At 39.8% G+C, this 50,688-nt stretch overlaps 2 protein-coding genes across 4 annotated transcripts; both read left to right on the top strand.

Annotated features, from left to right (window-relative positions):
* Window positions 1-3,005: 3,005 nt before the first annotated feature.
* Csde1 (cold shock domain containing E1) lies at window positions 3,006-38,552 on the top strand. Of its 2 annotated transcripts, XM_021653347.2 has the most exons (20): window positions 3,006-3,160; window positions 9,835-10,283; window positions 18,921-19,119; window positions 20,410-20,519; window positions 20,915-21,007; window positions 21,617-21,714; window positions 24,030-24,111; window positions 24,431-24,559; window positions 24,646-24,771; window positions 25,618-25,830; window positions 27,513-27,653; window positions 27,741-27,905; window positions 30,221-30,328; window positions 30,822-30,997; window positions 31,327-31,439; window positions 33,087-33,206; window positions 34,960-35,138; window positions 35,654-35,817; window positions 36,739-36,871; window positions 37,262-38,552. In XM_021653347.2, the coding sequence occupies exons 3-20, from the start codon at window positions 18,921-18,923 to the stop codon at window positions 37,307-37,309; spliced, it is 2,397 nt and encodes a 798-aa protein (XP_021509022.1). In that variant the 5' UTR covers window positions 3,006-3,160; window positions 9,835-10,283; the 3' UTR covers window positions 37,310-38,552. The 2 variants fall into 2 exon arrangements, with proteins under 2 accessions (XP_021509022.1, XP_021509023.1); XM_021653348.2 differs by lacking the exon at window positions 20,915-21,007.
* Window positions 38,553-38,678: 126 nt separating this feature from the next.
* Nras (NRAS proto-oncogene, GTPase) lies at window positions 38,679-49,636 on the top strand. 2 transcript variants are annotated; one of them, XM_060392958.1, is made up of 7 exons: window positions 38,679-38,806; window positions 39,279-39,406; window positions 40,428-40,606; window positions 44,194-44,353; window positions 45,193-45,317; window positions 45,816-45,857; window positions 45,932-49,636. In XM_060392958.1, exons 2-5 carry the CDS (start codon window positions 39,296-39,298, stop codon window positions 45,310-45,312), a joined length of 570 nt encoding a protein of 189 aa, XP_060248941.1. In that variant the 5' UTR covers window positions 38,679-38,806; window positions 39,279-39,295; the 3' UTR covers window positions 45,313-45,317; window positions 45,816-45,857; window positions 45,932-49,636. The 2 variants fall into 2 exon arrangements, with proteins under 2 accessions (XP_060248941.1, XP_060248942.1); XM_060392959.1 differs by lacking the exon at window positions 45,816-45,857.
* The last annotated feature ends 1,052 nt before the right edge of the window (window positions 49,637-50,688 follow it).

Genomic DNA, 50,688 nt, shown 5'->3' with positions numbered 1-50,688 from the left:
TTAAGCTGAAAATTTCTTGAACAGGATTATATCCATTTTTCTCTTTCCTTTCTGTCTTTATCTTTGTGTGAACCTAGGACCACAAAGCTACATCACCAACCCTTTTTCTTCTCATTTTTGCTATTTTTATAAAGAATCAGAGTCAATTTATTAAGAAAAGATATGTTTCCATTAGGGCAAGCTGAATGGAGCAAACAGAGTAGTTAGCAGTCTCTTTTTCTATTTGTTTATTTTTATTTTTCTTTCTCTGTATAGACTTGGCTGTTCTGGGCCCACTTTGTAGACCAGGCTGGCCTCAAACTCACAGAGATCCAAAGGCCTTTGCCTCCCAGCATGGTGGGATTACAGGCATGCACCACCACACCCAGCCAGTCTATTTTATTTTATATTATTTATTATTTTATTTTATTTTAGAAAAGTTCTCTTGGGGCTGGAGAGATGGCTCAGAGGTTAAGAGCACTGGCTGCTCTTTCAGAGGTCTTGCATTCAATTCCCAGCAACCACATGGTGGCTCACAACCATCTATAGTGAGATCTGGTGCCCTCTTCTGGCATACAAGCTCACATGCAGCCAGAACACTTTATAATAAACAAACAAACAAATCCTAAAAATAGAAAAAAGCGAAAGAGAAAAGGTTCTCTCTACATACCCCTGGCTGTTCTGAAACTCATTATGTAGGCTCTGCTCCAGCTCACAGAGATTCACCTGCCACTGTCGGCTGAGTGTCAGAATAAAGGAATGTTCTACCATGCCCTGCTCTTCTCTTTCTCTCTCTTCCTTGCTTGCTTTTTATTTTGAGGCAAGTTTTCACTAAGTTGTCCACATTGGATTCACACTTTTCCATCCTCCTATCTCAGCCTCCCAACTAGCTAGGATTACAAGCATGTGCCACAGAGCCTAGTGACTGCATTTTTCTTTATTATTGTGTACATCCCAACAATTGCACATTCAAAAAGTTGAATAAAGTATAAAGAAGCTTAAATGTTTTATATTTTCATTGAAGGTTTAATAATTTTAGTATATACTGATGGTAGATAAATAGGAAAACAAAGTGTACTATATTCATAGGATATTGGAGCCATGTATAAAAAGATAGTTGATATTTACATACTATTTTTATCATAGTATTGCCCCTCCCATGTAAATATTACATACCATCTAACAATACACAAAGGAAGAGTGCGTTGGGCCATCAGAGAGGGAACGCTGACAATACATCCCATGAAGAACAAAAGAGCATTAAACAGTAGTAATCAAAGGCTATGTTTTAGGACAGACTTGGTGGAGGCAGGCCTGTGATCAGCACCTGATAAGCTGAAGCAGGAGGATTTATGACACACTCCTTGCAAGTCTGGGCTACTCTTGGAAACCCTGTCAAGAAAAGGAAAAAAGGAATGGAGACGTTCAAGATTGAAAGTAGGAAAAAGGCTATGTATTGTGCAGATGAAGATTCCGAAATCCAAGGCCTCATATCTGTCTGGATCATGTGTCAGATCTCCAATCTCTGTAGTCTGAAAGGTTTTTTTCTTGGACTGATGAAGGGAAGCTGAGCACCTTAGTATACCCCTTTAACCTTAGGATTTGGGAGGCAAAGCCTGGTAGATCTCTGGGCATGGTAGTTCACACCTTTAATCTCAGCATAGTAGAAACAGGGGGATCTCTATGAATTCTAGGCCAGCATGTTCTATAGTACTCCGGAGGCAGAGGCAGGCGATCTCTGTCAGTTCAGGCCAGCCAGGTCTACAGAACAAATTCCACGACAGGGACAGCCTAGGCTATGTTGAGAAACCCTATCTCTAAAAACCAAACCAAAAAACAAAAATAAAAATAAAAAACTGCCAGGCATGGTGGCACACGCCCATAATCCCAGCACTGGGGGAGGCAGAGGCAGACAGATCTCTGAATTAGAGGCCAGCCTGCTCCACAAAGCTAGTCCAAGACAGCCAGGGCTACACACAGAGAAACTCTGTCTCGAAAAACCAAAAAAAATCAATCAATCAATCAGTCAAACAAAAACAAGAAAAAGAACAGCAAACGAAACAAGATAGCCACTGATTCTGTGTAAAGTAATTATTTTAATAGAGGATTCTTTTTTCTTTGACAGGGTAATTTATTAAGTTTGCAAATGGTCAGATTTAACTGTCACACTTCAGTGGGGTAAATCATTTCAGCCTTTTAAATACTTATTCAGACTGACACACTACAAACATCTTCTAGTAACTGAAAAGGACAGTTAAAGCCGTTGGGGAGTTTTGGATTTTACTGATTATACAGCCTCGCTTTTCTCTCTCTCTCTCTCTCTCTCTCTCTTGCAAGTAATGCAATTTCTGGAAGACAAAAGGTCTCAAAAAAAAGTTAAGATTTACAAATTACTTTGTTAAAAAACTTTTCTCAGGGGCTGCCTCTGACATAATCTGATTGGCCTGCTCTTTGATCACCACCCCCTGAGGGGGGAGCAGCCCTACCAGGCCACAGAAGATGACAATGCAGCCATCCTGATGTGATCTGATAGACTAAGATCAGAAGGAAGGAGAGGAGGACCTCCCATATCAGTGGACTTGGGGAGGGGCATGCGTGAAGAAGGGGGAGGGGAAGAAGGAGGGGTTTATGGTGGGATACAAAGTGAATAAAGTGTAATTAATAAAATAAAATTTAAAATTTTTTTTTCTCTAAACCAATGAAATCCATTCTAATGGAGAAAGACTGTCCCGTGACTAAAGAGAAACTGCGGTTTGAGGACTCCTGGATTATTGCTGAGAAAAGTGAAATCTTTTTTCACTACATTCCCGGTTCTGCCCTCAGAACTGTTCCTGCTCAAGGTTTACTCAAGCCTCGCTGCCTAAAACATCTGGGCTCGCGAAGGCCGGTGACACCACTCCGCCCCCAGCGTCCCAGCGGAGTCAGTAAATGCCGAGATCGCTTCTGGCAGCGCTCAGGGGTGAGAGTATAAAAGAACAGTCACCATCTTGCTTGTTGGATAAACGCAGGTCACTGGCTGGCGTCACTCAGGCCTTGCGCGCAGGCGTACTAAGAGCACGCCCCCACCTTCCCGTGCACGCGCTCGGAGCCTGCAACTCTCGCGAGAGAAGCGAGATTTATTCCTACGTACCGGGCCGTGCTGCTTATGGCGGCGCTGGAGAGGGGGCGCTGAGCTGTTGGGGTGAGTACGACCTCCGTGTCCAGTTGTGGGTAGCAAGAAGCCAGGCTAAGGACGGGTGAGGAGACCCAGACGAACGGGAGAGACTTTTGAGTGTCAAGGTGGGCACTCCTAGAATTCCGAGTAGGGGAGATCCCAGTGTGAGTTCCTACTCCAGGCTTCCTTATTCGTCCCCGGTCCAACCGTCTCTCGGCCTCAGGGCAGGCCGCGGAGCCTGAGTGAGGAGTTGAGGCCAGGAGGCGCGCGTAGTGCTGGTGGTGGTAGTGGTGGTGGTGACTGAAGTGGGGGGAGGGAGCGAAAATGGAGGCTCCGACCGCAGCCAAGATGGAGGCAGAGGGTGCGGGGCTGTGGCGCGGAGGCTGCCGGGAGCTGTAGTCTGTCTTCTTCCCCCTCTGCGGCTTGGCTAGGGGAAAGGGAACTACAAGTCCCGGCGGGAGGGGTGAGGGGGTGGTGGCGCGGTCCTTTGTGTGCAGCTGGAAGAGGCCGGGGTGAAGGGCCTACTTCTTTTTTCAGGACCTTGTCTTTCTCGGCCGTCACTTGCTCTGGGGATACGACTACGACTACCACAGCGCAGTGCGGCAGTGGCGCCTTCTTTGTGTGTGGGTTGAGAGCCTGGTCCTTGTAGGGAAACTGTCTAGGGATACCTCCTTTCTTCCCAGCCGCGTCTGACCCTAGGGCGGCAGAATTGACATCTTCACTCACAGTCGCTTACGGTTGGGGCTCCGCACCTAACTGCCCCTTGACATTTGAAAAGGGAGCTGGGTCCCATTCTAGGCACGTGTCTCCCACCCTTCTGTCTGGGGTAAATGGTATGCGTTATGAGAGTTCCGTGATGCCGTGGTGCAAGCGCTGGCCTACATTGTGTAATGAATGGCTTGGCTTTGTCATGTGTGTAGTTGTCGAGCCCCAGTCCCAGATCAAATGGTAGGATTTTTGCCATGGAACGTTTCAGCCATACGAAATCGTAGCGCTACGGTTCCATTGCTTTAAAGAGTTAACCTTAGAAACACCTATGTGGCTGGTCTCCAACGTGACTCACAGGTGAGCGGAGAGTCCTCCCTATAAAACAAGACTTCCCGCTGAAGAAAACAATCTGAACATTATTAGGCCACTTAGTTTCCGTGTTCCGCAACTAAAATGAACAACAGCAAAAAATAGTGCTGCTTAAGCAGTTGAAAGGAACAAACAGAGACCAACGTGTTAGAGTTTGGACAACTAAATTATGTTAGGCTGCTTTGAACTTGCAGTTCACAGAGCTGCCAAGTTTGTTTTTCTTTATTGAGACTGGTTATGCAGCTCAAGTTGGCCTTGAACTATGTAACCTAGGCTGGCTTTGAACCGGCTGTCCAACCTTTGGACTGCTTGTTCCAACCTACGTTTTTAAAGAGTAGTTTCCAAAATATAGGGCATTAAATAAAGCTGCAAAATGCTCGGTCTTTTTTTTTTTAAAGATACGTTCTCATTGTGTAGCCTTGGCTGGCCTTAGAACTAACTCTGTAGACCAGGCTGGCCTTAAAAGTCACAGAGATCACTAACAGTTGTCTCTGCCTACCAAGTGCTGGGATTAAAAGCATGCTGTAACACCATGCTTGGATCTATTTCATTTTGAGGTACTAGAAGGTACTCAGTATTAACTTGACGTGCAGTATGATTATTAATGTGTATAAGAAGAGGATTATGTACATAAACATCCACGAATATATGAGTCATAAAGTTTAGGGGATTAGTCCCAGCACTTGGGAGGCAGAAGCAGGGGAATCTCTGAGTTCCAGCCTGGTATGCAGAGAAAGTTCCAGGACAGCCAAGGCTACACAGAGAAACCCTGTCTCAAAAAACAAAAAAAAAAACACAAAACAAAAAAACCTTAGATATAATAGTCTTGTTTCTTTTTAGTCTTAGAACTGAGATTAAAAAAAAAGTAGATGGATTTTGCAGCTGCTCTGGATGTTCACCATCATGATGAGTATTTATAGCAGCTGAGTTGAAAAGCAAAGTATTTGAATCACAGAAGATAGGTTTTCTTTTTTTGTAAATAAGTTCTGACTTAAGTGTAACCTTTAAAAGAATGATTGAGAATGTGGCAGGTTTCCAGGAAGTGAAAATTGGTTTGTTTTTCTTTTGCTTTCACCCATACACACCTTCAGGTATACCCCTCAGTCATTGTTTTGTTTTGACCTTTAGAAGCCTATAGTTCATTAAGCGTAAGTACATTCCTGTGAGGGCTGATCTTTTTTTTTTTTTTTTTTTCAGCAAAGTAGTTGAAACATGTAAGTTTCTCTTGGATGAAGTTTTCAGTAGTAAAATATTAGGACTGTGTTGCAAGATAAAGTAGAAATGTTGCTATTTTGTAAGACACAGAATTGTGCCTTTTGAAGCTTTTCTGAAAACAAAGGGAGAACCATTTTGAGATGTTTTACCCAAACACTGTTTGAGTAGTTGGGAGGGTTGGACAGGAAGATCGTGAGTTGGAAACCATTCTCGGCTACATAGGGAGACCTAACAAATTCAGGATTTTATGCAGTGGTCGCAGCTATAAAAGTTCAGTTAATGGGAGTGGTGTACACGGTGAGACTGCTGTACTGGGGTGAGCTGAGAGTTATTTTCCGTCTAAGTTTTTTCAAGATAGAGGTTCCTGTGTAGCCTTGGAACTAGCTTTGTAGACCAGAGCTGCCCTTGAACTCATTTCCACCCATCCTGTCTCTTGAGTGCCAGGACTAAAAGAGTGTGTTTCCACTGCCTGGTATGACTTGTGTTTTCTTGAATCCCATTATTCTGAGACAGGGTCTCACTGTAGACAAGTCTGGCCTTAAGTTAGAGAGATTCTATCTCCTGAGTCTTAAAGGTGTGTGCCACCACCTGTAAGGCACTTCTTTTTTTTTTTTTTTTTTTTTTTAAGATTTATTTATTATGTATACAGTGCTCTTCCTGCATGCCAGAAGAGGGCACCAGATCTTGTTATAGATGGTTGTGAGCCACCATGTGGTTGCTGGTAATTGAACTCAGGACCTCTGGAATAGCAAGCCAATGCTCTTGACCTATGAGCAATCTCTCCAGCCCCAGCACTTTTTGTTTTGAAGTACCTTTCCCCAGGATTTATAATTCCCTTTGTTTTGCATTAAAAATCTTCTGCTTGAATGTGGTAGTACATAATTTAAAACAAAACAATAAAAAACTTTAGAAATATTTAGTGTCTTTTTATGCTAAGATACAGCATTAATATAAAGTTTAAATTCATCTGCTATTTCCCAATATTGCACAGGTAAACTACCTATTGGTTTGAAGCTACAGAAAATATATTGCATTTCTGTTTCTCCAACTGGGTAACCACCAGCCAGTGAGTAAGTCTGCTGGATGTTGCCTCCTTTTATTAGGTGAAATCTTTGCCCAGTAAGCTTACTTATGTATTATAAGACATGCTTTTCCTTCTCAGTTGATGGGCTTATTCTTCAATGCCACTAAGCTAGATGTTGCTATTAAATATACATTTTTAAATGCGACTTGAGAGCTGGGCGTGGCTGTGCATACCTTTGATTCCAGCAGGCAGAGGCAGGTGGATCTGAGTTTGAGGCCAGCCAGGTCTACAGAGGGAGTTCTGGGACTATACAGAGAAATGCTGCCTGGGGGAAAAAACAAAAAAACAAAATAAGTTTAATTGAAATACATTGTGATTATAAAGTAACACTAATTTCAAAAAATTTAAGAATCGTGATTTATTAGGTCAGTTACATTTGTACATTAACATTTTGAATAATTAAATTAGATAAGTTAAATTTGTTTGCTTTGACTTTAGTGTGATTTCTAGAAAAAAATCCTCCCACCCTTTAGTTTTTTGAGACTCTTTATCTGTGTAGCACTGGCTGGCCTGGAACTGATTTGCAGACCAGGCTGGCCTGAACTCACAGAGATCCTATTACCTCTGTCTCCTGTGTGCTCAGATTAAATGTATACATTGTCACGATGGGCAGAAAGACTTAAATTCTAAATGTAGGTAGCTTAGAGTTTGGCTGGTGTGCTCAAAGTCCTTGGTTTAGCCCCCAATACTCAGAAGAAAAGGCTGTTTGAGCTTCAGAATGTCTCAAAAATGAGATACAGCATAGAGTTGGGTTCTGTTGGATAATAATTTCTTCAGCCTCTGAGTTGTATTTAGCAGCAGTTACATGCTAGATATAGAATTTTAAATGTCCTTAGTATCCAGGTCATTAACAGCTCAGCACAGTTGTTACTACTAAACATACACACAGGGATGGTTGCATCAATTTTTTGTTTCCCTTAATAGATGATGACTTAGATTTTAATTTTATTGTTTGTTTGTTTACTTATTTTGGTTTTTTAAAGACAGTTTTGGTTTTGTTTTTGTTGTTGTTGTTTTGTCCAGAAACCTCATCTGTAGACCTTCTGAACGCAGATCGGACAACCTGGCAATTGATATTATTATTTAAAGCTTTGGGTTTTGTTTTGTTTTTTTTTTTTTTTTTGAGACAGGGTTTCTCTGTGTAGATTTGGCTGTCCTAGAATTCTAGACCTGGTTGGCCTAGAACTCTAAGGGATTCCCCTGCCTCTGCCTCCCTGAGTGCTGGGATTACAGGCTTGGACCTCCACACCCAGATTTTTTTAGCATTTCATTTTTATTTTATTTTATTGGGGGTGGTTTTTCTGTGTAGCCTGGCTGTCCTAGAACTTGTTCTGAGACCATGCTGGCCTTGAACTCAGAGATCTATCTTCCTCTGCTTCCCTAGTATTAGTATTAAAGGCATGCTTCATTGTGTCCAGCCTTTGTTTTTTGAGACAGGGTCTTGCTATGTGGTCCAGGGTGTCCTGGAATTGTGAGCATATCCCACCACATCTAGGTCACCTTGTAGTCGTTCTTGTTTTCCTAATTAGTTTGTATTTGATTATGAGTGTGCCAACGTGCAGGTGTGGAAATCAGAAGACAACTTTGGGTTTTTTTTGCTCTGTTTACATTTACATGGGTCCCAGGGATTAATCTTACCAAATAAATACCTTTATTTAGCAAGCCATCTTACCAGCCTGTCACCATTCTTCTTTGTGATGCTTTTTCCCCCCACCCTAAAACGGTTTCTCTTCGAACCTTGGCTGTCCTGGGCACACTTAGTAGACCAAGCTGGCCTTGAATTCACAGAGATCCACCTCCCTCTGTCTTCCCAAGTGCTAGGATTACAGCAGTGCACCACCTCTCCAGGCTTGTGTTGTTTTTCAAATGAAAATATTAATCTCTCAGCTTGTCTGCCTTTTTTTCTTTACATATGAAACAATTGCCAAATGTAATGTGCACCTATAGCCCTGGCACCATGGCAAGTGAGGTTGGGGGAGGATTTCCTGGGGCCAAGAATTCAAGACCAACATAGGAAAAGCCTTACCTAAAATAATAACGTTGTTTTCCCTTTTTTTTTTTTACTTGAATTTATATGTATACAAGTACACAATTGTGTAAGACAGATGTCAAAGAAGAGTTTGCCAAGTCGGTTCACTTCCACTTCATGGGTCCTGGGGAAAGTCTTTCCATTCTGAACCATCTCAATGATTTGTGGCATTTTTTTTTTTTAATTGGGCTTTATTTTGTGTATATGTGGCCACACAAATGTGCCTCGCTCGGTGCTTGTGCCGTGGTGGTCTGTCAGGGACAGGAGCTGCTTCTCATAATCTGGTTCTGTTGCAGGTGTCACACAGTGGATCTTCCCTCTCTGACCTTCTCTTCTATCCAGGCTGATGTATTCATTTATATATTTATATATGAATATATTTATATATTCATTCATTCAAAATATACCATACTTGTCACTCCATGCCAGAGAAGTTGGCTTGAAGCAAGTCCTAAAAATTCCGTGAGAGAACTGTCTTGGGGAAAAAATTCCATGGGTGCCCATACCTTTTAAGTTTTGCACTCAGGAGGCAGAGGCAGGTGGGTCTCTGAGTTTGAGGCCAGCCTGGTTTACACAGGTCTAAGACAGCCAGGGCTACGCAGAGAGACCTTGTCTTTTTTCTCAAGACAGGGTTCTCTATTTAGCCTTGGCTGTCCTGGATTCACTTTGTAGACCAGGCTGGCCTCGAATTCACATAGATCCGCCTGCCTCTGCCTCTCAGAGTGCTGGGATTAAAGGCATGTGCCACTTCGCCCTGCTCCTATTTTCAGAGAACTTAGAATTTTGTGGTTATTCAAGCTTGTCTTGGGTGATACTTACGCAAAGGATACTTGTTCTTTTTCTCTTAGTTTTGATGTTCTTTTCAGGGTTTTCGTTGTCTTTTTAGTTGTGTGTTTGCTGTGTTGCTTTGCTTTTTGTACAGTGGTGAATGGAGTGTGCCTTCTAGGGTAGTGTGTGACATGCAACCCCAGGTGGTGTCCTAGCAGCAGAATTTTGTGTTCTGTATTTTAGTTTTCTCCAGTGGGGAGTTACTTTATGTTTTCCATTAAACCTGGCACACTGCTAGATGTCTGTAAGGTGCTTGTGCTAGCCGAATACCATATTGTATAGTGTGCAGGTGATGTTGACCTTAAGTAGGACTTTGGGATAATTTGGGCTTTTCACAGAGGATGTAGTGTAGGCTGTACCCACCTGAGCACATCCAAGTTCTGTGGTCACTGGACAGTGATTCTGAGCCTCCCAGCCTCTGCCCCTGGTTCTCTAATAGTTGCACCTTGCCTTTGTTTCTGCCTCTAGTATGAAGTGTAACGGAACAGACTTTACCACCTGAAACTGCTGCTTCAAGTTCAGATCAGGCAAGGAACACACCGCAACAACCAGCAACACCAAAGAAGAGTACACAAGTTGAAGACACAACACTTGATCTGAAACAAGAAGTTTGTGCCTACTCAACAGCTTTGAAAGAGCACTTCCCAACGCTGCTAGTAGTCTTTGTTTTCTTCAGTGCTGTGCTGCGAGACTGCCCGGTGCAGCAGCAGTTGTAGTCTTTATTAGCTTGGCAGATCATTTCCTCTCGCTCTCTTTTTTTCTTTCCTTTTTTCTTTTTCTTTCTTTTCTTTTTTTTCCTTTTTTTTTTTTCTTTTCTTTTTTTTAAATACTAGCAACTTTCATCTTTTGGAACTTGTGCTGAAAACGAAGAGTCAGCAAATACTACTGAAAGTGCAATATTTGATTATCACTGCGAGGTAGGTTTCTGTTTTCATTGGTTAAGAATATAAAGGCTGCACGGTAGTATATAGATGAGTTGTCATGCATTGCTAGTGCCAGAGTATGGTGGTGAATAAATTTAGAGTATTACAGAATATCACTGTTAAATGCAAACTAAAAGAGAAGGTACTCGTGATAAGAGTATAGCTAAGGAACAGTTCTCTCGGGGGCTGTCTGGACGGAGCAACTCATCAGGAGGAAATAATCTGCTGAGTACAGAAATAACTTTTCTCAGACTCTAGGAGGCCTGGAAGGGAGCACAGGGCTATACTGACCAGTTCAGGCAAAACAGTACAGTTTTGTGAGGTGTCCAGAGAGACTGGACAGGGAAGCTTTTCAGAGCCAAGTTCTGAAAGTTACAGTATATTGGCTCTGTATGTGGATATTAGCAGTTTACTGGATTTTGTTTTTCAAAGGCAAGATGACTTAATTCTTTAAATTCATTTAAGATAAGAAGCTCTGCCGAGAGAAAGATTAGGCAGTTAAGATAAAGATTCGTGTATAGGTGGAGAACTAGCAGACAGTGGGTTCTAATGGTAAAAGGATCTTGTATCAGGTTCAATGTGAAGATAAGCCTAGGGAGAACAGCCTCTCTTAATCCAGTTGTCCAAACTAGAAAGAACATTATTCGCCGAAATGCAAAGTTTGGGTCAGGGCTTGTTGAAATGGGGACCTATTGTTTTTTAGAAGCCAAAAAAAAAGCCAAAGACTGCTAGTATGGAGTGTTGGTTATTTGAAGACACTAGGGTTATGAAAAGCAGTGCATTGTTTTTGTTTTCTGTTTTAGTTTTTAGATTTTCTAAAATATAAGGTCTTAGAATTTAGATTGGAATCAGGATCCTTGCATTATAAGTAGTAAATGAAATACTGTGAAGAGAACATTAAAGAACAGCAGAAATACATAGGAAAGCAACACAGGAAGGTGATTTCAAAAAGTCAACAAACTAACTGGGTGCAGTGGTGCATGCCTGTAATCCCAGCACTTGGGGAGGCATAGTCCAGAACAGCCAAGACTCCACAGAGAAACCCTGTCTCAAAAAAAAGTCAACAGCCAGTTTTTAAAAGCTGTTGTAGATGAAATTGAATGGAAATAGTTTGTCACATCCATTTTAAGAAGCACACAGATGGATTGTAGAGGAGCACTTTCTTTTTATCTATTTTATGCATATTGAGTGTGTGCCTGAGTGTACTTGCGTTTGTGCACCTTGTGCTTTCAGGATCCTTCAGAGGCCAGAAGAGGCATTGGATCTCCTGGACCTTGAGTTACAAATGGATGAACTGCCTACCATGTGGGTGCTGGGAACTTGTGTCCTTAACAAAACCATCAAGTGCTCTTAGCCCCCTATGGTTGGCTGGTTTGTTTATTGTTTTTGTTTTCCAAGATGGGTGTGGGGTATGTGGCTTTGGGTGTCTTGAAACTCTCTCGACTAGGCTGGCTTCAAATATAGAGCTGAGAGGAAAGGTGTGCACCACTGCCTGGCTCTCATTTTGTTTCCTAACTGACACCTGCATATTTATCTCCATGAACACTTTTAAGATGACTGTTCTAGCACGGCTTTTGTCTTTTACTTCCTGGTTTTAAAGAATACATTTAGGCTATTGCTTTGTTCTGCCGGGCTAGATGAAGATGCCCACCTCAAACTAAAGCTAAACTAAAGGAAGAGTCCGTGAGGTACATGTGCTTCTAGTCCCAGTTTCTTGGGGGGTTGAGGCAAGACCTGAGCCCACAACTTGAAGACTGCATGGGTAACAGCAAGACTGTAATGTAAGGTGCTGGTGGTTGTGAAAAACTCAAGTTCTCCACTTTCGTACTTTATTTCACTGATAAGAATTACAGAGATGGAGATAGAGTAGAAATTTTATTTGCTACAGTTTGATCTAATCTTTGTATTCTGAATATTGCTGTGTGAACATTTTTCAATATATAGATGAATATACCCCATGTACCCCTCGCTGTCTGAAAATTGAGTCATATGTGTGTACGTAGTTAGAAACAAGATATGACCAACGAGGAGGATGCTGGCTGTGAAGCCAGTGTTCTAATATTCTAATTGAACAGTTGTAAAATGCTTAGATGAAAGAAGTACAGTTAAGAAAACATTTGGTAATGTAACAGAACCCCTGGGTGTTGTTAGTTTTAATTTTTAGGTTAGCATACTAAGAGGCATTTTTACACATATATGTGATTATACTTTGGAACCTATGGTTCTAAAGGTGTTTATATGTAGAATTTATAAAAGTAGTACATAGATAAGAATGAGTATAGAAGGAACAAAAGAAACAAGGTTTAGGAAGAGATTTGTGGGGAGACATGTGTAAGTACACATGAATTAGTTTGATTAAAACTGTTTAAAGATGAGAAAAAAAGTTCAGAATCAACATCAAGTTGAATTTATTAATGTAGCACACCTGTAATCCCAGAGGCAAGTGGATCTCTGTGAAATCGAGGCCAGCCTGGTCTACAAAGCGAGTAAACAAATAAACAAAATAAATAAATAAACAAAAGAAAATGAAATACAGGAAATGGTGAGGGTTTTGTTTGTTGGTTGTTTTTGTTTTGTTTTTTTCTGAAGGTAATTTTTCAAGAGCAATATAAGGAAAAAATGGAAGCTTGTAATGGATGAGAAGATGACAAGATAGCTGCTAAGGGCATGGCAGTATAATAAGTGGAAACTTGTGATCTGAAACTACCGTGCAAAGTCAGCACAACAGTGTAGTTTACTTTCCATAATTTGTGGAAACCCAGGAATTTAACAGACTGATTTTTAAGATAGTCTCCAGGTGTATGTTCCAGATTCTGTTGTGCCCTGTTTTTCTTAAAGACCTAATAGGCAGTTGTGCTAGCCTGATACTTTCTCTTAAGTTTTTTATGTGAATGACACCTTGAACTATCCCAACATCCTGATATGGGTATGGATTTAGAATAAAAAGAGTACAAACAATTTAAGCTTGATCTCCACTTTAGGTGGCTTATAACAGGCAACAAGACACCTGTGGCATACCCACACACAGACACAAACACATGCAAATAGAAGAATATTTTTAATAACTTAAAAAATTAGGTTATAGTGTTTTTTAGTTGGGTTTCCTGTTGTTTTTGTTTTGTTTTCCTTTGTTTCCCTTGTTTGTTTGTTTTCTTTCTGAAATAGAGTTTCTCTGTGTGCCTTGGCTATCCTGGACTTTATATGCCAGGCTGGCCTGAAATTCACAGCAATCCACTTGCCTCTGCCTCCCTGAGTGCTAGGATTAAAGGTGTGTGCCCCCACGCCCAGCTGTTGTTTTCTTTTTAAGACAGGGTCTCAGGTAGCCCAGGCTGTTCTCTCAAACTAGCCAAGTATAATTTTGAGCTGATCATCTTGCTTTGGCCTCAAGGTTGTACTTGGCAAGTAGTTACAGGGTCTTGTTGTTTTGTTAGGAGGGGATTTAATGTGGTTTGTTAAGAAATTGTATGAAGGACATTTGTTTAAGTTGCACAGTTACTAAAACTTTAGTGCACCTAATAGAGAAATAATCAGTTTTCTGCATTAATCCAAGTACTGAAAAATGGTGAGCTATACTTTAGTAATAGTTATTTCAAATCTATGCAGAAAACCTACCTAATTTGGGGTGCTGAAAGGAGAGCTAATGTGGTGGTGTACATCTGTGCTCCTAGCAGTTAGGTTGAGGCACAAAGATTCAGGAGTTCATCATCCTCAACAATTGATTTCAAAGCCAGCTGAAAGGAATAGTGGAAGTTAAGTGAAGATAAGTGAGGCACACAGAACCGACTTTGAGCTTGTTAACCCATGGAAAGGAATCGTAGTATAGAAACCAGAATAGATCACAATTTTCTCAGGTATTATGGCACAAAATTACAATGACTAGAACTTGGTAAGCTCTGACTTTTCATTTGATAAGATAGTCTCTGGAAAACTAAATGTAACTGTCTGAGATACTAGTGTATATTAATAGGACCTAGATCAGGGCTGATCTATCATAGGCACTGGAGTCCTGGTTGGATGAATATGACAGCATGGGTTAAGAGTGTGAGTCATGCCAGGTGTGCTTAATCCCAGCACTCAGGAGGCAGAGACAGATGGATCTCTGTGAGGTAGAAGCCAGCTTTGTCTACAGATGAAATTCCAGGGTAACTCACAGTTAAGAGCACCCTCTGCTCTAGTGGAGGACCCAACTTCAGTTCCTAGCATCCATATGAAATCCATAGGCTTTTAAGAAATCTGTACTTTCTGGCCTCCTCAGGTACTAGGCACTCAGATGGTACACATGCATGCATCAAACGTTCATAGGGAATAAAACCTTTAAAAACATGTGAGCCATGGAATCACAATTAGATTCTGTTTTCATTTTTGCTAGGATTTAGCTTTTTATCATCTGTGGGATCTTTATTTTATGTGAGAGTTTGTTTGCATGTATGTCTGTGTACCACATGTATGCCTGGTGACTGAGAAGGGCAGAAGAGGATTTCAGATCCCTAAGAACCAGACTTGCAAATTGTTGTAAGCTGACATATGGGTGCTAGAAATGAACCTAGATCCTTCCTCTGTAGAAGCAACAAATGCTCTTAACCACTGAGACAACTTTCGAGTCCCAGTATATTTTTTATTATAGCATAAACCATTTTTGTACAGTGTCTGATGTAGCCCAGACTAAGCACAAACTGAATATGTAGCTGAGGGTGGTCTTGAATACCTGCATCTCCTAAACACTGAGATCAGTCATGTATCAACATGCCTTGCTCTATGTAGCCATCCTTCCATGCTTTTTTCCTTCCTGCCTTCCTGCCTTCCTTCCTGCCTTCCTGCCTTCCTGCCTTCCCTCTCTCCTTATAGACAGGTATCCCTGGAGGACCTCCATCTGCCTCAGCCTCTGAGTGCTGAGATTAAAGGTGTATACTACCATGCTTAGGAATCTCCTCTGATACCTGCATGTCATTAAACCACTGAGTTTGCTGGGTCAGTGCAAAGTGTGGAACCTCTGTATGATGGTATGGGCTGTAGCCCAACCCTATCTCCTCCTCCTTTTCATTTTAAAATTCATATAGTAAGACTAACATCTAAACATAAATAGGACTTTGAGATTCCTGATCTAAGTCAGTAGCCTAGAATAATGGTCCTCAAATTAATTTGATTATATTGCATATCAGTGAGAAACCTATGAAATTGTATTTATAGATTGCACAATTTTACTGTGGTTGCCTTGGAAAGAGTGGTAGCAAATCTGGAGCATAATGTAAAAATAAACAGTATAATGGAACCAGGTTACCTGTTAGTATTGATTTATGTCATCACTAGATAAGTATGGGCTATATACTTGTTTGTTTTGTGGTAGAATTTTTTTGGTTGATTTTCTTTTGTTTCTGAGTTTTTTGATAAGCAAGTCTTAGCTTCCTAGGTACTGGGGTTAACAAACATGTGCTGCCATGCTTTAAAGTATTTGTTTTGTTTTGGAGCAGTGGTTGCTTGACTTTTGCACTTGCTATGTTGTGGTGACCCCCCCCACACACACACTGTAAAATTTTTTCATTGCTACTTCATAACTAATTTTGCTACTGTTATAAATTGTAATGTAAATGTGTTTTGGGGGTGGTCTTAGATCCCAGTGAAAGGATCATTTAACACCCCTCTACCCAAGAGGAAACAACCCACAGGTTGAGAACCTCTGTTATTGAGGGGTTGTATATGTGTGTGAGCACGTGCTATTTTCCCCTTTTGTAAAACAGATTTTACTGTAGTCAATGCTGGCCTTCAACTCAGTAATTCTGCTCTAGCCTCTCAAATGTAAGGAATATACTCATGAGCTACCATTCTTATCTCTTTTTTCTTCCCTTTTGTTTTAAACTTCATTCTATTATGAATTTATTATCTCTGGGACATTTTATATGTAGTGTTTAATTGCTGCTAATATAAGTCTGGCATACTCATTAGATTTCATTAAATAGTCATTTCTTTCATAATGAGGTTGAATAGCTAGTCCTGGGAATAGAAGTGGCAACTCCTATGTGCTTTGCTTGTACCTTCCATATAAGATTCACCCTGTAGAAAGTGCGTCTGCGCTGGAGTTGAGCTAGATAGCTAAATGTCTAGGGCCATTCTGCTGGGTATGTTTAAACTGTGGTATACTGAGACCAGATGAATAAGGAAATAGAATTTCACTGTCAACCTAGTAAGTTTTGTAGTTTAATTCTCAGTATATTTGAGTTAGTTAAGAAGGTTATTTGATACATCAGCTTTGTAAGAGCTGAGCTATAAATACACAGTAATATTCATAGAAACTAATCATTTTATCTCAGGAAAAATGTAGGTACAGTATTCTATTTCTAATTGTAGTCTCGTTGGATATAATTGAGACTAAATTCTCTTTAAATCATTTGGACACTGAGAAGACATTTGGTTCAGTGGTCTCCTTTTCTAGCCACTAAAGTTCTTTTTTGTTTAGTTTTTGTTTTTCAGGACAGGGTTCCTCTGTGTAGCCCTGGCTGTCTTGGAATTTGCTCTGTGACCAGGGTGGTCTCAAACTGAAGGATCCACCTGCTTCTGCCTCCAGAGAGCTGGGATTAAAGGGCTGTGTTAGCACAGCCTGGCTGCCACTAGAGTGTTCTTAATGACATTTAGAAAATTACTTAACACAGGATAATGATTGTTTAATATATCTGGGCATACCTTTCAGCTTGACTTTTGTTTCCTAAATTTTATGCTATGTTGCCACAGCTGATTGACATGGAGAACATATTTACCTTGTCATCAGATCCTCAACCCACTCCTGCAGCCCCTCCTTCACTCTCTTTACCTTTATCTTCATCTTCTACCTCATCCTGGACAAAAAAACAAAAGAGGACCCCTACATATCAGAGATCTGTAAGTCAGGAAAGGAGTGATGCAGTTTGTCTTGCATTGTGTTAAGCATGGCTTCTGAGGGCCACGTGGTTGAAAGTGCCTGCAGACTCAGTTTATAACTTCCAATTATTTGACTCTGAATTTTGAAAGATAACCTTTAGGACCTTGCTCTAAGAATTTTTAAGGATGGCTCATTGCTTGCCTTAGATCCTGTTGGAAGTGGAGCATAAAGTTTCAGATCCTTATCTCCCAGTGACTCTGATTCTTGTGTTTTAATCAAATTGCCAAGTGTCTTTAGGGAGAACTTCGAAGCCCATGATGTGGAGGTAGGCCTTGGTTTGAGTTGTTGACCAGTGGATTCTGGGCTGCTATGAAAATTGAGTTTATATACTTCAGAACAGTGTCTAGTAGAAGGGAAATAGAACTTAATTACTAACAGGCATGGATTGATTTGCATATTTTGAGCATTCCATGTATTACTTTAACTTTATCTTTGCTTCTATCTTTTCTGTTTGTCTATTGTTCTTTTGAGACAGGGCTTCTCTGTGTAGCTCCTGGCTGTCCTAGAGCTCTCTCTCAGAGATTTCCCTGCCTCTGCCTTTGGAATGCTGGGATTAAAGTCATGTTCCACCTCTACCCATAGTAGCTGTTTTCTCTAAAGAGTTTTTGTCCTTGGGGTTGGAGAGATGGCTTAGTGGTTAAGAGTGCTGGATGCTCTTCCAGGGGACCCAGGTTTGTCCTTTATGGACAGTGGACAATATGTAGCACACAGACACACATGCAGGCAAAATACTCATCATTCACATAAAATAAAAAGAACATTGGCCAGCGAAGATATATCCTTCTAAAATTGCCCAGCATTTCATGTAAATGCTGATGTCATAACTTGAGTGAAAGGGACCCTTAAAAAAGTAAATGTAAAGACTTGGAGATAGTACTTCTGTGCTAAATTACTCTGCTAGTCTTTCTTGGGTGCTTTCTCCATTTTATGCTTTTAAATTTACAAAGTACTTCACTTTTAGCATTTATGAAATTTTGGCCTAAATAGATTCTATTGTATTTTAAGTATTGTCTTTTTCACTGTAGAATGTTTCCTTTGCTTTATTAGATTTTAAATTGTTTGTTTATAGATGGTGTTATCTAGAGATGTCAGTGTTTTCTTAGCAAAAAGGTCTTGAATGTTCTTAGGAACTAACCAGCCATTGCTAGACAACTCTAGCTGGGAGTTTTAGAGATTTTTTGATTCAAATTTTTCAGTTATTTTTTTCAAGGACTTGAGCATGTTTTGTGCCAGTTTTTAATTTTGAGTTGTATTGAATAGAGAGTTTATTTTATTGTGTTAATCTCTACTAACTTCATGAATTCAACCTGCATGGCTTATCAAATAGTATTAAGATATTTTCTTAATCTAGTAATTCTTGATTACTAGTTTTTATATTAATTACTTTAGTTCTGAAATTGTCTTAATATTTAAAGTTAATGTTAAGAACTTTCACTGATGTAGTTGCTTTGCCTTAAGCTGTAGGAATTGTTTGGTTAAGTGCAAATTCTTTCATTAGTGACAGCAATTAGTTAAAATAATAGTTTCTTCTGAAATGTTAACTAGTATTTCAGTAATAAAACTGTGTTAGTGGATTTTATCTATTTTAACTTCCTTTTCTTTGCCTTTCAGTAACAAAAATACAAAGGTTTGTTGATCAGATTTACTGTGTTGTATAAATTACAGACAGATCTGTATATATTGAGGATGGTTTTTTTTTTTTTTTTTTCTTTTTAAAACAGATGAGCTTTGATCCAAACCTTCTCCACAACAATGGACACAATGGGTACCCCAATGGTACTTCAGCAGCACTGCGTGAAACTGGGGTTATTGAAAAACTATTGACCTCTTACGGATTTATTCAGTGTTCAGAACGGCAAGCTAGACTTTTCTTCCACTGTTCACAATATAATGGCAACCTCCAGGACTTAAAAGTAGGAGGTAATCTGTCAGCTCACCTTTGAACTCCCTACTGAGTGTCTACTTGTTCTTGATAGTGCTTTCTGGGGTGTTACAAGCCAGAAAAGATGAACATTTTAGTTAACCTAACTATTGAAACGTGTATCTTAATTTTTGCTATGGTGGAGTCTTTCTGAGATCTGAAAAACTTAAATGGTAAAAAGATAAATATTTTAGTATTTTACTTTACATACTTGGAAGATTTAAGGGAATGAACTTACATGGTTTCTCTTTTAAAAAAACAAAACCAGCAGGTTGGAGAGATGGCTCACCGCCAAGAGCATTGTCTTGTCTTCCAGAAGTCCTGAGTCCAATTCCCAGTAACCATATGGTGGCTCACGGTCATCTATACTAGGATCTGTTCCCATCTTCTGGCACACAGGTGTATATGCAGATAGAGTAATCATATACATTAAATTAAAAAAAAAAAAAACCAAGAGGCTAGAAGGGTGCCACAAGCAGTTAAATACTTGATGCTCTTGCATAGGCCCTGAATTTAGTTCTTCGTACCCATACCTCAGTTCATACTCAGTTGAGGGGTTTAGATGGCCTCTTCTGACCTTTGTGAGCACCAGGCACATAAAATGTAGTGGTCCACGTGTATACATGCATGCATGCATACATGCAAAGCTATCATACACATAAAAAAGACTTGAGAATGAATAGCATTATTTTGTTTAGTCCTCTCAGGGATCTTCTATGTTAGAAATTGTTCTCTTTTTATAGATAAGGAAGCCAAAGTGTGGAGAAGTTTAAAAGTTTTCCAAATCCTATAATCTTGTATATTCTTTTGTTTTTTTAAGACAAGGTTTCTCTGTAGCTTTGGCTGTCCTAGAACTTACTCTGTAGACCAGGCTGGCCTTGAACTCACAGAAATCTTCTGTCTCTGCCTCCTGGATGCTGGGATTAAAGGCTGTCACCTCATTTTTAATGTGTGTAAATACCATGAAAACTAGGACTTGATAAATAGTTATCTCAGTCTAAGGCACTGACTCTGAAATGCTCTTGTATATCGGAGTCCCTTGGAAGGCTTGCTGAAAATACACACTGTATTTGATTCCCCAGAATTTGTCTTTACCTAGGTCTGAAGTGAGGCTCAAGAATTTGCATGGTCTCCTAAGTTCTCAGGTAATGTTGATGCTTCTGGCCTAGGAACCACACTTTGAGAACCACTGGTTTAAGGCAACTCAAATATTACCTTAAAGTAGTTCAGACGCAAGATGCCATTTTTCAAGCATTAGTCCAACAAACATAACACATTCTTTATTTTAGATGATGTTGAATTTGAAGTATCATCTGACCGGCGGACTGGGAAGCCTATTGCTATTAAATTGGTGAAGATAAAACCAGAAATACATCCAGAAGAACGAATGAATGGACAAGTTAGTGACTTTGATATTTTATATTGCCTTAGGGCCCCATATTTGCATATCTTTCACATTAGAAAAGGAAGATTGTCCCCTGCCGCCTCAGTTTGCACGGAGAGAGCTCTAGTATATAAAAATAACTTTTAAAATTAGATCAGAAGCACTGGCATTTCTTGACCTGAAATAAAAACATGGTCGAGACTCAATTTGGGTTTTATGCATAACCCTAAGTCTTTGCTTACAGTCAGTTTGCATACTGTAAGTTTGAAACTTGGCAGCATGACATCCTCTTGTGGATCCTATTGAAATGCATCCCTGTGTGTAGTGTAGATATTAGAACTCAGTTTATATTGCACAGTGCCGCTCCTGAAATGATTAGCAATGGAAATTTTTTTTTTTTTGACTGGTAGGTTGTGTGCGCTGTTCCTCACAACTTAGAGAGTAAATCTCCAGCTGCCCCGGGTCAGAGTCCAACAGGGAGTGTATGCTACGAACGTAATGGGGTAAACTTGTGTATTTTTCTTAAACTTTGCCTGATCCATCATGTGATCTATAAGCGTACTTTAAAATTCAAAGTAGAGAACGTAAGCTAGTTGCTAAAATCATTTTTAAATTTGGGTTTAAGAGGCTTCAAGTGCAGCATAATAAACTTATTTTTAAAGAAAAAAAATCCATAGGACTTCCAAGTGTGTTAGCTTGCCCAAGTGTGACCTTAGTTAGAACATTAAGGTGAAATGCTCCTTTAAATCACTTTTTGGTGGGTTGTGGGGAGGTGGGATTTATTTCTGGTTCCCTTTAAGCACTAACTGCAGTTTTTTTATTTGGAATGCCTATGTAAAAATTGTCTTTTTGAAATGTAACTACAGTCTCTGGGCAAATGCTTCCACGTGTGTAAGCTTTTTGAACTTGGATTGCTGCTCAGCTGTGGACTCACAGAAGTCATCAGCACCATGGAGGGGAAGTGTGTTTATGAATAAGACAACTTGTCATACTGCATATAATTTTAAGAATTTTGGCTTTATAATGCCAGTATAAGAAGTATTTAAGTAAATCACATTGTACAATAAATGTGCATCCTGTTCAGATTATAATAATAGCTTGTTAATTCACAGGAAGTATTTTATCTGACTTACACCTCAGAAGACGTGGAAGGGAATGTTCAACTGGAAACTGGAGATAAAATTAACTTTGTAATTGATAACAATAAACAGTAAGTTCTCTTCAATGTTCTCTTAACCTAATGATTCTTTTTTGGTTACATTGAAAAATTTGAAGTTAGAGCCAGGGTTGGTGCTTCATCCTGGTAGTCTTAACACTTGGGAGGTGAGGCAGGGTCAGGAGTTGTAGACCGGGTGGAGCTATGTTGGATCCTGTTTATACCAAAAGAAGAAAGGAAGGGAAAAGAAATCTGAAATGATTTAAGCATCTAACTGGCAAATATGTATACTTTTCATGACCCTTGATTTTTGTTCAGTAGCTGAGGCCTTAGAGTATAAAGGTGACTAAAACATTGACATTGTCAGCGAACTGCCTGTTCAGTGACAATTTTGAAGAAGGACTAATAGTTAAGGTTAATTTGAGAGAACAGTGAAAAGCAGATAAGAAATGAGGAAAGCATTGATCAGAAGAGTCGGAAAATGGCTAGAAGTTTGAGTTAGCTGTGTTGATTGGACTATAGTCGCATGAGATGAGCTTTATTACACAATCTTTGAAAGACTTGGAGTGAGATTAGAATCATGTGAGTGCTTAGAGAGTGTGGGCTCTTGAACAGTAGATGTCTCTAGACTAGACTAGGAGAGATGCCTTACTGTGGATGGTAGAGGTTTATATAGTCAGCCAAGAATTTGGACATGAAATCAAATTACTTTGAGAGGGTCAAAATCCAAGTGCTGGTTTTCTGTCCTGCTTTAAGGGGCAGGTGATTGACTGAAAAAAGACAATTGAACAGCATATGAATTATAGGTGTTGGAATGCTGGAAATTGATATCAGGTTGTGGGTTTATATATATTATTTTTAGATCAACAGTCTTTATTGAATGTGAAATAGAGAAAACCAGGGACTAGAGATAAGGTGAGTTTGAGAAGTGAGCCACTGAAAGCTTTATTTCACTTTTAATAATTTCTTATCTATTTTAAGACTTTTTTTAACCTAGTACTTTATCATTTAATTTTTTGAGACAGAGTCTCCATGTAGTCCTGTCTGTTCTGAAACTCACTATTGAGACCAGGCTGGTTTCCAACTCAGAGAGCTCTGCCTCTGCCTCTGAGTACTGGGATTAAAGGCTTGGATCACTGTTTCTGACTCATATATATTTTATATCCCCTGGAACTGGAGTTAACAGATATTGTGAGGCGTACCCAACATGGGGCTTGGTATTGATCCCTTGTTTTCTGAGTAATTTCCCTAGCCCCAACACTCAGTTCTTTGCCCTCAAAGAACATTCCTTCAGTTATGTCTGAATTTAGACAGCTGTTCTTCTCTTGTAGCATTGACCCCACCAGTAATATTGTCTTATAGTTTACACTATCTTTGAAATAAACTTGAGTTTATATTGCTGTCATTTTGTTCAAAGATTGGGGCACTGTAGCAACATGCGTTTTAAGTTTTCAGTTTTATAATAGGGTGAATATTGTTTTCCATAGCATGGCAAAGTCTCCTGTCTCTTGGATGGCGGGATTAAGAAGGGTTGTTGCTCAAAGCACTCAGGGAAGCAGAGGCAGGTGGATCACTACCAGTTTGAGGCCAGCCTGTTCTCCAGAGAAACCCTGTCTCAAAAGGGTTGTCTCACCTGGTGGTTGTGCAAACATTTAATCTTAGTCATGGAGCAGCAAAGACAGATCTCTGAGTTTAAGGCCAGCCTGGTCTACAGAGTGAGTTCCAGGACAGACAGGGCTGTACAGAGAAACCTAGTTTTTTTAAAAAAAGAAAGTCATACCTACTAAATTCAGCGCTTACTGATAACAGACCCTTTATTCTTACAGATTCCTTACTTTGTAACGTGTAATACTTACCCTTCTGTAAAAAATAGTTTTTCATCTTTGGTGTTTACTTTTGTCTTTATTTCAGTTCTTCTGTTAGAATTTTAGAGTAACACATCGTGTACCCAAGTAAAAGTTTGCTTTATTTTGTTTTTAATTAAAAGAGACTTTTACAAATTCATGAAGAAAAAAAAGTCCACATAGGAGTTTTAAGTTTAGAAAAATGAGTTTGAGCAATATTTTTTTCCATATAGGAAGGTCAGGTATCATAAACATAACATGTGTTCCTAATAATGACAGGCGTGTTTGTTTGTTTGAGACAGGGGTTTTTCTGTGTAACGTTGCTGTCCTCTGGAGACCAGGCTGACTTTGAACTCATAGAGATCCTCCTGCCTCTGCTTCCCAAGTGCTGGGATTAAAAGCTTGTGCTACCTCCACTTGGCAGAATGACCAAATTTTTTAAACCTAAGAAAATAGTTTGTTTTTAGACTCAATTGTTTGTGACCGAACCAGATGATTTAACCTTGATCTCTTCTTCTTCTACAGCACTGGTGCTGTAAGTGCTCGTAACATTATGCTGTTGAAAAAGAAACAAGCTCGCTGTCAAGGAGTAGTTTGTGCCATGAAGGTAATGTTAGTAAACGTGAAATGTTGAGGTTTGCTGTTTTGCTTTTCAGCTGCTTTTAGGCTTTGTACTACTAACCTAAATCACTTGGTTTTCCTGTCTTCTGCTTTAGATTGTTTCCTTACTAACTTGGTTTAGTTCCGTAAAATCCCTCGCTTGCTAGTTCTTCAGATTAAGCTTGGTAAAGGTAGATTTACTAGGTTGTACTGTTGGGTTGTAATTTAATCATAAGATACAGCTTGCTGATTTCTTCAATTGTAATCGTACATTTGTATATTGATTTCTAATTAATGATCTTGTATTTGGGGACTTTTTGCTTTAGGAGGCGTTTGGCTTTATTGAAAGAGGTGATGTTGTAAAAGAGATATTCTTTCACTATAGTGAATTTAAAGGCGACCTAGAAACCTTGCAGCCTGGAGATGATGTGGAATTCACAATCAAGGACAGAAATGTAAGATGGTTTATTCACTAACTTAATCATTGCCCTTTTAAGGTTAAAAATTATGTGACCCTGCCCATTCCAACATCTTGATTTAGGGTAAAGAAGTTGCAACAGATGTCAGACTATTGCCTCAAGGAACAGTCATTTTTGAAGATATCAGCATTGAACATTTTGAAGGAACTGTAACCAAAGTTATCCCAAAAGTACCCAGTAAAAACCAGGTAACTTGTCTTTATCAGAAGTGTCTTCTTTTGAGTAATTAGTAATACAGATGGTTTGTTATACTAAAATTGTAGTGTTTGATTGATGTAATTATATCCAGTGAAATGTATCTTTTAATTGGTATAAAAAAATAATGGAAAAAAACAAATAGGTGCTAAGGGCATATCTGGTTCAATGTCAGCGGGCTGAACCTAGCATACACAAGGTCCCCAGTACGGTAGAAAAAAAAGAGAAACTAATGAATGATATGTTGAGTATGTTTTTGCTTGTTTGTTTTGCTTAAGAAACGACCAAAAGAAATGTCTAAATTGGGGAAAATCCTTATTGTATTGGACTGCATTTAGTTCTCCTCTATTCCTTCTCTTACTGTTTATTAGTTTGTGTAGGGGTAAGGTGAGAGGTGTCATTGCTGGGTAATGACATATACAGGGCTTAAAAATGCCTTTCCTTCATATTTCTTGGTGTCATAATGCAGTCTTTTGGGTTGGGTTGGGGTTTTTTTGTTTTGTTTGAGACAGAGTTTCTCTATGTAGCCACAGCTATCCTGGAACTTGCTCTGTAGACCAGACTGGCCTTGAACTCACAGGGATCCACCTGCCTCCTGAGTGCTGGGATTAAAGGCAGGCCACCACCGCCCACCCATAGTGTGTGCTTGGCTGCGGTGTTTAATTTTATGATTGTCATGGACCTTAGATCATGAAGCTTTCATTGGACTTACATTGTCAGCACTTTTTTCCCTTCAGGGAACTATATTATAAATAAGCTATTTACTATGCGTTCTTGTTTGACTTAGAGCTAAAAAGGATGAGAAATCTCCAGCTAAAACCGTTTTTCCTTCTCTTCAGAATGACCCATTGCCAGGACGAATCAAAGTTGACTTTGTGATTCCTAAAGAACTTCCCTTTGGAGACAAAGACACAAAATCCAAAGTGACCCTGCTGGAAGGTGACCATGTTAGGTTTAATATTTCAACAGACCGGCGTGACAAATTAGAACGAGCAACCAATATAGAGGTTCTATCAAATACATTTCAGTTTACGAATGAAGCCAGAGAGATGGTAAGTGTTTGGTGTAACATTTAGGATTCCCTGGTGGATTCTGATTTGCACTGTTAGCTGGAAACTTTTTAGGCGGATGATTTAGTGAGTAAAGGTTCTTCCCGAGCCTGATAGCCTGTGTTCAAGCCCCAGTACACACATGATGGAAGGAGAGGCCAACTCCTGCAAGTTGTTAAGAAGAAATTTTGTGAGCTGATGACTGTCTTGGGAAGTCACCTTATTAAGTAGCTAAGAATCATAAGTTTTTTAATTAGTCTGGTCTTAATATCTCTCATTCTCTTAGTTATCTTGAAATATATATAGAAATGAATTTAGATTGGAAATCTGGATGAATGCTAATGTAATGTGAATAAGGCATCAAGAAGTATATTATGATTCCCTCTGTAATGTTTAGTAAATAGGTTAAACTAAATAGGTCTCACATTTTTTAAGATAATAGTTTGCCTTATTTTTTATGAGTATATGTCTAGGAATGGTGTGTTCCTGGCTTGTTTACCCAAATTTGTCTTACAAACATTTTGTGGACTGACTTTTCTCAGATATGGTTTGTATTTAGTGTTTGGGATCATACCGTCTGTAGCATGTCTCAGTGTTGACAGTAAAAACATGTATTTTATAAGTTGTTTGTGGAGATAGGGTTTCTCTATAGTCCTGGAGCTCTGTCCACCAGGTAGACCTTGAGCCCACAAAAGTCTGCCTGCCTCTGCCTCCCAAGTGCTGGGATTAAAGGTGTGCACACACCACACACCCTTGATTCCTCGGACTTCTCCTCCTTAATATGTTTTATGAGTCTGAGAATTTTGCTTTCATGTAGGTACTGTATGTGTGCCTGGTACCCACAGAGGCCAGAGGAGGGCATGGGATCCCCTGGAACTAGAGTTCTAGGTGGTTGTGAGCTGCCATGTGGCTACCTGGGACCAAAACTGGACCGATCCTCTACAAAAATAATTTTAAATTTAAAAAATGCTTTTTCAAGTTTCTCAGGCAGTCTCTTTTTTTGGTTTGTAGGATTACAAAGGTGTATGCTGCATTTTCATAGGATAAAAGAAAATATGAAATGTACAAAAATAGTACATTTTGTTTTTTACTTCTTAAATTTCTTTCTTGTGTGTAAATTAGCATAAGATTTTGAAGTAAAACCAGGTGCACGCCTATAATCTCAGACAAAGGGAGACAGAGGCAGGCAGATCTCTTGAGTTCAAGGTCAAGACTGATCTACAAAGTGAGTCCAGGGTAGCCAATACTATACAGAGAAACCCTGTCTCAAAAAAACAAAAGGAAAAAACGATTTTGAAGTAATAGGAATGTATTGCTTTTGTTATTCATACATGAAGTATGTGGGTAAAGATTTGAAATTCTTACGATACATTGTAATTAAGCTTTTTATGAAATACAATTAGCCTTTTGTATTGTAAATTTGCCAAGGAGCGGCATCTGGAAAGTCTCAAAATTACTGGGATTAAATTTTTTTGAAGGTTGATCAGGTGCCAGAATGTAGGTGGTAAGCCCAAATTCGAACTGGGGTTTATTTAGATAGATAGATAGATAGATAGATAGATAGATAGATAGATAGATAGATAGATAGATAGATATACAGCATTCAGATTGTTTTTTAACAAATTCTTAATAAGTAGTAGGTTCTGTGTGTGTCCATTAAAAAATGTTATTTGGCTTTCATTTAGGGTGTGATTGCTGCCATGAGAGATGGTTTTGGTTTCATCAAGTGTGTGGATCGTGATGCTCGTATGTTCTTCCACTTCAGTGAAATTCTAGATGGGAACCAGCTCCACATTGCAGATGAAGTAGAGTTTACCGTGGTTCCTGTAAGTAGCTGTTTGGAGAAAGTGTTGAGGGAAGGTTTATTGCTCTCTACTTTGTAATTCTAAAGTTAATTGTGTTCTATTTTTTAGGATATGCTCTCTGCCCAAAGAAATCATGCTATTAGGATTAAAAAACTTCCCAAGGGCACGGTTTCATTCCATTCCCATTCAGATCATCGTTTTCTGGGCACTGTAGAAAAAGAAGCCACCTTTTCTAATCCTAAAACTACAAGCCCAAATAAAGGCAAAGACAAGGCAAGTGTTATGTGATCCAGATGGTTTGTATGTCTTTTGTATTTGCTTACAGGTTGCAATGCAGTCCACAAAATGAAACACTGTCTCTTCTTTTAAAATTCTTTACACTGCAACTGTGATGGTACTGGCCTGTGATTCTAGCACTAGTATGGTGGAGGAAGGAAGATACAGAGTTCAGAGTCGTTCTCAGCTATGTAGAGTGTTCAGACAAGCTTAGTTTTTTAAAGTGTCTGTAATATTAAGATTTCTCTTTTTTTCCCCATGTATTCACTTTTTACATCCTTGTAGCCCCTTCCCTCCTCCCCTCCCAGTCTCACCCTCTCTCCTTTCCTTTCCTCAGAAAAAGGCAGCTCCCTTTCCCATCCACCCCAGCTCATCAAGTTGCATCAGGACTGAACATATCCTCTTCAGTATTAACATTTCTCAGCTTCATCATTTTAACATTTTGCGAGTGGGATGTTTTAGCTTTGTCCTTACTTCTTCCCAGTATACCAGATAAATAAAAATATCTCCAGGAATTGCCAAACGAACCTAGGGAGGCAAAACTGCCTAATTTGAGAACCACTTATCGAAAGCCCTTACCTTTAAGGAGATTAAAGTTTTCCAAATTAGATATATTACATTCACAGATTTGTGCATCCATTTAGTGAAAAGTCTGCAAAGACTATGCAAAAGTTGAGACTTGTACATAATGATTCCTACTGGATATAAAGTTTTCTATAGACTCAAAGGCATTGGGTTGTTAATAAGCGATACAATGTTTGCCATAAGGGCCTGGATTAAAACCCCAGCAACCTCCTTTCTCCCAAACACATAAAACAGGTTTGTGAGAATGCTCTGGCAAAGTAAATAACTGGGAAGGTCTGGAATGGTTCTGTTAAGGTGTTGTTTAATATGTAGCAATAGAAAGGGGCATTTCTGACCGAAAAGAGGTATAGATAAGGTAAGGGAGCAGGGAGGATTTCTTTAGGAAAAATAGCAAGTAACTTGTTTGAAAAGAGTGGACTTTGGTTTGGGTTGAGGTAGAACAGCATTGACAATTGCTCTCTAAGTTCAATAGTGAACTTAGATTTTGTTGTGTATCTCAAGATTTTTCAGTTGGTAAATGGCATCAGGTATGTACTCTAGGAACATAATGTTATTAACACTAAATGGAGTAGTAGGTTTTAAGATAACACGAGAGAGTTAACTACCAAGGGTCAGTTGGACTGGTTTTGTACTATGGTCAGGTTTATTTAACTGTAAGACTTCCTAGTAACTATGGAGATAGTTTTGCTAATACAAATAGCCTGTCTGGTAAATTGCTTGTGTTTAATAAATTAATGTATAAATAATCGTAAAAGATATGAATTGAGAAGAAAACAAGTGAACTGATTTTGATTATGTAATAGTAGTGAGATGTAAAGTATAGGAAAGAAAACAGATTAATGACATGGACATTATTCCCATAAATCTTTTTTGTTTTTAAATGTTAAGCCACAAAATGATGTAATTTAGCTGGGTGTGGTTGCGCACGCCTATAATCCCAGCACTCTGGGAGGCAGAGGCTGGCCTGGTCTACAAAGCAAGTCCAGGACTACACAGGGAAGCCCTGTTTAGGAAAAAAACAAAACACGATGCAGTATATGTAGTTACTGGTACAGTGGCATTGCTTGCTATCTGATTATATGTATTGTAGAAATACTAGTATATCATGACCTGTTAAGGGCTTTGATTTGTGCTAGGATTTTTTTGTTTGTTTTTCAAGACAGGGTTTCTCTTTGTAGCTTTGACTGTCCTGTAACTCTCTCTGAAGACCAGGCTGGCCTTGAACTCACAGAGATCCCCTTGCCTCTGCCTAAGTGCTGGAACTAAAGGTGTGTACCACCACTTGGGTTGTGGTAGTTTTTAAACTACATTAATTTCTCACACATTGATAATGGTGACCAAACACTGAGGTAGTGTGGGACTGTAAAAAGGATGTTTTCATTGCTACTTTAGGAATATTAAAGAATGTTCTTTATGAGAAAGCTAATAAGCTTCATGCTGAACAAAATTTTCTCTTGGCTGGCAATGACGTACTCAGCTTAGTTTCTAGTAAAACTGTAATGCTCACTGATAGTGGATTTAGGTAGCCCTGAGTGAAAGTAGGCATACCTTTTATTCATGCATCTTTATTATTTATAGAGTCCTGGATTGAATTCCTGTGGCCCTGCCAATTCTTTTTGTTAAGGATTCCTAAGTACTGTAGTGAGTTATAGGTCTTTCTTCTCTTTTTTTGTTATAATTTGTTAGTGTTCTTGAGGATATTTAATTGTATTTTGTATTTTCTTTAGGAGGCGGAAGATGGCATTATTGCTTATGATGACTGTGGGGTGAAACTGACTATTGCTTTTCAAGCCAGGGATGTGGAAGGATCTACTTCTCCTCAAATAGGAGATAAGGCAAGATAATTCTACTTATTTGAAGAAAGGTTAAAGGTTTTCATCTTCATCTTAAGCCCTAAAGAATGGTTTAAATTTTGTCAAGTTTAGATTAAAGTATGTGCTATTTTTAGATAGTGGGGTGGTGAATACACCTTTAATTTTAGCAGTTAGTAAGTAAGGTGCCACAAGCACTAGATTGTTAAAACACCTCCACAAGAAAGCTAAAAGTACTTACTGAAATAGAACCAGTATAGAATACACCAAAGATTTATATTGCCTACTTTTCAGACACCCTTCCTATAAAACAAAGACTACACGTTGAGTGGCAAAACTTAATCATTTATGAATTGAAACATTGAATATTTTTTCATAAAATTTTTATCACAGTAATTACAAAAGAGATCTGGAGTGGAAAGTGTTCTGGGGGGCGTGTTCTGTTTCTGGTTCTTAGAGTCACTGAGCTTAGCACAGAAATAACAAATGATGCTAATAATATCCTCCTGTTTTGTAGGTTGAATTTAGTATTAGTGACAAACAGAGGCCTGGACAGCAGATTGCAACTTGTGTGAGACTTTTAGGTCGTAATTCTAACTCCAAAAGGCTCTTGGGTTATGTGGCCACTCTGAAAGATAATTTTGGATTTATTGAAACAGCTAATCATGATAAGGAAATATTTTTCCATTATAGGTAAGGAATGTCTTTTGCGCAGTCTACTATTCATATCATATTCCTTTGCATTTGACTTTTAGAAAATTTAATAGAGGTTGATAACTTTTTGGTAATGACTGGTTTTGAGATGCAGTTTTCCTATTTGTAATTATGGCAAGATGTATACAGTAGTTATCTGCCATAAACAAATAAATGCATTTACTTGCCTTTTCATATTTCTTTTTCAATAAAAGAATACTGTTTTATTATAAATATTGGTACAAGAGTGATATGATTTGATGTACACAATTATAATATATAGTGTAAAGTTTTTCTTTTAATGTCACTTTATTTTCCTTTCCCTTTAGTGAGTTCTCTGGTGATGTTGATAGCCTGGAACTGGGAGACATGGTTGAATACAGCTTGTCCAAAGGCAAAGGCAATAAAGTCAGTGCTGAAAAAGTAAACAAAACTCACTCAGGTAATGAACTGTGATTCCTGTTCATCCTGTGCTTTGGTTTTAAGATAGTAGGTAGAGTGGGTGAGGAGGCTAGGCCATGTCTATAACATTTCCACACAGGTACAGATCAACAGTATACCTTGGCCGTTTGTCAGAGATCCATGTTCTTGCCCCTACCTTGGCTTTCTGAAATTGTGGACATGACAGTGTTTTATTAAGTTTTCATGACTTACGTCATATTTAAGAGATAGCATTTTGAATTTGTTGGGGTAGGGGGAGGTTCATTAAGACAGGGTCTCACTGTGTAACCTTGGTTGTCTGGGAATGGTCTGACCTCAAAGTCAGAATCACTGGCACTGCCTCCCAAATGTGTGTGCCACCATGCCTGGCTTGCATTTGATTGTGGGATGAGGTAGGGTAAAACTTATTTCTGATAAGTTTTAGAAATTACATTAAATGTGTTTTTTAAAAGCACCCTCCTGTTTTCTTTAAATCCCAGAAGGAAATTAAACATTCTACATATAAATACGTCTTAATGGAGTAGGGGAAATAGGTATTTTCCTGGTAGACTACTTTGTAGAATCATAGGTCTAAATGTAAAAGGTTAAGACAAACTCACCTGTTTAGAATCTTAGTTTTTAGAAGTGGTCTTCTGTGTTGGGATGAAGCCCAGTGCCTAGCACTAGACATGTGCAGCGCTGGCATCTCCTATTTTACACAGCCTGCAGTTTCTTTTTGGCTTTTTTCATGTTAATTCCCCAAACAGTATTTTACTTAGAGACCTAGAGATAGGACACCTACAACCATCCATTTTGATTTTACAACTAGCTAAGTACACAATGCACTAGAGATACATTTGTGAAGAAAACAGACAAGTCCTGGTCTTTTATGCTTACTTTTGTAAGGTGGAAAATACAAGTGACAAGAACTGTCTGTCAGTCTGTCTATATTTGTTGGGGCAGGTTTTCTCTGTGTAGACCTGGCTGTTTGGAAGTCACAGAGATCCTCCTGCCTCTACCTCCTGAGTACTGAGAATAAAGGCATGTGCTACCATACCAGTCTCAGAAGACATGTTTAAATATGAGTATTTGTTATACCAAAGGATATGTTTTACCAAACTCTTAATGCCATTTTAGAAGCACTTATGGTCAAGTAATTAATTATTCAAGATAATAGAACTAGCTTCAGATTCCATGTATCACTTTAAAAGTATTAGGCAGCCAACTGGTTGAGGATGGTACACATCTGTAATCTTAGTACTAAGAAAACAGGGGAAGACCTTAAATTCTAAGCAAGCCTAAGCTGCATAGTAAGATCAGTTTTGAATATACGTATGAGGAGAAGGGGGCAGGGAAATGGGATAGAGAGATGATTCGCTGGCTCAAAGCTGCATGTGCAGTAATGAATGTTCTTCCAGAGACCTCCGTACCCAGTCCCTACCTCGGGCAGCTCGTGGTCGCGTTAGTGAGCTCCAGCAGCTCTGAACCCTCTTACATTGTGCTAGATACTGCAGTCATTGCAGAAACACAAACCTGTAATTAGAAATAAAACCCTTGAAGAGCTAAACATAAAGTGTTCACTTGTGTGCACATTAGGCTTGTATTTTTTTACCGTAATCTGTTAGAGTTTGGGCTTAGTGATTGAGAATTCTGTGCATTTGTCTCGTAGTGAATGGTATTACTGAGGAAGCTAACCCCACCATCTACTCTGGTAAAGTCATTCGTCCTCTGAGAGGTGTTGATCCAACACAGATTGAGTACCAAGGAATGATTGAGATTGTGGAGGAGGGTGAGTATATCCCTGGCCCTGAGATTTCTGTGCCTTCTGATGGGCGCTTCACACAGCTTTAACATCCGCATTTGCTTTCAGGTTTCATAGGAACTCCCTTTCTTCCCGGGCTTAGACTTCACTTTTATACTCCTTGAAAATGACGTCAGCCTGGATCAGACTGAGCAGATGACTGCTGTGCTCAATGTTTAATGTTGAATGATGATAATCAAACTTCTTTTTAAAATCCAAATTCACTAGTCATTTCTAATAGTGGGCATTCTATTTCATTAATATTTCACTTCCTGAAGCACCTGGGCACCTGGGGATCCTTCAGGTCTTAGCTCTATTTTTTAACTTTATAAATTCTGCCCATCTTCAAGCAGAGTTCTGGTATTCATTTTTTTCCAATAGCCACTACCCAGAAAGGCCAACTTTGTTTGATATGCGTGCCTCAGATAAGTATAATAAAAATAGTAGGGAATGCTGGGTAACTAGGAGAGCAGGCTTTAAACAGTGGTGGAGTAGGTGAAACAGTCCACTCAGATGACTTGTCTCATGAAGAAAAGAAATTCTTGTATCGTCTCAAAATCAGAAACAGTGTAAAGTAGGGGAGAACAGTTCATTTGTAGAACGGAAAGAACCTTGACGGGTGGTGTTTTTCACATGGGAGTCTTAGAAATTCTGTTTTGCATAAAACTCCACTATTGCTCCTCCTCCGCTACCATTACCCTCCAAATAGGAATTGACTTTATGACCCGCTTATGCACTTGTCAAAACAAAGGATATATGGGATACTAACTTTAACTTGTGCCATCAGTTGTCTTTTGTTGTTGTTTTATTTTTCGAGACACAGCTTTTCTGTGTAGCCTTGGCTGTCCTGGACTCTTTGTAGACCAGACTGACCTCAGACTCAAAGAGATCAGCCTGCCTCTGCCTCCCTGAATGTTGGGATTAAAGGCGTGTGCCACCAGCATCCATAGTATTTTAACACTCCTCTTGGAATCCACTGCCCACCTGACCCCATCCACTTACCAAGCTTCTTCAGCACTGCTGTAGGACTAGGACAAAGCAAGGAAAACCCTTCCGGGACTAGACACACATCACATTTTCTTGTTTGGTTGCATGCACATCTTTTATTTGGAAACATGATTATAACTCGGTAGGTCTGGATACCACTTTCCGGCTGTATAACTTTAGGCAATATAAACTAATATTATATATTAGTTTAGTTTCTTCATCTTAAAAAAAGGTAGCAGTATTCCTCAGAAGATTGATCAAAATCATGAATCATAGAAATGTTTAATATATAATGGCTATACCTCTTCAAAAATTAGTCTGCTGGAATTATTTCAAACATTGTGTCCTACATGTTTTAGGTGCTGAAAATGAAAAAAGTCTTACCTTTGATTATGAGGTGGCTTACTAAGCATTTCCAGCTCTAAACCTTATTAATCATTAGCTTTGTCTGGATGCTGAGTCAATGGGCAAGCCACTAATTACTTATCTCTTGTATTGGTCTCTAGGTTACTTTTTCATGTTGAATTGCAGAAAGGGGGTTGGGGTGGAGCAAATGAGAAGAAAACCTATCTTAGAGCCTTGATCTCTGTTAGGGTTTGTTTTTGTTTTATCCTTTTGCTTCCATATTAATCCTTAGCACTTAAGATTCATGTTAAGTTTTAAGGCAAAACTTTCTTTGAGTTTAAAAAGGTTATAAAGTAACAAAATGCTTTTTTCACATGTATATTTAGACTTTGTACCATTTTGTTTACAGGGGATATGAAAGGTGAAGTGTATCCATTTGGCATAGTTGGGATGGCCAACAAAGGGGATTGCCTACAGAAAGGGGAGAGTGTCAAGTTCCAGTTGTGTGTACTTGGCCAAAATGCACAAACTATGGCCTACAACATCACACCCCTTCGTAGGGCCACTGTGGAGTGTGTGAAAGATCAGGTAATTAAATGCTATATCTCTGTATCTATCCTCTGCTACGTTAGCAAAGGAAAACTCACTGAGCCAGTGTTTCTGTGGAGTTTTTTTGTTTTGTTTTTTTTAGACAGGGTTTTTACTGTGTTGCTTTAACTGGCCTGGGACTCACCTCCTGGGTATTGTGATTTAAACCTCCATACCTGGCTCAGACAATTTTTATGTAGACTATTGCTTAAGGAGGATGGTGAAAGGAAAAAGTGACAACATTAGCAAGAGAAAATAAGTGTGATTATTAGTAATTACTATCATGAAATAGGAACTGTGTCTTAGTTGTGCTTAAAGTGAATGGCAGTCATCTCAAAGGTGCAACTTTCCTGATGAACTGTGACCCAGCAGAATTTAGCTCATCAGTATTAATGCTGGGTTTGTAAGTCCTTTTAGGGTTAGCATTATCTCAAGATGAAGTGTTTTTCTTTTCTTTTCTGGTATGTCTTCTCCATTGTAAATTTTGGTTTTGTGTGTGTCATCTCTTTTTCCAGTTTGGCTTTATTAACTATGAAGTAGGAGACAGCAAGAAACTCTTTTTCCATGTGAAAGAAGTTCAGGATGGCATTGAGCTACAAGCAGGAGATGAGGTGGAATTCTCAGTGATTCTTAATCAGCGCACTGGGAAATGCAGTGCCTGTAATGTTTGGCGAGTCTGGTGAGTTTATGTTTGTTTATTGTGGTTGGATTAGTTATTACCCTAATGGGTGTATTCTGTGCCGTGCCAGATTCCTTTCCTTTTCCACTCTTGTCTGTTTGAGTTAGTTAGGTACTATTTTCCACTTCTATCTCTATCTAGTTTTGTCTTTTACTGCTAATCATTGATTTGAGACAGGTCTCAGTTTTATGTTCATAACTTGTCTTGAGCTTGCTGCCATAGGCCACCATATCTGTTTTTCTACCTCTTAGTATTTATTGTCTGACTTTGAGTCTCATAAACCAGACCTGTGAAACACTTGAGTACTGTGATGTGTTAGCAATGTGTGTGCTGGATCTTAAATATTAAAAGGTTATATGATCCTTGTTCGTAAGAAATTTACCTTATTGGCTCTCTTTTTCCCCCCCCCCCCCCCCCCCAGTCAGGTCACTTCTAGACCTTGTGCTGCTTAAATCTAAAATTTATACCTTAGTCATTCTGAAATACGCGGGGTTTTTTTAATCTCAACATTGTTCCCTTAAAAGATAGGAATCTATAAGTGTTCATATTTGGCTTTTAGAAGTTTTTGCTTGTTTGTCTTTTATTTTTTTAACGTCTATTAACTTGTTTTATGTATCTTTGGAATTAGTTTCTCTGCAGACAACTACAGTTGACCCTAAGGTCAACTATTATTCACAACTCCTATCCAGTTGAAACTCTTAAGCTGGGAAAAGTGTGTGTGTGTGTGTGTGTGTGTGTGTGTGTGTGTGTGTGTGTGTGTGTGTACAGGTATATATGTATATACAAACTTGTCTGTCTTGTCTGGCTAGCTAAGGTGAGGCAAGAGTCCTCCTCATTGAAAGTGAGTCATTTGGGTAGGAAACCTGCCAGTTGCTTGCCGCCTTCTCAGCAATTGTTGATGGTTCTCACTTTCACTTACAGTGAAGGCCCCAAAGCTGTTGCAGCTCCTCGACCTGATCGGTTGGTCAATCGCTTGAAGAATATCACCCTGGACGATGCCAGTGCTCCCCGTCTCATGGTTCTTCGTCAGCCAAGGGGACCAGATAACTCAATGGTATGATTCCATTGGGGGTTTGAGAGAAGTCAGCTGATAATCTATCTCATTTGACCTTAAAGAACTTGGTGAAGCAAGGACTGCTTATGACTGGGTTCCCTAACACATTCAGAGCCTGAGTAGATGCTTTCTGAAAGAAGCACTTTTCCTTTCCGTCTTGAGACAGGGTCTCCTATGTAGAACAGGGTGTCCTGTTTCCTTTTGCCATACTAAGACAGCAAGTGTGTGCTGTCACACCAAGAAGCACATCTTGCCTTCAGACCTGTTTTGTAATTTTCTTACTCTTAGTGAGAATTGATAGTAGATGGGACAAAAACAATGCTTACAGAGTTTACTTTAGAGGTATATATTGTGATTGTCATAAACTTAGATCGTTTTATTTCTTCACAGGGATTTGGTGCAGAAAGAAAGATCCGTCAAGCTGGTGTCATCGACTAACCACATCCACAAAGCACATCATTAATCCACTATGGTCAACTTGGGGGGATTCTGGTGAAGGGTTCTGAATATCTTTCTCTTCATCCCTCCCAAAAATCTGGAATACTTATTCTATTGAGCTATTACACCAGTTTTAACACCTTCCTCGTGTTATGTTTAAAAAAAAAAATAAATAAATTTAAGAAACCATTTTAAAATTATGCACAGTTGCAGCCTGGAAAACTTAAGGTGGCGCCTTATAGTATCAATTTAGGAGCTTTATTTGGTGCATTTAACGCAACTGGTAATTGCAAATTCCACTTGGCCTGTGTAAGTGAACAGTACACTCTTACCTTTGTTGGCCCTATGAAATTCTGCACTCTAGTCAGTATATACTCTACCTTCATTACTTAGCACTCAGCCGCATTCTTCTCCTTTTCTTTCCTGTTCATTATGCTTTAATTCTGAGGACCATATGAAGGTAGAATATATTACCTTTAAAAAATGGCAAAAATTTATATAGCAAACGATTTTCTTAAGTTGATGGCCAAATGTTAAAATGTTATTTTCATATCATTTGTAATCTTGTCACAATCCACTTAACGAAGTTTGATTACATTTCAGTGAAAATTACCTTCCAGAGTAGGTTCCCCCCCCCTGGGATGGGGGTGAATAACTTTACTACAATTAGTATGTATGGTGCAGAATTTCATGCAAATGAAGTGTGCCAGCAGTATGATAATTTAAACGTATTTAAACAAAAGACAAATGCACAAAATTGCTGCTGCTTAGATCACTGCAGCTTCTAGGACCCAGTTTCTTTTACTGATTTAAAAACAAAACGAAAAAAAAATAATAAAAAAGTTGTGCCTGAAATGAATCCTGTTTTTTTTTTTTTTTTTTTTTTTTTTAATACATAGCCCCCTGGTTCTAGTGCTCTGTTGAATACAGACACTTGATCCTTGGTGTCAACTTTGTATCACGGGAACGGAATGGCCTGATTTCTCGGCCTTCGTCTTGAATTGGGCCCCACACAGGGTCCCTGGCAAGTGGAGTGAAGGCTTTTTGTCTAACGATGACAAGGGTCAGCTCAGGGGTTGTGGGGGAGGGCGCTTTCATCTTCCCCGTTGTCATTTGAGGTTTTGAACTCTGGGTAAAGAGGCCGTTTATCTTTGTAAACACAAAACATTTTTGCTTTCTCCGGTTTTATGTTAATGGCGAAAGAATGGAAGCGAATAAAGTTTTACTGATTTTTGAGACACTAGCACCCAGCGCTTTCATTATTGAAACCGTGGTGGGAGGGGCGGGACTGGGTGCGGCCGCCGCTAGACTCCTAGGTCACGGGCCCACGTGGCCGGGGCGGGGACTCGGTCGCCCTGGGCGCCTACTGATTACGTAGCGGGTGGGGCCGGAAGTGCCGCTCCCGGGTGGGGGCTGTTCATGGCGGTTTCGGGGTCTCCAACTGTTTCTCAAGTTGAGATCCAAAAGCCTCCCGAAGCGGGGTCATCGGAGCTTGAGGTAAGGCTTCCGCCTGCCAGGCGTCGGGCTTCGTAGCGAGTGGACGCCGGTGGGTCCGGAAGACGCAGAGGCTCGGCGAGGTGGAGACAAAGGCCTGGGTGGGGGACTCTGGCTGTCCGTAGCTGTCCGTCGGGGGATCTTCGGAGCCGGAAAGGGGAGTATCGGGAAGTGGTCGTGCCCGGCGGACCCCAGAGCTTGGATTTGCAGGAGGAATAGAAAGGGGGGTTCCTTCCCATTTGGTTGAGGGCGGGACCGAGTACAATTGAAAAATAGTCGCGGATCTTTAATCCAAGAATCTGTTTTCCGCACTCACCTGCAAGTATTTTTGTGATTCTGGATCACTTTGAGAACTTAGTGGAAGGCCACGTGTATCGAACGGATGCCTATGAAACTGACTTAATTAACTATAGAAGCCCTTGAAGTACTGTAGGTTTGGCATACCAGTTTAGTCATAATTGCTGCTTTCCCACAGGTTCTTGCTGGTGTGAAATGACTGAGTACAAACTGGTGGTGGTTGGAGCAGGTGGTGTTGGGAAAAGTGCTTTGACAATCCAGCTAATCCAGAACCACTTTGTGGATGAATATGATCCCACCATAGAGGTGAGGCCCAATCCACTGCCTGGTCCTTATCCTCACTTTTGGCTTCCTTTTACCAATATCTGCTCTTTAATAGTTCTGTAAACTTGCAAATGCAGTGCTGAGCTTTTCCAGCTCTTAATATGTTGCAGCTTTTAAATAGAAACATAGGTCACAGGGAAAAAGATTGTAGGAGAGCATATAATGGAGATAGAGAGCTCCAAGCTCTGGGTAGTCTTCAGTTTTCATTCTTGATTTAGTTCAGACTGAGTTGGCTAGAAACTCGTTGAGATTTAGAGTCATTGTTCCTAGAAATTCCATCTCTGCAATTTAGTTATGGAATATTTAGGAAAGCCCAAGTCTTCATGATCTCAGTTTTCTTCATAATGTTAAATTTCTATCACCTTACTGGGCTTAATAGTGCAGGTGTGTTTAAGTCCATCATTCAAGAGGTTGAGGGGAAGAGGTTCCAAGTTCAAGGTTTGCCTTAACTACATACTGAGACCCTGTTTCCAAAATACCAAAAATTTCTTCATGTATAAATCACTTCGACCACACTGGAGTGTTAGACAAATTTGAATGTTTTCACAGGTTTGTTTTAATATAATCATGAAATTATATAAGCAGATTTCAAATGTCACATATAAGGCCTTCCAAATGTAGAATATTAAATAATAAAAGTAAAATTATGGCCATAAATCCATGTTAGAACTACCTGGACTTTGTTATTTTTCTTAATGGTTTGTTTTTTTCTTGCTTTTTAGACAGGGTCTCGGTGTGCTGGCCTGACACTTGCTTTGTAAACCAGGCTGGCCTTGAACTCACAGATAACAGTCTACCTGCTTCTGTCTCCCCTGCATGTTTGCATGAGTGTGGCTGTGTGTGTCCTCACATGGGTACATATATATGTGTGTAATTACTGTTTCTAGCAGTTTGAGGGCAAATCACATAGTCTTATTTATCCTGGGTAATTACATTCTTCTGGTTTTAAATAAAGATTGAACCTAACCACCACCATCATCTGCTCATCCTTTCACATTCTCAGGATTCTTACCGAAAACAAGTGGTAATTGATGGTGAGACCTGTCTGTTGGACATACTGGACACAGCTGGACAAGAGGAGTATAGTGCCATGAGAGACCAGTACATGAGGACAGGAGAGGGATTCCTCTGCGTGTTTGCTATCAATAATAGCAAATCGTTTGCAGATATTAATCTCTACAGGTACTGGGAATATTATTTTCTGAAAGAAAAACTTTACATGTGCTCTGAAGCTTTGTTAAAGTATGTGGACTTAGGAAACATAAAACTTTTTAAAAATTTTTTATATTATTTGGTGGAGGTGGGGACACGTGTTGTGTGCCATGGCAGTCAAAGGACAGCTAATTTAAAGTTCTTTCCTTAGGCCCTGGGGATCTTGGCTTAGCAGTAGGTGCCTTTACCCAGTGAGCTGTCTCACTGCCACCTACAAACCTTTTTATTATAGGAAAAGGTACAGTTGGGTTGTATGATAGTGATGATTTGAGACTAACATTTGGAGCTATGGCTTAGTGGTAAAGCACTTGCTTAGCATGTATGAGGCCCCAGTTTCAGCCCCCATATTAAAAAGAAAGAAAAGGGAACCTGGTGATTACTGAAAGTAAATGCTGATACTTCCTATGCATGTCTTACTGTTACTACACTGCTGAAAAATGCAGCATGCTAGTAAGTAACAGTTAAGATGACAGCAAAGCCAAAGAACACAGAGCAGCCTTTACTCATAGAACTGTAAAGTTGCAAAGCTAGGTGGACCCTAAGAATTCTAGTGTGACATTCTTATTTATTCATTTTACATTTTTGAGACAGGATATTGCTGTGGATCCCAGATTAGCCTCAAATTTACAATCCTCCTGCCTCAGTCTCCTGAGTGCTAGCATTATAGGTGCATGCCAACACACCCAGCCACTATTCTTATTTTACAGTCATAGAGTTCAGAGGTGGTTTGTTGGATTTTCAGAGTTGTGATTCTCTGTCCAACTTTGGCTGTCCTGGAATTCACTCTGTAGACCAGGCTAGCCTTGAAATCATAGATATCTACCTGCCTCTGCCGCTCCTGGGATTAAAGGCGTGAACCACCATTACCCATTATTTTTGTTTAGTAGCAGAGTTAGACTTCTAGAACTCCAGGCCTTTCTCTTAGAGCAATATTCTGTCTTTAGGCCCTGTCAGTGTAGAAACCTGGCTTTGTTACTGATTAGCTAAGTGACTTTAGGAAAAAATCCTAAATCTGTATATCTTGGTTTTTTTTATTTATTATAAGAATACCTCCTTTAGGGCTGGAGAGATGGCCTAGGGATTAAGAGCACTGGCTACTGTTTCAGAGAACTTAGGTTCAACTACCAGCACCCACATGGGGTCCCAGGTCTATCTGGCACCCTCCTCTCACCTCCCTGAGTACCAGGCACACATGTGTGTAGATACACGTGCAGCGAAGACACTCAGAAAATAAGTATCTTTAAAAAAAGAATACCTCCCTCATAAAGTTGCGAAGAGTAAACAAATGAATAAATACTCAGAACAGTGCTTGGCCTATAATACATCCTTTGTAAGCCTGCCTACACCCTAACTTTGGGCTTTCCATACTTCCTCAGAGTTTGGTGTTCTTTGTTGGGGTAATGAAACCTTAAAATCAATTTACACTTGGATCCCAAAGGATGACTTTATCTCTTACTGAGCACTTATTTAAAGCGTCTTGTAAAAAATGCATAGTGGGAGCAGAGCATGGTGGCCCACACCTTTCTCCCTGTACTCAGGTGGCAGAAAAGGGCAGATCTCTGACTTTGAGGCCAGCCTGGTCTACAGAGTTAGTTCCAGGACAATCAAGGCTACAAAGAGAAACCCTGTTTCAAGAAAACATTTTTTTAAAAATTAGCCCGGCATAGCTGTAATGACATGTCTGCAATCCCAGCACTCAAGGAGGCAAAGGCAGGCAGGCAGATCTCTCAGTTCAAGGTGAGCCTGGTCTACAAAGTGAGTCTAGGACAGGCAGAGCTATACAGAGAAACTTTGTCTTGAAAAAATAAGAAGAAAAGAAGGAAGAAAGGGAAAAAATTGTATAGTGGGGCCAGTAAGATGGCTCAGGTGGTAAGGGCACTTGCCACTAAACTTAATGACTGAGTTCAGTCCCGGCACCCCAGAAGGTGAAAGGAAAGACCCATCCTCTGAACCTCACAGATGCTTTAGGGCATGTATGTAGTCTAGCAAAATAATGTTAATTTTTAGAAATAGGTGAAAAGGTAAGTTATCGGTGAGCTTATTCCATATCCCTGTGAAACCCCAGTGACCTTCATCAGGCACACTATAGACATGATTGTGTGCAGAAAACAAATCACTTGCTCAGAAGAAGTACACTGACACTGAGAAGAAATTGCATCTGCTCCTCACAGAAGGTTTAGTAATGTAAGGAACAGTGGTAACCCAGCAATGATATGCTTCAGGTGTTTAAGCTGCTTTACAGTGTCCCTTAACATAGGCAACTACCGTGGACATTGGTGATACTGAGGCAGGAGGATTGAGAGTTCAAAGCTAACGTGGTCTAGATGTTGATCTATATAGTAAGATCCTGGGGTTTTGGCTTTTTTATTTGTTTTATTTTATTTTTTGGGGGGGAAGAGGTGGAAAGCAAAAGTTTCTGACATTACACTAAAGCAGTTCTGTAGCTAGCCAGAAGGACACAGTTTAGGAATGTGACTGAAATCCAAGGACGGAGTCTAAAATACTGCTGTGCAGTGTAGTAGCTGTGGCCAGATGTGGTTGTTGGACATTTACATCAAACAGAAAAATTAGTTCCTTGGCCACAGAAGCAACTGAAAGGGCTCAGTAGCAGACTAGTGACTGCCATGTTAGATTCCAGTTTTTATAATCACAAAAAGTTCTTTGTCAAGAGAGTCTAAGGCAGGAACTTTTAGAATGTACTGGGTGCTATGCTGTATGTGACAGAAAAAAAAAGCTCTTTGAAGGCATGGTGGCTCATACCTTTAATCTTGGCACTCAAGAGGCAGAAATAGGCAGATCTCTTTGAGTTGAAGGACAGCCAGGGCTACATAGAGACAGCCTATCTTTTTTTTAGATCTATTTTTGATAGTTCCATATCTATGCACATGCATGCATGCACACACATTTATTAAGAGCAATTCTAGAATTTTCTTAGTGTTACAAAAGAGCACCAAAATTTACTGGAAGATAATCCATTTTTAAGAGTACCACCCATCTTAAAAATGGATTGTCTTCCATTAAATATTGTTGTTAGCAAAGGGAAGTTCAAAAGTTATTTAGGGGCCAGCAAGATAGCCCAGTGGGTAAAGGCCCCTGCGGCCAAACCTGACAACCTGAGTTTGATTTTCTGGGACCCATAAGGTGGAAGGAGAAAACCAGCTTCCCCAGGGTTTTCCACATGCATGCCATGGCCCATGTACACACACAAATAAGATGCAAGTTAAATTTTTAAGTCACTTAGAATCCATCAGCTCTGCTTTTTATACTTCTAAACTTAATCGAAAGCACTGTTTGTAGTTTCCGATTACACCCAGAGCCAAGCTCCTTGGAAAATCTAGGAGCCTAATGAGGACGTGTGTCAGCTTATAAGAGCCAGGTATTTCTAGGAAGGGAACTGGTACATACAGCCTGCATATGGCTCTGTAGTTGATGAGTGCTCAGAGCGTGAGCTGAGTAAAAGGACTTTGTAAATTTTATCACTTTCTATTGCCCTACTAGTTTTTTCCTCCGAGGAAGCTTATTTTTCTTAGGATCTACTACTCTGTTCTCTGTTCTAGGGAGCAGATTAAGCGGGTGAAAGACTCTGATGATGTTCCTATGGTGCTGGTGGGGAACAAGTGTGACCTGCCAACAAGGACAGTTGACACAAAGCAAGCCCATGAGTTGGCCAAAAGTTACGGAATCCCATTCATTGAAACCTCAGCCAAGACCAGACAGGTATGCAAGTGCCAGGGTTTGTTTAAGGCAAAGATGTTTGATTGGTCAAGTGTAGAGATGTAGTCTGTTTTTTGTAAAGGTTTCTAAATAGTGGTTTTTGTTTGATTTTGGGTTTATGTTAGTCTTCTCCTCACCCCCCACCAAAAAAAAAAAAAAAATCTGCTGTGGGCTTTTTTTTTTTTTTTTTGCTTTGTTTTATTCAAAACAGGATTTTTCTCTGTATAGCCCTAGTTGTCCTGAAACTCACTTTGTAGACCAGGCTGGCCTCAGGCTCACAAAGTTCCCCTTGCCTCTGCCTCCCGAGTACAGAGATTACAGGTGTGTGTCATGCCTGCCTTACTGTGGGTTTTGTGTATTTGTTTTTTAAGACAGGGTTTCTCTGTGTAGCCTTGGCTTTCCTGGATTCACTTTATAGACCAGGCTGGCCTAGAACTCACAGAGATCTACCTGCTTCTGCCTCCCTGAGCTCTGGGTGTATAGGTACGCACCACTACTGGCTTACTGTGGGATTTTTATTTCTGCCCTAACAGGAAAAGAAAAAAAAAGTCCTTCTAGTGAGGCGTGAACCCTCTTTCCATCAGCTCTCGACACTAAGGGCTCACTGTTGTGCCCCACCTTTCTCTTTGCTGTTGTTTGTTTTGCAGAAACACGCCATTTGTCAGCCCTTCAGCGTGTAGGGATGCTGGGTTCAGTATCTTCTTCCTAAATCACCCGAACTTACCAGCTACTGATGTAATAGTACATCCACACAGGGAGAACTGACAACTTGGACTGGGTCCTTTGCTTTATTTGTTTTTTATTTGTTTGTTTTGATCCTTTTTTTTTTTTTTTTTAACTAGGGTGTGGAAGATGCCTTTTACACTCTAGTGAGGGAGATACGCCAGTACCGAATGAAGAAGCTCAACAGCAATGATGATGGCACTCAAGGTTGTATGGGGTTGCCCTGTGTGGTGATGTAGTAGAGGTGAGTGTGTGCTCTCAAATTAGAACTATATATTTACCATTAGGCTAAGTGGTACTCGGATACTACTGTCTTTTGCAATTTAAATGAGAGTTTTTATGTATTTGTAACTAGAAAATAATACTCCTGGAGCTTGAGACATAGCTCAGTGGCTGGGAATACTTATTGTTCTTCCAGAGGACATCATTCATTTCCAAGCATCCATGTTAGTTGTCTCCTAGCCACCTGTTACTCCAATGCCCATCTTCTGGCCTCCACAGGCACCATCATACTTGTCTGTCTATCTGTCTCTCACACACACAAATACTAAAAAATAATTACTCTTACATCACTTTCAAAGAGTGCTAAGAGCTAATTTATTCTTTCAGCATTTATCCTACAGATAGTTTACTATTTAGTATTAGGAATTTGAGACCTCTATGTCCCATGTTTGTGGAATGGACAAGAGTTTGAAGATTCACAATATAGAAACTTAAATTATACTGTGTTCTTTTCCTGTAGACTATTTGAAAGTTCTGTCATCAGAAAAGAGCCACTTTGAAGGTAGGACAGGTTTGAAATGGCTTGACTCACAGTGACTTTGCCATTGTTTCTCACACCTGCCATCTCTGTTTCAGCTGCACTGATGCCCTGGTTCTGACATCCCTGGAGGAGACGTGTCCCTGCCGCTCTCTGCATCTCAGAGGAGCTACTGCTTCCTGCTTCTCTGACTCCGTAGATGAGCACAGCCATCTAACCTGAAACCTCTTCAGAGTAACTACCTCCTCCCTCGGCTGTCCAACCAGAGAAATGCACCTGTTACTCCCTAGTAGTTTCCTGACCTGGATTCTCCCCCTAGAAACAAACACACCTGACAGCTGGCTTTGTCCTCTGAAAGCAGTTTACACTCCCATACAGAGAACCAAACTGTAGACATGCAATTCTCTCTCTCTCTCTTTTTTTTTTTTTTTTTTGTTTGTTTTTTGTTTTTGGTTTTTTTTGTTTGTTTGTTTTGTTTTTAGAGACAGGGTTTCTCTTTGTAGCCTTGGCTGTTCTGGACTTGCTTTGTAGACCAGGCTGGCCTCGAACTCACAGAGATCCTCCTGCTTCTGTCTCCCTGAGTGCTAGGATTACAGGCCTGTGCCACTGTGCCCAGCTACATGCAAATCTGTTGACAACAGTTTCTTGAGCTCTAAGGTAGCAACTGCTGGTGATCTCTCCCCAACCTCCACTATCCCGCATTGAACTTGGCCTTGTTAGTTCTGGGGGAGATGTCATAAATTCATTTTGCTGATTGGTTGACTTGTAATGTGATCAGCTATATTCTATAAACTGGCATCTGCTCTGTTTTCATAAATGCAAATATGAATACTGACTTGAGTCCATCCAAGCCTTCTCAACTGCATGAAATTAAATCCAACTTTGACAACAAAGTGCCTTTCTCCTAAAAGTGGTCTATAGGCTTCCCTTACAGTTTGTAAGTGGAATAGTTGTTTCAAGAACCATGATATTGGAAAGTGACTGAGCCATCTACCTTTGAGGGAAAAGTGTATCTACCTGATGGCAGATGCTATGTCTGTGTACATGAAGATAGTTTCCCTGTCTGGGGTTCTCCTAGGAGAAAGATGAAACTGAAACAATTATGAGTAATTTCACTTAATTTTTATCTCATACTTTCTGGTAGTTTACTGCCTATAAATACTTGTAATTTCTTCCAGCTTACTGATAATTTAATAGTTAATGAACTTCCGTTATAATCAAATTTGGGTCATACCAGCAATTGGTATGATTGGGTCTCCCATCTGTACTTAGTCAAATACTGTAAAAATCGGCATGTTGTTATTACTTTATAGCTGTGATCAATGATTCATCAAACCTCAAATATAGTTTACTAGCAGACAGATTATATCTTTGCTGCATAGTTTCTTCATTGCATATATATATATATATATATATGCAATATATATATAAAATATGTGGAGAAAGAGTTGTCCTCAGTCCCCTTCTCTTATCCCATAGCAGTTCAAGCATCTACAGAGGCTTGAATAATTATCTCAGTTGCATAAACCATGGTGCTAAAGGACCAGGGTCATGGTTTCAAAACTTGAACAAGCCATTTAGCATCACAGACAAAAATTCATCCATATTTGCTCTCTGCCTGTTATTTCTACTCACAGATTTTTGCCTGACGCCTGCTGTTAGCGCTATAAGGATAAAAGTTAGTGTGGTCCTATAGCAGGATTGGAAATACTTGGTGTGCTATGGGGTAAGCTTTAGAAGTCTTTTTGTTTAAGCCACATGGAACCTAAAGCGAGAGTTCATACCTCCCCTGTCAGATAAATGTTCTTTAATCTATATAGCTTTTTAGAAGTATTTAAAATATGTTGATAAGTTAGGCTGCCAACTAACAAAAGCTTGTGCATTTTTTCAAATCAAGAGGTGTCCTTTGCTACTTGAGAAAAGAATATAAAACGCCATTAATTGTTGGCATGTAGAGGCTTAGTATTTCCATTTCTGGTAATTCATTGGTGGCCTTTTTTTTTTTTTTTTTTTTTTTTTTTTTGTGCTCAAACTTAGGATATAACTTAGCTCAGTAAATTAATGAAAACCTAAATTTGGATATCTTGATTAAAAAAAAAAAACTAATTCCAAAATGGCCACTTTCTCTTCTGATCTTGTAATGCATAAAAACCTGAGATCTTTGGGCTCTTTCATTTATGACAGTACCTTGCTGTATTGTCCTGGTTGGCCTCAAACTCACAACACTCTCCCTGCATTAGCCTCCTAAGTGCTGGATTCACAGGCATGTTCTACCACACCTTGCTCATTATTTTTTATTGTTAAGCAAATTCCCCATCACCTTCAAACTACTTCAGAAGAGGGAAGAAATAGACTGTGCTCCTCAGTGCTGATGGGATCATTCCCGTGGAGCCTGCATTCCTCAACAAACTGCTGCCTTGTAGAACATTGCTCAGTCATCTTCCGAAGCTGCTGAGGCCAACACTTGGTCTTGTTCTGTTTTAATGTATCTCTGTCACTGGTGATATGTATCTAAAATGTCTGTTAAACGTAGTGTCCAGTTGGGGAGAAAGTTACTCCTCTTGACCTCTTTTGACCATATGCCATATATAAACTATAGACATATGTGTGTGTATGTCTATAGTTGGTTTCCAGTATATTCTAAGCACAGAAGTATACGAATGGAGCCTTGTGACAGGACCTTGCTGTCAGGCTTCAGATGCTCTTATTTAGTAGCATATGTCCCACGGGGTACGGGTTTGGGCACAACAGTGGCAAATTTAAAAGCTGAGTAAGTCCAGTTGATGCGGTATCAAAATGGCTTTGGAATGTGTGATTACTAAAGATAGTGCTGGTTTACCTCAAATTCGTAAGGCCTCTCTTCCCGAATTTAAGTGCCTGGCCAGCTGTCACAGACCGACATGTCCCTGTAAGGCAGTTGTTTGCAGCTTTGTTCACACATTGGAGAGTATGAAGTGTTGTGTTTTAGAGTTCTGATGCCGAAGCTTGTAAACCTGTGAAATGCTGCGTGATCTGGTATTCAGAGTGTGTGCGCTGGTGTTCCCGTAGGAGTGCCGTGTGTAAGTGGCACCTGTAGAATCGGCCTTTAAACTGCTGTGAACTTTTTCATGACTTGAACATGAATATAGACAAAAAAAAAAAAAAACTTTATAAGGACAGTTGTTTGTTTTCCCCATTCCAGAATGTGTGAGCTCAGTCCCATCTTCCTTTATATTTAGTTATAAACTCTCAAGCTGGCAGCTATGAGCAAGGATCAGAAAATGGTGCATTCCACCTCCTGTAATTATCTCTGCTAATTGCGAGAAACATAGTTAATGATGGAAACCATTTTGCCTGGGTGGTTTCTATTAAAAAGAGAGCTAATAATTGTTTAACATTAGTTTTTATTTTGCTGTTTCTTTAAGCTGATGTGCCACAAAATTATTTTAAGGTATTTGTTTTTTATAAGAATTGTTTTAAGAGTGTTCTCATGAGATTAGTTATATATATATTTTTAAAATACAGCTGGTTTTTAAAAGTCTGAGTACTGCACTAAGCAAGTATTTGAACTCTGGAGAGACGGGAGCTGGTATACGTTGTGACTTTTGTATTTCCATGCCATCAAATATAGGTCAGAATGTCAACTGTGCAATCCTGCTGTTTAAATGAGAACTGTTGGCCTTGGTGGCCCGAGGTGAAAGGACTGACATTTTAGGTTGACTGTTCTATTGTAAATTAATCCATTCTAACTTTTAAAAACTTGATTGACTGTTTTCCTTGTTAAATAATTTTAAAAAATAAAAAACTGGAAGTTCTTTGCTTAACTGTATTTTCCACACTGTCTCAGTTAGGGTTTCATTGCTGTGACGAGACGCCATGACCACAGCAAAGGAGAACATCTGGTTGGGGCTGGCTTGCAGCTTCAGAGGTCAGGTCTCTTGTCATGGTGAGAAGCGTGGTGATGTGCAGACAGACATGGTGCTGGAGGAGCCGAGATTCTACCTCATGACACAAAGGCAGTGGAAGGAGACTGCTACATTACGCCTCTCTTGAGCCTGTGAGGCCTCAAAGCCTGCCTCCACAATGTCAGTTCCTCCATAAGACCACCCTTCCTAATCATGCCACTCCCTGTGGGCCAAGCGTTCAAACACCTGAATCTGTGGAGGCCATTCTGTTCAAACCACCACACCCAACAAGGTCCTTTATAGGAAATATATATTAATTTCAGATGTTGATGTTCCATTTGGACAGTGTTGGGGAGGCTTGAATTCCTCATTTCTCCTCAGCACAGTAAGCTGCCTCCTCGGCCCTTCACTGAGGTTTCTCTTTCTGTGGTTCGTTACTCCAGGGCCCGTTGGGTTAAAGGGAGTATTCCTCTCTGAGTAGTGTGACGAAGCTGACAAGGTCTTGCTCCACCCTGCCAGGGCATGAATCCTCTCTGGACCTCACAGCCACACTCCATTACCCTCTCTGGAGTCCCTTGTTTGGTTGTATCAGTAACACAGTCTACCTAATGGTTCGACATGGGAGAGCAGTGTGGCAGCTTGTTACTGTGTGTACTGTGTGAGCTGTCAAGCTCTTAATATGCCCACTTCAAGGTTGAATTTTAGGTGTGCACATGTATGACTGTCTAGGAAAAAACAGTATGCAAACGGTTAAAGTTTGTTGCTCCCTGCATCTTTATGCATCCAGAGGGGGATGCATCCTTCATGGATAAATGGATCCCAATATATAAAGTCAAGGCTTGCTTTGTCTGGGGAGTTATTCAAAACTATTTGCCATATCCTCATTCATGAATAAGAAGCACCCCACTGTTGGACCACGTGAGGTGGTCCACATTTACAATGCTAGCACCAAAGAAATAGAGGAAGAGGAG

The sequence above is a fragment of the Meriones unguiculatus genome, chromosome 10, assembly GCF_030254825.1.
Source record: "Meriones unguiculatus strain TT.TT164.6M chromosome 10, Bangor_MerUng_6.1, whole genome shotgun sequence".
NCBI lineage: Eukaryota > Metazoa > Chordata > Mammalia > Rodentia > Muridae > Meriones > Meriones unguiculatus.
The sequence above is the reverse complement of the archived record's forward strand: the minus strand, read 5'-3'. Positions and strand labels throughout refer to the sequence as shown.

Bases quoted from the DNA above. Each gene is read 5' to 3' on its own strand.
- Csde1 (XM_021653347.2), top strand. From the start codon at position 18,921: ATGAGCTTTGATCCAAACCTTCTCCACAACAATGGACACAATGGGTAC. The intron at 27,654-27,740 runs GTAAGTAGCTGT...TCTATTTTTTAG, and splicing joins TAGAGTTTACCGTGGTTCCT to GATATGCTCTCTGCCCAAAG. The intron at 30,998-31,326 runs GTAAGGAATGTC...CTTTCCCTTTAG, and splicing joins GAAATATTTTTCCATTATAG to TGAGTTCTCTGGTGATGTTG.
- Nras (XM_060392959.1), top strand. From the start codon at position 39,296: ATGACTGAGTACAAACTGGTGGTGGTTGGAGCAGGTGGTGTTGGGAAA. The intron at 40,607-44,193 runs GTACTGGGAATA...TCTCTGTTCTAG, and splicing joins GCAGATATTAATCTCTACAG to GGAGCAGATTAAGCGGGTGA. The intron at 44,354-45,192 runs GTATGCAAGTGC...TTTTTTAACTAG, and splicing joins CCTCAGCCAAGACCAGACAG to GGTGTGGAAGATGCCTTTTA.